Source organism: Cynocephalus volans, chromosome 17 (genome assembly GCF_027409185.1).
Source record: "Cynocephalus volans isolate mCynVol1 chromosome 17, mCynVol1.pri, whole genome shotgun sequence".
NCBI lineage: Eukaryota > Metazoa > Chordata > Mammalia > Dermoptera > Cynocephalidae > Cynocephalus > Cynocephalus volans.
The window spans coordinates 29886816-29958904 of NC_084476.1; positions in this window are offsets into that span (position 1 = coordinate 29886816).

The window sequence follows — 72089 nt, forward strand, 5'->3', positions numbered from 1 at the left end:
TGTCAGTCCTCTTAATTTTAATCATTCTGGGTAATGTGTAGTAATTTGCCATTCTTGTTTTACTTACATTCTTTGATGACTATTAATGTTTGGCATGTATTCACATGCTTAATGGAAATTTCTGTATCTTCTTTTGTGTCTGTTCAAATATTTTGTCCTTTTTTATTGGGTTATTTATCTTCCTATTATTGATTTGTAAGAACACTTTATATATTCTAGACACAAGTTCTTTGTCACATGTGTGTATTGTGAATGTGTTCACTGAACTATGGCTTGCCTTTTCAGTCTTTATGGTAACTTTCAAAGAACAAAACTTTTTCTATTTGTAATGTTTAATTCATCTTTTTTTTTTCTTTTATAGTTACTGTATTTTGTATCTTAAGAGATCTATGATCTACTTCAAGATCATAAAGAAATTTTTCCTGTGTTTTCTTCTGGAAACTATATAGTTTCCATTTTTCTAAACAGATTTTATATCCATTTTAAGTTAATTTACATATGATATACCATAAAGGTCAAGATTCATTTCCACCATATCACTATTCAATTGCTTCTACCTAGCTTGTTGAAAAGATTTTTTCCCCATTGAATTACCTTGTCATACATGTAGGTCTATTCTGGACAATTTGTTCTGTTCCACTGAACTACATGTCTCTTATTATGTTAATACCACACCATTTCAATTACTGTAGCTTTATGATATGTACTGAAATCACATAGTGTAAGTTCAACTTCTTTTTCTAAATTGCTTTGGCTATTCTGTTTTCTGCATTTCCATCTAAATTTTAGAATCATCTTGCTATTCTCTTTCCTTTAAAAGACTTAGTCATTCACAGTTTTTATTCTAATGTAATTAGTATGATTATAAACATCAGTGCATAAATCATTTTTTGTATTTGAAATTAGTTCTTTTAAATAAATTCCCAAAAGAAAAGTTACTGGGTGAACAGACATGAAAATTTTTCAAGTTCTTGATATGTATGAATAGCTGATTTTTCTTGAAGATGAATTACAAAAGCTTTTCTAGACATTCCACTTTTTTCTGTGCTGTAGCCAAGGTGAACACAGACATTATTATATGATCTTTAAGAAAGATATTGGAGGAAAGAAAAAAGTTTAATCCCTTTGTAAAAAGAAAAAAAAAGGAAACATACATTTTTCTCTGACCTTGCTATACAGTTGAATATAAGATCAAGCCAAATTCTTGAAGATCATACATTTATATATTAAAATAGATGGATTCATTTTAGTAAGTAACTCTTCTGGGCCTCGGTTTCCTTATCTACAAAATGATAAGAATCTGAGCTGTCAGTCTCTGAACCTCTCAGCCTCTCTTTATGCAGAGAAGCTCCCAATTGGTAGTTTTATATAATGTGGTTCTTTAACAGATTTGTTTTTTTAAAATATGCTTATAAAAAACAATTTTGAAAGCCACTGATTAGATGGATGCTAAATCTTTCATTGAAGTACTCCATTTGAAGCTACACCATCTTGTAGTGGTCTTGTCTACACGAGGATCCCTGGAGAAACTGGGATTCCATGTTGCCGACTACTCATGTGTCACAAAATGCCCTGTATACCTTCAGTTTACAGGACACAGCTGGTTCTGGGCTGATACCAGAAGAAACTGAAATCAGAATTCAGATGCAAATTCAGATTTCTGGGCACCTTGTACTATATGACATGTGCCCTGACTGCATTCTAACACACATTTTCTTATTGAATCCTCACAAGATATTCATGTTATTATCCCCATTTTGCAGACTAGGCAATTAGAGCTCAGCTTAGTAAGTGATGGAGCTGAGTCTTGAACACCAGTCCCCTGACTCTTCCTATCACCTCTCACCCTCACCCTTGGTTTCCTGGATTTGTGAGCAGAACATGGTCAGATCTGGGCACAAGACATGCATTGCTCAGTAGGTCAAGGAATAAGAACAGGTGATAAGCTCAGACATTCCAAACAAGACTGAAACCTGCTTTCATGTCTACTTCATCCCAAGAAAATCAAAATCAAAGCTGACCATTTAAAACATGACTCTGGTATTTATTAGTCTTGTTACCTTGGGACAATTCCTTAACTTCCTGAGACTCAGTTTCCTTGGACGTAAAGTGAGAGCTGTAAGCCTCATAGGGTTTCTGTGAGGAATAAATAAGATGATGAATATGAAAATGCCCAGCTCAAAGTCTACAGACAGAAAGTGCTCATACCCACAGTGCCAGACGGGCAGACACATCTTTAGCTACAGCAGTTCTGAATCGGGCCCTCAATAGAGAGAAGAGAAAAGAGTAAGACCCAGGGAAATGAGATTATCGTTTCCAGGCAACCATGGAAAAGGAATAATATAAGGGGCATTTTTTACAAGGGTGCTACATTGGCTAACTCACAGAAAGACTCCCCGTCAGGTTTTAAAAGTAGGATACAACCATCAATGTACATAAAGAGCCTTTTAATAGCTCACAATTCTTCAAAATTCTTCTCAACCATTCTCTCTCTCCTCTCTCTCTCTCTCTCTCTCTCTCTCTCTGTCTCTCTCTCTCTCCCCCCCCCTTTTTTTCCTCCCCCTCTCTCCTAATTCTCCAGGGAGGAAGACAGTAGAATTATTTTTATTCCATCTTTATAAATGATCAAACTGAGGTATTGAGGAAGCTGAAAAAATCATGTACAGTCATCTACTTCGGGCTCAAAGCCCCCCTGGGCTGTAATCTCTTTGAGGCCAGCATCTATACCTTATTCTTATATCCCGAAGAGTTCTTAAAAAATAACTGTTAAGTAAACTGCATTAGTTTAAGTATTGCTCAATAAGGAGGCTCAGCCATTTTGTTCTAAAACAGAATCACAGACTAAATTTCAAGGTCGCAGATGCTGTGGAAAGCTTCTTCAGTGTGTATGAATCTATTTAGGAATAACTTTTTAAAAATGTCTTGGTAGATTGTCATGTCCCACTGCTAATCCATTCTTTGTTTTCTTTGTAATTTTTGAATAATGCATACACTCTTTTTTTCAAGTAAGAAACAGCCCAGGGGGGAAAAAAATCTGATTAAAGATAAATTTTCATTTTGCAAAAGAATCTTGATGCTAGCTCATCCTCCTGATTGGCTTTAAGTTGCAAGTACTATTAATTGACCTTGAACATGACATGTTTTAAAAAGAGAATGGGTGAGATTTTACTGGGGGCATATTTATTGTAAGTTAAAATGCAACTTGCTGTCTCAGAATATTATCTCTGTCTGGTATTACCTCTGATTGAAGGCAGGAAGTGTTGTTTTGCCTATTAAAAATGTACTTCATTTGGACCCCAAATAAAAATATGTCAAATGCTAAGAGACCCATACTTGAACCTTGACTCCCTAGATTTACAATGTTCCATTATGAATACCACTAAAACTGTTCTGTGTCTCCAGATAGAATAACCACTTTTTTCTTTCTCCCAAGCTTGTAAAAATTAAGATAATGCTGCAAAATACTGACATTCATACAAGAAAGGGCTTACTAGGTAAAGGTTGAGACTCCTCTGAATCCTTAGTTCCACTGGTCATCACTGCTCAAGTCATAAAAATAGGACGGAGAAGACATGTTTTGCTTCTGACAATTTGAGGATTGGATTTTCCAACCACCTTTGAACCTTTTGATGTTCAAATTCCTCACCGGCAAGCATTCCAAAGCCTTGCAGGGCTCCTGAAATCTGAGAAGTCTTCTCACTCAGAGACATGCTGAGCCTTGAGCCGAGCTGAAAACTCACAGATGTGGCTGCAGCCTGGCTCCAAGAACTGGACGGTGAGAACCACAGTAAATTATTTAGAAGATGCTCCCTCTCTGCTCTGCCCACCTCAAGGCCTCCCTCTATTCAAGGCCCCATTCTTTTCTTTGGGGAGAGAGTTTGTCAACCAAGAAGTTTCTCTTACCTGTGACCCTTTCTGATGGTGGTTACATCTTCCCAGGCCCAGTGCCACCATGGAGGCGGCACAGAGAGCCTCTCTCTGACTGTCACTCACAGCTGCAGGAGAGTCCAGCCTGGACATAAATCTCCCACAGCTTGCTCATTCTTCTCCACAAGGCAGTGAGGAGAATAAGCCATGTAGTGCTATAAGGCTAGTTCGTTCAGTGAACCACAGAGAGAGAGAGATTACAAAGAGTCCATTTAAATACCTAAGACCCCTCAACTCCTTCCTCCTAAGTCATACACTTGCTCTTAAAATTTCAACGGATGTATCTACAAACGGTAACCTCAGGGAGATTGCTAGCAGAACCAAAAATATAATCTCAGGGGATGACCCAGGCAGCTTCCTGAAAATCAAGCTGCCTATGTATTTCGAAGAGGATGCCTCTCCACCATAATTGCCTGAGCTGCCAGTTGTTCTGTCTGATGGAAAGCAAGCCCTGGGACAAATGAAACTGAGAGATTAGCAGGACATTACTGGGGCACCGACAGGTGCAAAGAGACAAAAATTCATTTGCTAAGATGTTGAACTCCCGCTGCAGCCCCCAGGCAGGCAACAATTCTCTCTCCAAGAACCCGAAAGTATTTCTGGAGTGGGGGTCATTTTACACAAGCCAGAAGTCTTTGTTGGGCTTTTTGTGTCGTGCCCTGCATTCACTGTGCATTCCAGGAGTTAGCCTGTCTCTACGGCAACTGGTCACTAATCTGGCCTGCCGTTCTTTCTCTTTAATCAACAGTCTGGAAGCAAGGGTGTAAACTCTGTCCTCTCTGTGCCCATAGCCTGCCGGCTCCATCATACTGGAAACAACATCTGGTAGACACTATTATTCCATATCCTGTCCATGACACTTGACACCTGCCTTGTAAACTGGTTCCCTGGCTACCAGTTTCTTCATCTTCAATTCACGTTCTGCCCACCCTAGCATCAGACTGATCATTTCAAGCTCAGACTTAATAATGTTATTCTCCTCCTAAAAACACTTGGTGGCTCCCCATCAACTATTAGATGAATCACATTCTTTGTTAGGACCCAGAGAACGGCTGCTCTGTCATCCTGGGTCCTGGTGAGAAGAGGACATGTAGCCACAGACAACCCATGCTGGACATGTAAAGCCAGTGAGAAACAAACCTTTATTGTTGTAAAACACTGAGACAGGGTATCATTTGTGACATCAGCCAAACGTAGCCTAAGCTGTTAAACAGTAGGTTTCTCTGAAGTCAACTTGTTTGAGCCTTTTAAAATGACATTATAGGAACTATTAAGGACCAATGATGTTTTCAAGAAGAGATGTTTTAAAACAGTACATCTCTAAGTTTGAGCCTGTTTGGTGCCTCCATAGAGCTAGTAATTGAGAATGGAAATCTTACTCCTCCATCATGATTCAAAACACTTTGGTTTGAGAATTTCCCTATGTCTGAGAGAAAGAAATAATGGGAAAATCTGAGAAACAACCCCGATCCCAGTGTATGATGTGGTTTCTTGGACAAGGAAAGAGACCTACACTTTAAAGTTTCTGCTGTGCACCAAACACTACAGGAGCTTTATATTAGTAAAAGGGGTCTCAGCATGAGTCTAAATTGGGATTTAGACATGTCCTGGTATGTCTGACAACTATGGGGCAGGTCTGCCAGATGCCTTTTGGCACAAGGGCATGAGGAGTTTCCTGGGAGAGAATTCCAGGAAGAAGGAGCCAACCCAATGGAGGGCGCTATCAGCCTGAGATTGGTTTGCTGGCCACTGGATTTGTCTCCAAGCGTTGGCCCCAGGGGATTCATCATATCTGAGTCCTGTGAAATGAGCAGGGTAAAGGAAACACCTTATGAATTGCCTTCATACAGGTCAGTCCTGCAATGAGACCCCTGCCATGGAATGTGACACAAAGCAGGGAGAGGGACCTTCTCTGCTTTTCTTTAGAATGTTTCTAAGGCCCCAGGCACTATTCAGTTTCAAGATCTGTTTGCCTTTTGCTAGTGGCACCCAGAAAATGCCATGCCGGAGACAGAGCAGTGATAATGGTGCCAGGAGATGCCTCCGAAGATGGCCACAAACACTTTAAAAGTAGTTACCTAGAGATGAGGTCATGTGTACACAGAGGCCCAAAACTGTAGAACTACCATTACTATTGCTGATGTGACCTTATTAATATCCATCCAATCAATCAACCATTATTGTACCTAGTCTATGCAAAATACTCTGTTACATGCTGAGCAATATTTGGGAGCAATACTCCTTGATCTTAAGGGGCTAGTCCCTAGCCCACCACAGGCTGACAAGGCTGGAAGAAATTTCATGCACTCTTACATTATCTCATTTAATCATTACAGTAACTTCATGAGGAAGATTCTTAATTTCTTCATAAAAGAAGGAAAACTGAGACCCAGACAGGTTAAGTAACTCACCTAAGATAACACAGCTTAAATATGGTAGAGATAAGCAAGGTATGTCAGATAAGATAACCTGAGCAATTAATTATCAGTGCAAGGCAGCACTCCTGCTTATTACAAACAAAACAAAAAGACGAAGAAACAAACAAAAGCAACTCTGCAGATCTTTTTCTGTGCTTCCTTGGTGGGGCTGCCACCAGCCTTTATGGCTGGGGGAGCCGACAGCAGCTGTCAGAGGCTGCCCACCTTGTTTTGCCTCCAGCTTCTTCTCCAATAGCTTCTGAAATTTTTCCCCATGTGGACCCGAGCCTCAGGAGTAATCAAATAAGTAACTGATATTCAGAAAGTAGGTATAGGCTTAGCTGAAGTGTATTCTCTATGTTAATTAAGTGTTTTATGGAACCTCTGAGATCTCAGATGACACAGTAAATATTCCTTACTGAATCCACAGAATCTGTGAGTGGGTTCTGTATAATAAAGCAATTTCAATGTCCTGACAGATGGGCCATAGAAATTGGCTGTGTGGCTGTGATTCCAAAAGATTATATACAATGAAAAATCTGGACAATAAGTGCTTTCTCTGTTATCTATGTACTGGTTACTTTCTAGAAGGGAAGAACTCAACTGTTTTCAGTTTTCATTACAGGCAGAAGAGGGGCTCTGAGATGTTGGCAGTTCTTTTGTCCTGGCATTAAGTTAAAAAGAAAAAAAAAGAAAAAAAAATGTACCTTCCAGTTCTACTCCCTGGTTCTTGTATGAACTATTCAGCCCACTAAAAGCTATTTGTAAAGCATTTATCAAAAGGATAGGACTGATAAATTCCCCCTTCCCCTCTTGAGCTCAAAGCTCTTTGACACTAATTTCTCTGTAGAGACTGATCTGTGTCCTGTTGTACCTCCGGCTCTTTCCGAACAGGATTGCAAATTTGTGGAATGAGTTTATGTACATTAACCTCCAACATGTGCACATGTACATACACACACACACAATCAATAATAAATCCAGGAATTCTTCTATGTTTGTGGTATTAAACATGTTCTGCAGACAGATAAATATCCATTAAGCAAAATATTTTTAAAACAACTACATAGAGATCTGTTAAATTTGAACAGAAAATATTCTAGGCTTTTGATCTGTGAGTTTTGCCTACCATGGACAATGCTGTCAGAGAATAAAATTTTAAATTTTTCTTTTTGCTATCTTACCTTCATCAAGAGTCATCATCCTCTGCCTACATAGGCTGGTATAAGCTCAAGTGATGAAAGGAACCTTGTGCAGCCCCACAATTAGATAAAGGCAAAATTGCCTATGGAAATGACCAAACCCTTAATTAGCTAATTGCAGGTGCAATTGGCCACTTGCACCATCTGATGAAGGGCAAGTGGTTAATTGAGCCCACAAGTGACCTTCTCAATCAGAACTAACAAATGGCTCATCAGAAGAGTTCCCAGCCAAAATGTGTCTGCAAACAATAGCATGTGCGAAAAATGCACAAATCAGAGGCGGCAGGCAGGCTGCCATCTAAAAACGAAACCCACAAAACACGAGATAATTAGGAAGATAATCAAAATCAGGAAAATTCAATAATGAGCCATGATCATGGGGGAAGTGAGGGAGATGGGTGTTGCAGCAATTTGGGGAATCAAAGGCCATAGACGCTGGAAAGAGCATCTGCTTTGAGTCATTCTTATTCATTTTTATTTTAAACTTTCGGGGAAACTTGTCACTTTCTCCCATGGTAGGTTCTTGTTCATAGCGGATGTCCAAAGAGCTCAGCACAAAATCCTGCACAGGACAGGGGCTTGGGAAATGTAAATTAATGAATGAATGGATGATACCATATTCACATATGGAGGACTGAGAGCACAAATACAGCCTCTTCATTAAATTGATAGTACTGAAAATTTTCTGTTGGGTTTTGACAATACTAAATATTTTTGGTTTGATCGTATTGCTACCGTGAGCAATTTAGGAAATGGTCTCTAATTTGATGGTAGAAATGATGCCAGAGGAAAGATCTGGGGATCTCAGTAGTCGACCTCAACCCACCCCATCCACTTACCAGGTTCTTGACTCCACCACAGGAAAGAATTCAAGATCAGAGTCACTGTAGAAAGTGAACACAGGTTTAATATAATGAATAAAAGATAAAGATTCCACTGAGAGAGTGTGGCGTAGCTCCAGAGACCAAGCAGGGCCCACTCCAAGCTTAACACAAAAGCAAGAAATACACACTTAAAGTTCAGTACAGAGTACAGGCTGGCTCAAGAGATTGAGCAGCCAGATGCTGAAAATAAATTTGATACAAAGTAAAGCATACACACCTCAGCCAGCAAAGTGTGAGTTGGCCCTAGGAAAGTGAGCAACAACCCCACCTTCTGCTGGGATTCAGCTTTTATAGTTTTGCTATCTAATGAATATTCAGTTAAGGAGGTGGTTCCCTGTTATGTAGCACAGTCTTGCACATGCTCAGTTGGTCTCTTCTTGGAGCATGTTCATTGGTCAAATCCAATCACATGCACCAAACACTCAAGAATATTCTGTGCTCTTTAGCACCCCAAGTGGAAGGTCATTCAGCTACCAAGGTTATACAACCCTTCTCTATTGAGTATGCCCAGCCACTGGGTTTGCATAAGCCAGCCCCTTTTGGTCTTATTTTCCCAATGTTGGTGCTGAAAATAGGTCTAAGTAGCAACAGTGACTTTCCTATAGGGAAGGACCTAGAGGAGGAGCCTGAGACCTCAAGGTGTGGCTTGAAACCCAGAAGAGTGTCCTGAAATCTGAACCCATGGAAACTGAGCACCTCCTATCCCAGAAGGATATACCAATAATTATGAGGATGTTGATAGAAGTAATAATAATAGTCTGTGCTCGTCAGGATAGCTATGCCAAGTTGGAAAATCCAAAATCTCAGTGACTCAAAACAACAAAAGATTTTTTTCTTGCAAAATCCATTCTAGGTAGGCCTCTTTGGGTTATTTCTCTTTCTTACCAATAAAGATTCTTCTACTCTGTAACTCAACTATCTCGACAAAGGCCTTGGCCTTCCCCACTCAAGAGGGTGGGGAGACCAAAGACCTGTGCAATGAAATAGGGCTTTTCACTCTCTCAGCCTGGATGTGTCACATGGCATGTCTGCTCAAATTTCATTGGCCAGAATTAGCTGTGCAGTCTTGCCTAACTGCAAGGTATGGAGAGTACAGGTTTTCATCTGCTCAGAAAAGAGGAGATCTGAAAAAAGGTTGGGTGGATTTGTGCCATTTTCTCTGACGCTGACTCTAAAACAAAGAATAAAAAAAAATCCGTCCATTTTGCAATTTAAGAATATGCATTCATAGAATGCTAGATTAAAGAACTAATCATATATCTACAAATGATTCAGAAATGATAGAAAGGAGAGACTTTCATAATAAAGCCTGTAAACAGAGGACAAAGTTGTACCCAGAAGGAAACACAAAGCCATAAAGCTCTTTATGAAAGGAACTGTATCCTGAAAATAAATGAGCCAGACCTTCATTCAAAAATCTTAAAGGAGAAACAAAATAATTCAACAGAAATGTGATTTAGGAATTATTAAATGATGAAATAAAAGCCATTTCAAGAAGTAAATCATATTAATAAGAATTTTAAACGTGTTCTTTGTAAAGACTGATAAAGTAGACAGATTTTTGATAGGATCACAGGGAAAAAGGACAGATCCCTATGGACAGTCTTATGAATAGTACAGGGGACATAAAAATAGGCATTGAGGAGCTAGTAAATCTCCTAAGAGAGTACAGTCAACAATTTTAGTCAATAAATAGGAAAATCTAGAAACCTGATAAAAATTTTAGAAAACAGTAATTACTAAACTGAGGAAAATTGCTTTTCCTTACTTAAATTTTTTTCTTTTTCTTACTTTTCTTCCATAAAATTAATTACTTGCTCCAGAGTTTGGGCCATGCTCTGGAGTGTCAATACCAGGGTTCAAATTCTGACTCCACCACTACTAGCTGTGTCACATGGGGCAAGTTGTTTAACTGTTCTGTGACGGAGGTTCCTAATCTACAGCTACTCACAAGATTATTGTGAGAATCTGGCAACTCATTAATGGTCAATGAACATTGCTATTATTCTTTAAGTGGGACTTCAAGTACATTGTTTTTAAGAGACTTGGAAAAAGTGTCAAAAAGCGGATGATCTTTATTAACACCTGTTATTCCAAAGCATAGAATATATTCTGTAATGCCATAGTAACTTAAGAAATATGTCATGGGCACAGAAATAGACACAAAGATCAATGGATGACAAATTCAGATACTTAAAGATCCAACCAGGAATATAAATGAGAGAAGTAGGCTTGGTGTAAAAAAAACCAAAAATGCATTCTCTTTTTGGTTATCTTTGACATTTTCAGTTTTGATAAAGACATGGGACCAATAAGTAGCTCTTTCCTATAAGAAAAACAACTGGGCAATCAGGGTTAAATCATCAACATCACGCTGGAGATGATTGGGAGAAGAAGGGACCGTGACGACCAGAGGGCACAGGCCCAAATCAAATGGAGCATTTGGCCTCTGGGCTGCAGCTGAATGTCAACATCTCATTTTTCAACTTTTTGCCTAAATAACTTTTCTAAGCAAACCAGGCCAGAAAAAAAAAAAAAAGAAAGAAAGAAAAAGAAAATAAAAGATTAATATATTAGACTACATAAAATCAAAAATATTTGCATTACAAATGACACCAACATTCTTAAAAGGCAAACACAGTCTTAGAGAAATATATGTATGCTATAAACCCAAAGATTAATATTTAGAACAGTGCTGTCTAGTAGAACTTTCTGTGATGAGGGATAACAATTTGGTGTGTATACTTCTGGACATTTCTCTTTACATTTATGTACATATTCAGGTACATACAAAGATATAGTAATAATCATGTCAATAATAACAGTGCTTGCTATGTGTGCCATGCACTGTTCTAAAGGCTTTGTATATATTAACTTACTTAATCCTCATAACAACTCTGTACATTAGGCACTATTGTTATTTCCATTTTACAATTGAGGAGACTGATGCATAGATTGGCTTAGTAAATTTTCCGAGGAACATACGGCTAACAGGTATCAGAGATACAGTACAATCTCAGTCTGGTTCCAGAGCCCATATTCTTAAACTTTATGCTAAATTTCTTCACACATAAGTTTGGTTTGTTTTGTTGTTTTTAACGTTCTTGTTTTGTCAGATATAAGTGGGATTTTACTACATATATAGTTCTAAAAATGATAATTTTTGCTAACAGTCTAGCTTACATATGCCCACACCAGTAAATATGACTCTATTTCTTTATTTTTACTGGCTGCCTGATATTCCATAGTGAAGATAAGAGTTACCATAACTAATTTAACCACTTTGACATTGTTAAACATATCAGGGTTTCCAGAGTGTATCACCCAGAAGGCGCCATTCATGCAGACTACAAGGTGAATAGTACTGCCTGGAGTCATGCAATTCATTGCCCACATGGCCCCACATTTAAGTAGTTTCCACTTTTTCAATAATACAAATGGTGTTGCAGTAAACTTGCTTTTTTCCCCCTTTATTTACTTTTTTTTAAAAATTTTAACTTATGCATAATATTTGCACACACTTATGGGGTGCAATTTGATACTCTGATACATGTATAAGTTGTATAATAATCAGGTCAAGGTTGTTAATGTATCAATTACCTCATGCATTTATCATTTCTTTGTAGTGAAAACATTCAAAAGTCTCTCTGCTAGCTGTTATGTAATATACAAAACTTAACTGTTAACCATAGTCACTCTACTGTTAACCATAAGAACATCAGAGCTTATTCTTCCTATCTAGTTGTGCTTTTGTACCCGTTGGCCAGCCTTTCCCTGTTTTTCCTCCCTCGACTCTCCTCCCCCGTCTCTGTTGATGACTGATGGAGTTTGGATGTGTTTTCCCCTCCAAAACTCATGTGGAAATTTGATCCCCAATGTGGCAGTGTTGGAAACTGATTGAGTCCTGGGGACGGATCCCTCATGAATGGATTAATGAGTGAGTTCTCGCTGTATTAGTTCCCGCGAGAGCTCATTGCTTAAAAAGACCCTGGCACCTTCTCTCTCTCTCATGCTTCCTCTCGCCATGTGATCCCCTTGTACCCGCCGGCTGCCTGCTGCTTTCTGCGCTGAGTAGAAGCAGCCTGAGGCCCGTGCCGGATGCATCTGCCCCAGAATCGTAAGCCAAATAAACCTCTCTTCTTTATAAATTACCCAGTCTCAGGTAATTCTGTTATAGCAACACAAAACAGACTAAAACAATGACTGTTCTATTTTCTGCCTCTGTAATATCAACTTTTTTTTCCTTAGCCTCCACATATGAGTGAGGTCATGTGGTATTTGTCTTTCTGCGCCTGGCTTACTTCACCTAACATAATGTCCTACAAGTCTAACCATGTTGCTGCAAATGACAGGATTCCGTTCCTTTTTATGGCTGAATAGTATTCCATTGTGTGTGTGTGTGTGTGTGTGTGTGTGTGTGTGTGTGTGTGTGTGTGTATATACCACTTTTTAAAATCCATTCATCTGTTGTTGCACACAAGTTGATTCTGTATCTTGGCTTTCACAGTAAACTTTCTTGTCTATCTCTCTGTCAGTCATTTATAAGCTGGACACCCAGAATTGGAATTACAGAGAAAGAGATATGGATAGTTTAAATGGGGCTTGATACTGCCGGAGTGACTCCCAAAAGACACTACCAATACTGTCCCACAGAGAGTGGATGAGAGAACCTATTTTCTCCCACTCTCACTAAAATATATATTGCCAATCTTGTGTTTCTTGTCAATGTGAAAAGGGGACAATGACATCTGAGTTTTGGTTGCTAGTGAGCTTAAGGATCTTTCTAGACGTGTACGTGGCCCTTTGAATTTCATCTTCTATTGATTAATTTACATTATTAGTATATAAAAGCATATATATTCCATATCTGCACTAATATGGTAGACACTAGCCACACATGGCTATTTATTTTTAAATTAATTAAAATTAAAGTTAAATATTAACTTCTTCAGTCACACTTGCCACATCTCAAGTGTGTCTGTTCTCTGATAGAAAAGAGGCAGTGGAGAAGAGACTAAAGATAAAGGTAAGTAAAGACATAATTAGAAGTTAGAGATAAAAAGGAGAAAGTAGTATAATTACAGTAAAATAACCATAAACTCAGAAAGCTAGGACTGGAAGAAAAGTTGGAAATTATCTTATCCTATAGTTTTCAAATTCTATTTTGTGAAGTCCTGAAATTCTGTACAGATGCTCAAATCTATATCTTTTAAGGCATAATGAGTATATTGTAAAGGCATTTTAAGTGCTATACAGAAAAATAAACAGACCCAAATTTCAATGCAGTGTAGGTCATTGAAACTTTATTTTGTTTCACCATTTTAACAACTTTGGGAAAACCTTAAAAGAAAATTTTTCTGATATATGTATTTGAACTTATGGCAAATGTCACATTGGGTAGAAAGGTTATAGCTCTGCATTGAACTTTTCTAAAAATTCAAGATCAAATATGTCAATGCTCATAAATTTGAACAAGTGAGCATGCTACCTCAGCTCACATGCACAACATCCATGCAGGACTCTGTCACATCTGCTCAGTGCATGCTCTCATCCTCAACTAATAGTCAGCAGTGCAACAAGAAGTGATCGCACAATGTGTACAGTTACAATAACATCATGCTAAAGTTAGTGGCTAATTTTAATTCTTGGAGGCCGCCAGCTTGACTTTTTAGTCATAATTTATTAGTTGCTAATAAAACATTTTTGCAAATATTGAGTTATTTTTGTCTCATTTTTAAACTTATAAATGTTCTAATCTTTTAAGAAATATGAAAAATACCCTTAAAACTAGAAGGAGATTTCTGGTAAGAGGGAAAGAGAGAGAAGAAGGGAAGTAAATTTGACATAGCATATTAGCAGATGCATCAACTAATGTCAAACCACTGGGAATAAGGAGTGAATGCAATTGCTGACAACTCTTCCACAAACTCACTCAAAATCAAAAAGCTACAATGATGGATGGAAAAACTGGAGGAATCTATGTTTATGATCATAAAGTTATACAAGCCTGTGGTATGTTTTTTTGCAATGAACTATTTCAAAATAGCATTAAAATCCCTGATAGGTTAGTCATATCTAAATAGAAGATAGTAAGCCATAAAATAGTTTTCTGCTTGATTTTTAAAATATTAATTGAACAGTTTTAGTGTGATCAAACATAATGCAAACTGCATGTTAATGAGATTATGGACATACACTTCCTCCTATAACAGAGAATCAGATTCTATGGAGAGAGAGTTTTAAAACCTGGTACTTTTAAAAATCCAGCACAACTGTAAGAGGATGAAACTATATATATATCCATATATATATATATATCCATATATATAACTATATATATCCAGATATATGAAACTAAGTATAGTATATTTTATATGCAATATGTTTTGGTACTATTTTCTGATAATATATCCAGAGAAGAGTGAAAGTTTTAACATTTAAAATACAGGATGGATTACTATAAGCAGTCATTTTGTAAACTCTTTAATGAACTTTAATACTAATATTGTGGCTCTCAACATATTCTTATTTTTCTATGCTGAGTTCATGCATATGCAAACAAAGAATATAGCTTACCTTAAACGGTCCAAAGTGTATTAACATCTATACAGATGATGTGAAAGTAATATCTGGGAAAAACACAGAAGAAATGGCTTGCTTTAAAGCTATCACCACAATGTGCTCAGGTAGTCTAATGACTGTTTAATAGTATTGTATAGTCAAACATTAAGTGTTAACTCCTTACAAATGCAAATGTCTTTCTAAACAGTGTTGGATCAGGCAATATAAATAATCAACTGTATTAAGGTGCAGCCTTAAAACTGCAATTGTTCAGAGTTCATGGTAATTACATTGGTAGTATGTTCCAGAATAGACTTTTTTACAGAAAGGTTTTATGATGAACTGAAAGCAAAGTGCTAATACAAATATTTCAAAAATTTTTAGGGAGAAAAAAATTTGTGTGTGTCAGTGAAAGTCCTCCATTTATTAAGTGGCTAACAAAAATACAACAGCTTTTCAGAATTCTGTTATTTTCATGCCATAATAGCAAATAAGATGTCAGCAAGGAAACCAAAACTTGAAATTTCTACTGAGTGGAAAACAAAGTAGATTTTACAGCCTTGAAAAATGACGGACAGAAGTGCAATGGCATCTGTGATTTTTTTGTAATGAGATCACTGAGAAATCCTAAATTGTTATCAGATATGTTTTGAGAAGTATATCCTGTCGAAGACATTTAAACCAGCTATATAGGAGCCAGTTTATTAACTCCCCAAATGAAACACTTACCAAGTAACTAAAGTGAGCAGTTATTAGATGTTAGTGAGTCAATCTTGAAATAGAAATATCCTATTGTTTCTCTTTCAATCTTCTCTAATTGTTAATGGAAGAGTGAGATTAATCACTGAAAAACTTATCCTTTGTAAAAAAACTCTCTATGTGAATCAGGATTTTTGTACCATGAAACCAAAACAAATCAATGAAATAATTGGATTTGAATATCAATTGTCATCCATAACCTCTGATTTCAAAATTATGTTTATTGACACATAATTTTGAAATATTTTAATAGATGATAATAAATATACATTAAATAAATATATGTGTAAATATACATAAATACACATTTGGACACAAAAACTAAACACTTTTTCTTATGTGTTTGGGTTCCTCATATAATTTTGTTTGAAAACAAAGAAAAATTGTTAGAAATGAAACAAAGCTGATTGATTCAACTTCTTCATTTTACAAAAAAAGAATTTCAGGCATGGAGTCATTAAACACAACAGTTCAGAATATTCATTAGGTTCTGACAGATTTTCAGCTAAAACTTGACTTCACCAACTTATTTTCTATTTGTCACTGGCCAAATTTCTTAATCTTTCAAAGTTTTAGTTTCATCATTTATATGATGAAGATAATAATAGCACCTAACTCAAGTTGTTAGTATAATTAAATTAGATATAGTGAGTTCTCTCAAAAAAGAAAAAAAACAAAAATACAATGAAAAATGCCCTGCATTGGAAAGTGACCCAGTATCACTGAGAAACCAACAATAGTGCCTGGATGCCAAATTGCTGGTCCTGATTCTGGAATTCTTTGCATTATATTAGTCTGTCAAATCCCGTGGAAAAGATCACCTTGGGTGGAAGACACATGGCTCATTCTTCTGAAAGGAAGAGAAGGGAAGGAATCTAGAGAGGGCAAAAGAGGAGAAATTCTGTGATGGAATGAGGGCAATAGTCAGAAATCTTTTTTCTGTTGAATTTTTTTTTAAGTTTATCTTTTTAAAATTGGGGCTTTTGGAGTGGTATGGGAAAATGTGGACACAGACTTCATAGGCAGAGTCAAGTAAGTATAAGAATAATAAAATATATTGAGCTGAAATTACAGCTAAATTTAGAGATTTGGGAAAAATATAAAACTCTCAATTCCAGTAAAATTGTTACAAGTTTAAGCTTTCCTATGTAGTAACTGTTTCCTTTGGCAAATCTTTAATCTCTACATGCCCTTCTTAAGAGGTTACTGTTGGGATTATATTAGGTACATAAAATGAAGTTCCAGGCTGGTTGCTGAAGTCACCAGGCCAAAAGGCAGACATGTGGCCCAGATACTCCTAGATCATGGGTTCCTTGAGGCCAGAAACAGTGTCACACTCAGGTCTGTTTAGTGTTGAATGAACACTGAACTCTTGCTTCTAATACTCTTTGATCTGAATATTTGAACTTTTGTTCTGCAAGTGATGGCCTGATTAATTAAGACCTAATGCTTTGCCTCTCAGACTATGTTACTAGTTTGAGCCTTTGTTTCCTAGGAATAAAATGACAATAATGACTACTTTTTACAAGTATTACAGGGCTTAGAAGTAATGCATATAAATCTTTAGCATTGTCCCACCACATAGACAAGAATTCAAGTTTAGTCTATACTATTTTCTAAGTGTCTTCCCCTGTGAAATGGGATAACAGTGAAGTTTTTCTAAAGTCTGAACAGAATTTCTCAAATGTAAAAAGACTTTGAAAATTCTAAGGTGCTAAATAAGTGTTCATTAACACCATCAGTAGATAACAATTTATATATCTTTAATAAGAGACAAAACAGAAACATTAAGTACTAGAACTTGAAGCTTTCTCAGTAAGTTCTTAAACTGAAGAATATTCTCCCTGCTAATTTTTGGTTCAATAAGTTTCTTCCACCTGCACTCTGGAAATCATTCCCTCTACCTTTTCCAAGAAAGTTGTTCTATAAATCAACAAATTGTAAACTGTAAGATCAAGCTGCAGCTAGTAGCATGCACATTTAACAAATAAACACTCAAAAAAAAAAAATTGGCTAGAAGTCTCCATTTTCCAAGGAGGCTATGAAGAAAATTCCTTTGCTGGGTGGAAGGTAGGACTAAAGTGATAGGAATGTTGAATTGGAAAGGATTTATAGTCCAGCTCCTGACCACAGCAATCTACCCAAGTGAATATTTATCTACCTTCTGCTCAAGCACTTATAACAAGAGAAACACCACCACACCAGGCAGCTCATTTAATTTTCAAAGCACTTTCTATTTTAGAAGGATCTTCTTTATATTGAGCTAAAGCTACCTCTCCTTGGCCCACATTCTCTTCTCCGGAGCCATCAAAACCAGTCTCTGCCATCTTCAGTGTGAGGCTGTTAAATATTTAGAGGTAGATATCAAGTCTTTCATCTTTTAAGCATGTCATTTGCCATCACACAAGGCAGCTTGAGGGAAAGGTGGTCATCAGGTTTAAGAAGCATTTCAGGCAGGGTTTGGCACACCCTCTTACACAGCCCATCTCTAGATTGGCCACATAAAGTCCAAAGAAGACATAGGATGTCACCAAACCACTCAATTCTGTGACTTCCCTTGCAATTCTCTTGATCTTACTCATACTTGTGAATTTTTCTCACTTTCTGTGGAATATTAAGTAACACTTTAGTAAAAGGCTTGCATTTTGTGGGGAGAAGCTACATATTGAATAGCTGTAGGGATTGTAACTCCATGTTATTTTTTTCCTCCCGGGCTCAAGTGTTTTTTTGTCTACCTCTTGATATTCAATCTTTTCTCTTTTCTCATTTTCTCACTGTATAATTCTTCCTTCATTTCTAATAAGCCATTTGAGAGGTTTCTCCAAATCTTATTTTATCTTTGCCTCAAAGGGTAAAAAGTTGGCATGAAACACACACAGAGTCAGGATGGCCTCAGAAATCATAACAGGACAGTAGAACTCTCAACCTCTATGTCTGTTTATGACTGGAAGGCTGGTGTCATATTCTTCAGCAAACCACGATTCTGTTGTCTCTCCTCAGGGACTCCTAACTGCTACCAATGAGTGAACTGCGGTTTCTTGTTGCATTTAAGCCAGTTAATCTATTCTCTCATTTTGTCGTCACACTCTTAGTTGCCCAGGTATAAAATATCAGTCCTTTCCATAAGTCTCTGCAGACCTATCTCCAGATGCTCAGCAAGACACTTGTCCAGTCTCCAAGAATTCCTCATAGGTGTCTGCAAACTAGTAACAATCACACACTTCACGTTAAAGGAATTTTATTAAAAGTTTTTGTGGGGCCAAGCCCATGGCGCACTCAGGAGAGTGCGGCGCTGGGAGCGCGGCCACACTCCCACCGTGGGTTCGGATCCTATATGGGAATGGCCAGTGCACCCACTGGCTGAGTGCCGGTCAGGAAAAAGACAAAAAAAAAAAGTTTTTGTGTGCTTCATGGAGATCCTTATAAGACTTCCATGCTATATACAAAACAGGCATTATCAATAATTATCATTTTACAGATGAATGAGCCAAGGGTCTGAAATATTATGTTTTTCTTCACAGATTGTGAGTGGTAGGGTTAAAACTCTAACACAGGTCTTCAGAGCCAAAATCTCAGTTATTTGCCTCACACTGTATTACTTGTTCTACTCCTTCCTGAAAAGAAGCAGATAAAATAACCCACTGTGGAAATTATGACTCTAAGTACAAAGAGTTTTCTCCTAAATTTTTCATCTTCGGCTTTAAAAAGTAACATCATGCAGTATCCTTAGAGTACTTTAGTCCAAAGTTCTTTCTATTCTTCTAAATCCAAGTAAAATGTGTTGTAGACTTTCACTTTGACTCATATTCATTTTTTAAATTTTTTTTTTCTGTTTCTTCCTTGTACTGAAGTGCCAGGCACTGGAAATTCAAAGTTGAGTAACAAATGGTCTTTGCTTTTGAAGAATCCACCATGTAGTAAGGGAAACAGGCAAATAAATCTAGAATTTCAGCATGATTTTTTATAAAAATAATACTGTTTATCATAACAATGTCTAGTATTTATTCATCACTTACTACATGCCAGGCACATTCTAAGCACTTTACATGTATGGTAAAAGAATGCACAGAGTGTATGATTTCTATTCTCTTATGAATGCATGCTCCCTGCCCAACTGGCTTGCAAACTCTTTAAGAACAAGAGCCTTTCTCCTCAGTATTTTGCTTACTTGTGTATATGCTCAATTAAACCAAAATGTACCAGTGAAGCAATCTGGGAATTATTAATAAAGTAAACTGGGATACAATAAAAAAAAAATCTCTACCTGTTTTAATGACAACTGTTGCCAAGGGTCACTTTTATAATTAGAAACCATTTTGTCTAGGTTGAATGGGGATCATGAAAAGACAAGTTTTAATAACATTTGAACTGAATCATAGCTTTAAATACATAAAAATGGTCAAAAATTATTAGTATATAAAACAATGTTTCACAGATCAAAAGTGGCAAATGAACTTCACAAGAAAAGGAGTAAAAGATGAAAACAAGGGATTGGGGTATGCACCAGTCCTAGCTAGTTATGCTGCAGTAATGAACAAAATCTCAGTGGTTTAAAATAGTGGTTCTTAACCAGGGGCAATTTTCCCCATAGAGAACATTTGGCAATTTCTGAAGTCAGTTTTGTTTGTTGCAGCTGGGGAAGGGAGTGCTACTGGCAACAAGTGAGTTGATGCCAGGGTTACTGCTCAACACCATATGGTACACAGGAGGGCTCCCCCTAACCTTCAGGAAAGAATTATCCAGTCCCAGATGTAATCAGCTGGCTAGAGATTGAGAGACTGAATTAAAATAACAAAGGGTTAGTTCTCACTCATACAACTTGTCTGCTATGGATCAGCTTAGAGCTTTGCTCTAGTATTATCATCATCCTCAGGACTCAGGCTAACAAAAGTAACATGGCTGAGGAAAAAGAGAGCTTTGGTGTATCTCACAGTGGCAATTAAATGTTCCAGCTCTGAAATGACATGAATCACTTCCACTCAAACCCATTGTCTAGGACTAGTCACATCACCCCACCCAAGCAAAAAGGAGCTAGGGAGTACAATTCTACCATGTGCCCCAAACAAGGGAGAACTGGTGTGCACTGGATTGAATGCCGCCCCCCACCCAATCATTGGAGCTTAATTACCACTTTAACTGTTAAGAGGGTGGAAAATCCTATTAACTTGAAAAGTGGGGCTTGGAGAGGTGATTAGATCGTAAGAACCATGCCATAGTAAATGGATTAGTAATGGTGGTCATGGGTGTGGTTCTGAAGGCTTTACCAGGAGAGTGCATGAGGAACTATCTCTCTCTCTGCTTCTTCTGTATTCACCATGTGATACCCTGGTTGCTATAGTCACCACCAGGACAAGATCTTCACCAGATGTGTTCCCTGGACTTTGGACTTCCCAGTCTCCAAAGCTATATGCAATAAATTTCCTTTTCTGACGAATTACCTAATTCCAGGTATTGTGTTATAAGCAACAGAAATGGACTAATATAGAAATTTGGTACCAGAGAAGTGGGGTGTTGCTTATAACAAATACTTGAAAATGTGGGAGCAGCTTTGGAATAGGGTGTTGAGGAGAGACTGAAAGTATTTGGAGAAACTGGCTAGAAAAAGCCTAGCTGCTGGTGAGAGCTTAGAGACAAGAAGACCAGGGAAAGTTTGGAATGTTTTAGAGACTAGTTAAATGGTGGTGTGCAGAATGCTGATAGAAATATGGACTGTAAAGACCATTCTGAGGAGATCTCAGATATAAACAAGAAGAGACTTATTGCAAACTGAACAAAGATCACCCTTGCTATGAACTGGCAAGGAATTTGGCTGTATTCTGTTCATGCCCAAAAGTGTTACGGAATGTGGAACTTAAAGGTACTGAACCAGGGTACTTGGTGGAAGAAATTTCTAAGCAGTAAAGCATTCAGGAAGTTGCATGGCTACTTACAACAGCTTATGCTGAGTTATGGCAGAAAAGGCAAAACATAAAGCCAGAATTTATGATTTAAAAAAAAGCAGAGGGCAAAAAATTGGAAAACTTTCAGCCTGGCCATGTGGTAGAGAAGCAGAGAGCATTTTCAGGAGAAAAACTCAATGGTAGAGCCCACCAGCCATTTGCTAAAGAGATTAGTACAGAAGAAAGGGATTATCAAGAGAAGGGAAAAAAGACTTTGAAGGCATTTCAGTGATCTTCAAGATTGCATCTTCCATTACACGCCCAGAGACCTAGTGGACAGAACAGTCTCAGGGAACTGGCCTGAGGCTCCCTCCATGGGCTTGCCGCCCAGGGCCACCGAAGGAAGCTGTTTCCAGCACTAGCAACCCAGCTGCTTTCGCTGCTCCAGCTGTGTCTTAATTGGCCTCAGGTGTGGCTGGACCCACAGCTTTGGAAAATACAAGCCAGAAGCCTTGGCATCCATGTCGTGTTAGGTCTACAGGCTCACAGAATGCCAGAGCTGTGGAGGCTTTGGAGCCTCCACCCTGATTTCAAAGGATGTATGGAAAAGCCTGGGTGTCCAGGAAGAGATCTATCAGACACAGGTACAGATTCACCACACAGAGCTTTCACTAGAGCAATGCAGAGCAGAAATGTGGGGTCAGAGTTGCAGCAGAGAAACCCCATCAGAGCCATGCCTAGTGAAGCCATCAGAGGGGGACTGCTATACAGACCCGATTTATAGAGCTACCGGCATGCAATACTAGCCTAGAAGAGCTAAAGTAGGGCTGGAGACTAGGGAAACCACAGGAGCAGAGCTGCTGGAGGACTTAGGGAACCAACCTCTGCATCAGCATGCAAAGGACTTGGAACATGAATTCAAAGTAATGATTCACCAGCATTAAGAATTAATGCCTTCCCTGCACCATTGTATCTTGGAAGTCGATAACTTGTTTTGATTTCACAGATGGGACTTTAAACTTTGGACTTTTGAGTTGAAACAAGTTAAGACTTTGGGGTGAAATGAATGTATTTGCGTGTGCAAAGGACATGAATTTTGGGGGGGCCAAGGGCAGAATGCAGTGGATTGAATGGTCCCCCAAAGTCATTGGAGCTTAATCCCCACTGTAACTGTTAAGAGGGTGGGAAATCTTATTGCAGTAATTGAAAGGTGGGATCTTGAAGAAGTGATTAGATTGTTAGGACCATGCTATAGTGAATGGATTAATAATGATGGCCATGGGCGTGGTTCTGAGGGCTTTAAAAGGAGAGTGCAAGAGGAGCTATCTCTCCCTCTCTCTGCTTCTGCCATATTCACCATGTGATACCCTGAGTTGCTGTAGTCACCACTAGGACAAGTCCCTTACCAGGTGTGTTCCCTGGACTTTGGATTTCCCAGCCCCCAAAACAATAAGTAATAAATTTTGTTTTCTTATAAATTACCCAGTTCCAGGTATTGTGTTATAAGCAACAGAAATGGACTAATACACTGGTGTCTATGATGAGACCAGTGTCTTCACAAATGAAGAGTCTGAGGTGTGGAGGCAGGGAATAAGAATAATATTGGGCAGAATTATCGCTGCTCTAACGACATCTGAAAGTTCTGAGCTCAATGTAGTTTCCACTTTCAGAATATCTTCACACAGAAGGAAATATATTCACAAGTTTGGTTCAGGGATTTTTTTCAGCTGGAAATGGTTAGAAAGAATGCCTATCTCACAATGTTATTAATATGTTTGGCAGTGTTTAATTGACATAATATTAATATGATTGGCAGTGTTTAATTTCTAAGGAGTAGTCTTTAAATAATTGTCCCCTTCTTTTTTTTGCAGAGTAGATCTAAGACCAATACATAACTAAAGAATGAGCCTTAAAAAATGGGCTACTTCTTTTCCACTGTGTAAGAGAGGGAAACAGAAGTTTATATATTACATGTGATACCTGAGATCTTTGCTCTTTCTCGCCAGGATTACATCATTTACCTGATGGGTTCCATAACTCCGTTCTCCCTTCTCTCCTCTTCTTCCTTCAAACTAGAAGGAAGGGCTTTCAAAACTTCAACTTAGTCCACATTATTTCCTTAATCAAGACCTCTCAGTGGCTTTTCATGGCCCTCATTATAAAAGCCTAACTCCTCACCTTTATGATTTAGTTTCTGCTTACTTCTCTATCCTCATCTTTCTCCCCATGGTCCACCCACTTTCATTTTCTCAAACACAACGTAGATCTCCCATGCTTCATGCCTTACTGCAAGCTGACTTCCTACCCCCATTGGCCTGGAAAACCACGCTCTGCCCTTAAAAAGTGTTCAGCCATCACCCTTCTCAGGAGTACTTTCCCTGAGTCCTCTCCCCGCCATATTCACTTCTATGATAACATATTATGTTCTGCTACTTGACTGTCTGTTCACTTGACTGTCTTCTCCATTTCATGTAAACTGCTTCTACCAAAGGCCAAATTTCATGTGCATATCCACAGAGCCTAGCACAGGGCCTGACACAGAATGAGATCTCAGTAAATGTTTCCTAAATGAATCATTAAATTATAAATTTCATTTTGCTATGTCTTCATAATGATTCTTTTGATAACTGCATATTATTCAGTCAAGAGGATATCCAACTTTAAAAAAATTAAGATGAGTGCCATTTCCCTTTAACAAATTAGAAAAAAAAAAAGTGTTCATACAAAGAAGAAAATAAATACAGAGATGTTTTTCACAGCATTATATAAAAACAAAATTATTGCCTTCCTTTATCAGGACTTAGCTCTTAGAAAGGGACTGAACTGAAGTATGAATGACCCAATAAATCTAGATAAATAGGCATGAAAGTGTTTTCACTTTTTTTCCCTAAGAGTAGTTTCCAAATCTGTCACCACAAAATTCTTCTTTTATTATTATTTATCTTTGTATGGTCAGACCTTTACTTGAACCCAAATTTTGCTCCCATAGGTACCTCTGCAGACTCTTAAGCGAACTAGAGTATCCAAGCAGAGCAGCACTGGTTTCGTCCAAATATGTCATTTTACACAATCCTATAAGATGGGTTCTACTACAATCCCATCTCACAGACAATGAAATGGACTCATCAAAAAGCTAAATAAAACCAGCTAGTACATCAGATTTAAACCCAAGCAGTATGATTCAGAAACCACATTTACAATTCTTACACTGCAATATCTCCTATAACAAAACATGTATTTTAATAGCTTAAAAAGCCTTATCCCTGAAAGAATGGCTCTCACAAAATGGGTTTAAAGAGTAATTTAAAAGGTAGAACAGCATCAGTGGACATTTGTGCATGATTTCTTCACTTTCCATCTGAGCACTCATCTTTTTTGGAGAATTCTTCATCTTAAGAAATTTGGTGAGAGCAAAGATCATCTTTTACTATGGAGAAAATATTTTTTGTTTTTTTTCAGGGCAGAGAATGGAACAAGATTTACCCTGGAAAACTTTTCTGTATGATTTTCCAGGGATTTAAGTTTTCATATTTTTATATACAGAAAGAAAAATTCATAAGTCAACCTAGGTCATTCCTTTTACAACAATGACCCATATGCCATCCAAATCATAGATTATAAAATTAAAATGGGTGGTGTGTCAGAGATACTTGAAGAACTTTTTTTCAGTAGGAACTTCTGTGCTTCTTGTTGAAGTGAATCTACTCTAAGAACCTAGCCTTGCTCTGAGACAGATTCAGAAAGGTTCAGGAAAGCCTGTTATTTAAAGTTGATAATGGCTTCAATAAGGGGATAAGATAACTCTTCTGGACCACACTGTCTATCTTGGTCATATTGATTATATATAGTAACTACTTGATCCGGGGGGGAAAGGAAGTAAAAGAATAATAAAGATAATGTTAGCTATCATTGTTTCTGTGTCTTTTCCCTGTTATCAATTTGGGGGAAGGACACACTCTGTTTCTTGAATCAGTATCAAGGAAGACTAAGCATGGCACAGCTTCCTAGAGGGACCACTTGGCACAATGATCATTATTTTGGACAGTGTGTTTCATTTCAAATAACTATTAAAATAGGTATATTATAGGAGAGAATAAAAATCAGCATACATTTTTAAGTGTCATTTATTTATTTATTAAATATTTATTGAGCATTGTGCAAAGAGTTGGTGTTTCGATAATGGGCAGACATCAGAATGGCCCCTGATCTCAGAAAATTTAGAAGCTAGTGAGGGGGGCAGATGAATTAACTGCAAAAGCTGGGCTAAGTGCTCTGAAGGAAAGCACCAAAGCAATTAAAGAGCCTGTAACAAAGGCAAGTGAAGCTTGGCTGAGGTCTGAAGGATGGGAAAGAGCTAAATAGGTGAAACGCAGGAGAGCGGTGGTAGCAGGGATGCAGATGAAACAGCATGAGCCACGGCCCAAAGCAGGCAGGAATTAGGATACATTTGAGAACCAGAAAAGCCAGTGAAGCTGAAGTTCACAGAGTAAGGGCGAGGGTGTGGGACCAGGCTAGAGGGATTGCTGGGGCCAGACAGCACATGGTCTTATAAGCAGGATAAGCTTCACAGAAAACAGTAAAAGGAAGTACTGCCTTCAGGCTGCTTTTTATTAACTTTCTGGTCCTTCCAGAGAAACAGGCAACTTCTTCTCCGATATTGGGGGTATGTGGATAGAAAATGTGAAGCATTCATTTATTACATATTTTACAAGGTCAATTGTACTGTCCCCAATTTGCAGATGAGGAAACTGAGGCTCAGAGAGGTGAAATGAACAAGGTAGAAGAAGTTGCAATGAACAGAGCTGGATTTCGACCTTGGTCTATTGGACTGATCTCAGTAGGGAGACTTTAGAAGCCAACTTTGTCTTCTCCATGATTTTGCCTGTGACAAGTCAGGTCCATGTACACTGATTCTATTGGGCAATAGTTTCCATTTTTATTGCTTTTTGAAATAGACCTCAGCATATTTTCTGTTGGGCCCAGGCTTTTCGTGGATCCTCAAACAGGGCCAAAGCAAATTTGCATGGTTGCCTTAAAATGATCTTCTTTTTGTCACCCGCATTAGTCACAGGTACACTCAGCACTCAAATGCAGACAGCTTTCCTTTCACCCATCTGAGATGTGAATCACTGGTCTGCCACAGTCACATTTTGCACAGTAAGTTCGTTCTCTATCCTCAACAGGTTACTCTCATCGTACTTCACTTCTCTGTAATTTACAAGGAACTCAGAATTTATCAGAGTTGAAAATGACTCACTTCAAGTTCTCACTAAAAGAGATTTAGTTAAGGTAAATCCTTGACACATCGAAGGTCTTAGTGAATCAGCACATTCACAAATATCACTGGAATGTAATTTCTCCCAGAAAAAGAAATCATGAAAAACTGAAACATTTAAGTTACACGTTAGTACTTTACTTAATGAGTAGTATTTGCACATAGTAGAGAGTGCTGCCTGAAGTGGAATCGCCAATATCTTTTTCTTCATGCTGTGTCTGGTGGACTCATTTGTGTCATAGAACCACCATACTGAGAACTGTGACATTCCACTCCTTAATGAATCCAACGGCTCAGCTTCCTGGCGAGGGACTATTTCTCTTCAGCACCAGTTCTCACAGTTGAAGTGCTTCCCTTGGCTAGTTTTTTTGCTTGTTTGTTTTGTTTTATTTGTTTTAAACAAAGAACCACGATTTATTACACTATGAGAATTACTAAGTTCCCATCAAAACGTGCAGAACCACAAAATTTATTGGAACACAAAAGCTGGGTGGTTGGCTAGATTCACAGACGGAGTGGCTTGGTCAAAATGCAAGCCTTACAAACCCATGTGATTCAAAGTGCTATTGCAGCAAAATGATAAATCACCCCATATCCTGGCCTTGCAAGGTCCCTTGTGAATAGCTGAATCCATGGATACTAAATTCACAAATGCTAATGGTCTACTTTGTTCCTGTAAGTTTTCACCTAACCTGCATTTTGCTTTTTTATGTAACAATATCCACATCTCTCCATCCTTTGTGTATACTATGTTCTCAGCTCAGTCTGTCTTGGGCCTCTCTTTGAGCTTCTGCCTTTGACTGTAAACTTGCCACATAACTTTAATCAGTTTATCATTGACATTGACCTGAAATAGCACCCCCAAAGTCCCCATAGCCATTTTTATCATTCTGTTCATGTGTTTCTACCACACAAATTTTATCAACCAAGGATATAAACAAAACTTAGACTGCCTACAGATCTACTTTTCACGACTTTGAGTGGAATGAACGCCCACTAAAATATATACTTTTAATTCTTTTAAGTGACTAAGTCATAAATTTAAAAAGCTATTATGTTCGTGAATATTATGAATAAATACTGACATCGGGAAATGAATGTGATGTATTATTAAGTGACCAAACAAAATATAAAATTGCAAGTATAGCATGACTTCAATTGTATAAAAAAGCACATTAAAAATACTGAAATTCAATATATCAACAAATTAATAGTAGTCATCTTTGAGGATTATGAATAATTTTAATTTTCCTTTTATAGTATTCTGGATCTCTAATTTCTAAATTACCAATAGAAACAATTATTCAAAAAGTTAGTAGTACCTAGAAAGGACCTTAGTCTTAGCAATATTGTGGGCCAACTCCTTGAAACACTGCTCAAATTCCTCCACAGTTTCAAAGGCTGAAAATCAGGGCCAGCAAGTTGAGGAATTTAATAAAGAACAAGTTCAATTCCCAACTTCAATTCCTCTGCAAATATGACAGGATTTTTAAATTTGCTTGGAAAACTGCATCTGGGGTTTTGCCAATCCCATAACGTTTGGGACGATTGCTGAACCCAAAACACAGCCGGGCCCACCCATCCATAATTAAAGCCCTCCCCCCAAATGAATTCATTGCTTTGTGGCACCATCTGTCTCATTCCCTTATTTACATAATAGGGAACCCTGCTTCGACTGCAGCAAATGCAAAGCGACAAAAGGAAGGCAAGTGAAGATGAAATGCACACATGGATCCATCAGATTATGTAGACTATGGTCAAATCCCCCCAATTTAAAATTTTTTTTAAATCTCAAAACCAATCACAATTTCTACCTCAACCTCTTTCCAGCTCTCAGAATTTTCTTCCTCCTTCTGCTGCATCTGCAACTCTCACTAATGTGGTTTGTTTCACTCAAAGAGTTCATTTGTCACATTTTATTTTATTAAATATTTTATTTTCCTCTTGTGGACCCATTAGAATGCCAGTTAGAGAAAGTGACATAAATCAGTTGCCTTTGGTATTCACTAAGGATGCAGAGGAAATAAGCAGGCTCATATTAACCTGAAATTTAAAAAGAAAAAAAAAATTGTCCCCAATATAGAACTTCCTTGAATCCTTTTCATTTTCCTTCTGACTCTCTCCTGGGAAGTTTCTGTCCTAATAATGGGAGCACGAGCAATGGATCTGTTCAAAGACAGACAAAGGGCTGATTTTTAATATGCAGCAGTCACTCTAATCCCATGTTTTGTGTCCCTTCCTAGAGAAGCTGGAGCAGGGACAACTTTTCCGATCCCCCCAGCAGCTGCAGGCAGTAGAGAAGTGAGCACTGGTCTAAGTGTCAAGTGGCTTGAACTCATATTCGGGCTATGCTGTAACTTTCCATGACCTTGGGCAAGTTTGTTTCCCTGTAATTCAGTTTCCCTATCAGTGCTCTGCTGACCCATAAATGCCTGAGGTGATGATCTTCCCTGTGGATCTGGGGTCCCCAATTACATGCCCACAGATACGGATGCAAGCAGCCTGACCACACACACTGAGGGCGGAGAGTTGTAGGGGCCTGAGCTCCTTCAGCTCCAGAGCTCACTTTCACCTGGACTCGGTGCTCTCAGGCGTGGGGGAAAGATGCCAAGGTACAGAGGCATACATGGTCTTCTGCACCACGCCAAACTCACTTACAACCAAAGATCAGGAGGGAGCCTCCTCGGCCCAGCACTGACAGCCGTGGGAGCAGCCACACGGCAGGTTAAAATTGTTAGAGGCTAATGGTGAGAACAGCAGCTTAATCAGTGCACTGTGGAGAGCCCGGATATCAAGCTGGTCTACAACGAACAGATTCCTTATCCCCTCCCACATCTCTCAATCAGAATTTTGGCGGATGGTTTCCAGGAATAAGTATTTTTGTTAAGTTCCTAGGTAATTCGGATTCATAGCCCCCATTTGGGAACTTCTGGTTTTCATTACTCTTACTGTAATAAAAGGTTAGAATATCTTTAGGACAAAACAATTCCTTAGTTTCAAACTCCAGAGGAATTTGTCACAAATACACCTTTATTCAGGGGTCACTGAATAGCAGATTGACAGAGCCAGAAGTAATTTTATTCTTTAGGTGCAGAAATGTTTGTGTGGACACATCTTATACCCATCTGCAATCAACCTGGGACTAGAACCCTAAGAATTTACCTGATGAAAGCATTTCTGCTGGGGCTAAACGTATGAGGTTCAGGCTGACCTTCTACTCTATGCCTGGTGATGCACTAGGCCCATAGCAGCCCACCAAAGGGAAGCTAAAGCCCCTCCCCACAATCTCTGAACAATCATCAAAACTCTCTTCCAATAAATAAATGAGTATAAAGATGATGTACTTAATTCAGATTTTCCCATTCTCATATGATGTATGAATAAAAAAATCTTCAGAAAATATGACAATTTTTAATGATGAATAACACAATCCAGATATAACCTCTATTCTTGCCTTGAAAATGTGGCTTGAAGATAAATCCTCTAGACTTCCCTTCCGACCAGGTACCTTCTGCTAAGCCACTCTTATCTTCATGGCATAAGTGGCTGTTGCAAACAGTAAAGAAATGTACTAAGGAGTAGTGTGTGACAGTGGGGACATGTGGCTCGAGCTTCTGGTTTTTTCACTTACTAACTGCACAGTCTTGAAACATTAGGTAAACCTGATCATTATAAAATGGGGTAATAAGGGCCTGTCTGACAGGGTTGGAGGATCAATGAGACAGGACACAAAAGGTCTAAGGAAACAGTATAAACAAGGTGTATATTATAAGACCCAGTGCTGTGCTCTGCTGAAGTGGCATTTTAGTAGAGGAAACAAAAAATAGGAAATCAAGTGAAGTTCAAGTCCCTATGGAAGCCAAAAGGTAGAAGGGCTTAGTCTGGCCTCAAGAGATCTCAAGACACTTTAATTAGGAAAGGAGATTTGAATTGAATCTTTAGGATTAGGTAGAAATTTTCCAGGACAAGGGAAGAAAAAGAAAAGATGTTGATTTTAGGGAATAAGCATGTCAGTGGACATGATTGATTGGTAAAGTGCATTTTGAGGAATAGGATATATAATTATAGAAATAGGGGATGGGAATGAAACATTCATTAGCATGAAAAATCTTTTGTTATTCTGTGCTGAAAGGGAAGTCCTTTCCACGGAACATACTGAAGGAGCAGTGGACGCCTTTAAAAGGAGAGTGACGTGCTCAGATCTGGATGGAGCAAGGTCACTCAGGAGACACTGATTAAGATGGACTGGAGCAGGGTGAGACTGGAGACAGGAAGACCACAGCTGGAGGAGGTGTTGTAGGGATTTTGGTAAGGAACGGCTGAGGCAGTGGGGTTAGGATAGATGCTACTTATTTGAAATACACTAAGAGGCAAAAAAGGTAGGACTTAGTGACTGCCTGGATAGGGCAGGTAAAGGAGAATGAAGAGTCATGAATGTCTCCTGGTTACAGATGCTGGCAAATGGGTAAATGATTTGCACGTAGACAAGAGGAAAAGAGAAGATGATGCGCAAGTTTAAGAGTAAGCAGATGTGGGATACAGTGAATGTGGTTTAAGACATGTTAAATTTATTTTTTTTGTGTGGTTTTTTTTTTTTTTTTTTGTGACCGGCACTCAGCCAGTGAGTGCACCGGTCATTCCTATATAGGATCCGAACCCGCGGCGGGAGCGTTGCCGCGCTCCCAGCACAGCACTCTACCGAGTGCGCCACGGGCTCGGCCCAAGACACGTTAAATTTAAAAGTATCTGTGAAAGTTCAGATGGAAAAGTCTAGTAACTATGCATATGTATGCCTCTATTATAGGGTAAAAACTCAGGGAGAAAGAATGTCATTATGTGGAAGGTAAGAGTAGTTACTTGACATCAGGATGTTCTTAGAAGTTTGTTAATAGCAAATATAGTAGTTATTTTCAGAAATTGAACTGCTTTGAGGACCATGTTTCTTTCCTCATTAATCAAGCTCTGGGTGTGAATCCATACACCCAATTGTGCTCAACAATATTCTTGAGGTTGCAAATGAAACATCTCAACAATGGCATGTCCAAGTGAGATGATTCTACACAATGGTGAAAGATACATAGTCCAATAAGGCTTTGTACATGAAATGGCTTTAAAGTCACTTGAGAACCAGCGGTTTCTTCTGTTTCCTTCTCTCCTTATAGAAGAGCAGACCACAGTGATGGGATTATAAAAGTTAAGGAGCCTATAGTCATGCCTAGCACATTGATATATAGTAGTTACTTAATTAATATTTGGTGAACAAATTGCTGAATGAAGACACATAAATTAAACAGAATAATCATTCCAATAGAGCTGTAGGAGATAGCAAGGATTTTTTTTTTTTCTTAGGTAGAAGTGATTCCCAAAGGTGGAACATTCAGATTTTTGTCTGCGGTGCCATTTCCACCTGGCCACGTCCCATGGTAACCACTAGGGAGGTTGAAAGTGGGAACTTAAAATTTCCTTCTTTTCAAGAAAGAAACTAAATGTTCCAAGAAAGAGTGAGTGAGTGAGGCTTCTTTTAAACCAGTGAAATGCTACATCAGGTTATAAACTCGTGGTATAGTTTAGTGACTGTGTTTAAATGGATGCTTCCCATTGCCTTATGAGATCCGGAAAAGCCATAAAAATTCATGGCCTACTTGTGGCTGAGCTCTAATAAAGGAATAATCGGTGCTTTAAGTATGGGGTAATGGGAGGTACAGTGGGAGATTTACTGGAGCAATAAGGGCTGCAGAAAGAGAGTAGGTTTTTCATGCCAATTACACTGACAGATTATAGAGCAAGACTTTACGGACACACACTTAAAATACTGTTCTGTTAAGTGACAAGGTGGGGTCCTTAGTTCTTCCTTCTCCTGCACATCCAGGAATCAAAGTCTTGGAGTTTTACTCAGGGCTCCTGTTACCAAAGTTAATAAAGCTCCAGTGAGGTTCCCATAGTAGATGACCTGGAATTTGGGTTAGAAAAAATCTTCAGTTTTAATCTCAGCTCTGCCACTTACTAGGTATAAGTCATGCTCCTAATAATTCCTTGCCAATTTTTCATTTTTGTTCATCACCATGAGAATTGAGGTGCCTCAGTATGGGAGAAGCACACTCTCCTACCCCCTTGACTTCAAGCTTGGCCATGTGGCTTCCTTTGGCCAGTGGAATGCAAATTGAAGTAATGTGTGCCAACACCTAGAAGAGCTTTAAGAGCCTTTGGGAGGTTGGCCATTGCTCTTTTCTCCCTGTTGTGAGAATGATATACACCAAATCAGAATTGCTTTTTGCCTGGGTCCTGAAATGAAGAAGACACATGGACCAGAGCCACAGCTGACCTCAGACACTGTAGTAGGCTTATAATATGAGCAAGAATTAAAGTTGTGTTGTCCCAAGACACTGAGACTTGAAGTTGTTTGTTACCTCAGTATTATACAATGATAGCTGACTGATAAACTGAGTGATCTTGGAAAAATCACTTTGACTAAGCCTTCTGTTCCCCATACTGGTGGTGGTGCACCTGCTTGTATGATTTTGTAGAGATTAAATGAGATTTTAGCACTATGTGTGACACAGAGAAGTTGTTCAATTGATGGTGGCTTAATTATTATTACTAATTTGTTACTAAATCAGAGTGATGAAAGAGGTTAAGTTACTCTCTCAACAAGAGTACTTCTGGCTAGCTATGTTTCAATGACTTGCTGTGGAGTCCCTGGGCCAATGTGGCAATCAGTGGTAAATTGGACATTTATGACACTCTCTTCCAGGACCAGGGAGAAAAAGTCTCTCAGATCTTTTCATTACAGCCTTCACAAGCTGTGAAAGAAATAGCAGCAGGCTTACTTTCACCTCATTACATGTCCAGTCAATGGAACGCTGCCTTTTCCTTACCTGGGGTGACAGTTGGGCAGCTGGAAGCTGGCTTCTATGGCCTTTTGCACATGTCCACACTACAATGGGAGCCAGGGGACTGTGCTCTCTACAAGCACAGTAAGGCTACCTCACCCAGGCCCTGCCATTCACAGCTCACAAAACCTTCACAGTTTTCATTTTGATTTTCACAATAGCTCAGTGAGGCTTTCATTCATTCACTCATTTATTCAACCAACAGGGTGCCAGTTTCATGGTCTCAAACGTCATGGAGGTAGGTATTATTGTATGATTGCCAATTTATTAACTAGTCCTTACATTTACTCAACAAACATTATTTTGCAGCCACTTTGTTCTGGGCATCGTACCAGTTGATGGAGATACCAAAATGAACAAAACATGGTCCTGGCCCACAAGAAACAACTCACAGTTGAAAAGAGAATACTAACATATAAACACCAGGTCTGAAAGGTCATAGCAGAAGTGCCACCATAGAGGTATGAACCAAGCGTGTGGAGGTGCAAAGGAGAGACACAAAGCCTGTGTGGATAATCAAGGAACCCTGCCCACAAGAAGGGGCATGTGGGCTGTGTTCTAAGACAACAACTGGGATTTGTCAGATGTAAGAAAGTGGGGCAGAGGGAACAGTGGTGGAAACAGTGTAGAGGCTGGGAAGAATATTTGTGTAGAGCTAGAGCTTAGGGTCGGTTGGGGCAATAGGGAGAGATTGAATTCAATAGGTAAGAGGAAAGTGGGTTATAAAGAACCTTGCGGTGCAAAGGACTTTGTCTATTCTGTAGGTAACAGTGAGGCTTCACACATGAAGTTTTATAAGCAGAAGATTCTCAGAGTCACATTTTTTTAAGAAATCACTCTTCCTATAGAGATTCTATAGGAGGTAAGACAGACTAGAGTAAAGGAAACCAATTAAGAGGTAAATTCCAAAGTCTAGAGTTCTGAAGTAATGTGAGCTCACTCCAAAATCACGTTTGCACCATTACTGCTGAGGATTTGCATTCACAGGATACCATTCCTATGTCATATTATCTCCTATGTCATATATCCCTTCCTTTGAGAAAAACAAACACTTAACAAATAATCCATCCATTTAGTTCATTGTATTCTTTTATTAGAAGGACAATCATTTCCCAGATTTTTCATATACTCCTATTGGATGGTAATCCCAAGGTCATGGCCAAGGCTAGGTTATCCATGACAGACTAGCATGTTGTCTGAAAACCAGAAAAGCGATTTTAAAAGAAAAAAAGGATGTGTAGTCATATTTTTACATTATCATGGAAAAATCAGAACTCTGCTGGACTTAGATCCATTTCTTTTATAATGTACTTTTGTTTTTAATTGTATATAATTTAGGAGACAGTGATGGGGTTGGGAAACTGTAATCTTTTTAGCACTTGTTTTCTTTTTTTTTAATGGTTATGAATATTCATGAGATACAAAGCTGATTTTCACCCCTCGTGCCCAAGATGTGAAGGCCAGATCTATACTGGCAGCATGCATATTACCACAAATTGCATTTGTACCCTGTGTCCCCCACCTAATTATCCCCAACCTTCCTCCCCTTCCTCCTGCCCCCCTCAACTCTGCTTTGTATCCCAAGATATGTTCTCTCCCTCTGCAAGTCCAACACACTACTGTGGACTTTATTTCTTTCCTTCTTTCTCTCTTAGCTCCCACTTATGAGTGAGTACATGTGGTATTCAACCCTCTGTGCTTTGCTTATTTCACTCACCATAAGTTTCTCCAGGCAACGGACTATAAATTAATACAACCGCTATGAAAAACAGTATGGAGGTTTCTCAAACAACTACAGATAGATCTTCCATACAATACAGCAATCCCACTTCTGGGTATATACCCAGAGGAATGGAAATCATCATGTCAAAGGGATACCTGCACTCCCATGTTCATCACAGCTCTGATTACAATAGCCAACACATGGAACCAACCTAAATGTCCATTGATGGATGACTGGAGAAGGAAACTCTGATATATATAAACCTTGGAATACAACTTTTTTTTTCTTTCCCATTTAAAGTTTGTAAATGGGATTTTTTATTTTATTTTATTTTATTTTGTCGATATACAATGTGGTTGATTATTGTGGCCCATAACCAAAACCTCCCTCCCTCCTCCCTCTCCCCCCTCCCACCCAACAATGTCCTGTCTGTATACTTGTCTCGTCAACTTCAAGGAATAGTAATTGTTATGTCATCTTCTCCCCCCCGGTTTTTTTTTTTTTTTGTGTGTGTGTGTGTGTGTGTGTGTGTGTGTGTGTGTGTGTGTGTGTGTGTGTGAATTTATTTATTTATTTTTATCTCCCACCTATAAGTGAGAACATGTGGTATTTCTCTTTCTGTTCCTGACTTGTTTCACTTAATATAATTCTCTCAAGGTCCATCTATGTTGTTGCAAGTGGCAGTATTTCATTCTCTTTTATAGCTGAGTAGTATTCCATTATGTAGATATACCACATTTTCTGTATCCACTCATCCAATGATGGACATTTGGGCTGGTTCCAACTCTTGGCTATTGTAAAGAGTGCTGCGATGAACATTGGGGAACAGGTATACCTTCGACTTGATGATTTCCATTCCTTTGGGTATATTCCCAGCAGTGGGATAGCTGGGTCATATGGTAGATCTATCTGCAATTGTTTGAGGAAACTCTGCCATAAAAAAAAATACTTAAGTTTTTTAAAGTCTTGATCTGGCCCTGACCATGCCCTCTTTACTCTGACTGCACTGATGATCACCAAAGCTATTTTCTTCCTTGGATCCCCTGTTTGGAGTATCTAGATACTATCAAGCGGAAGATGATCAATGAGTCAAATTTATCATTCACAGCAGTGCTGAGAGTATCACCTTTGCCCTTAGGAAGACTGCAACAAAGAAATATGATTAGCAACTCTTACAGATGAATTCAGGATTGAACCAAGTATAAATTAATTTGGGCAACAGGATTGGAACCATAGTATATCAGACCCTGGTTACTCAATAGCAGTATTAAATTCTTTATATCAGATCCTCTATGTTTTCAGCACTTGAAGGTCTTAATGATTAATGTAGGGGAGGCTCCTTAACCTATAGGCAAACTATCCCATACTAGAGCAATCCCAACATCTTCCAAGGGGTCATAATTGGAGGTCCATCTATTCTCAGCTCCATAGAGAAGAGTTTGGAGGTGTGCACAATTCTGATAACAAGACAAGTTGTTGCTGTTCCCAAAATGGTTCACAAACACTTGGACAACCCACTAGTCTACACCTCAGTATAGAACAGAAATCTGAAAAGTCTATTCAGGGTTAGAGTAGTTCAAAATCACAGTTCCGGACTTCTCTGCTAATTTATTTTTCATTTTCTTGTCATAAGTTGTGAGTTTTCCATCGGAGTTTTGTGAGATGATAAGGATATGTATTGAGCACTATGTGCCAAGCACATGAATTCTCTCATTACTCTTTATAAGGCATAAACTATTATTATTATTATTATTTAGCAAATGAGGAAACAGGGATACAATGAACTCTCGTAGCTAGGCCAAATTCACATAGCAAGTAGGCTTTGGAGTCTGTGTTGGAACTTAGAAAGTCAAACCCTCTTGACTGTTCTGCTAATCTTGCTTCTTCCTGCCTAGGAGTTAAACTTTCCCTTTTATTCCAATTTACAAGTATTGGTAAGCTTCAATCTCACCCTCAATTGTAGGTGAGAAAACAGGGGTGAGGGAAGCTGTGACTTGCCTCTGGACACATAGCAAGTGGTGGCAGAGCTAGAAATGGCATACAAATCATTACTTCCTGGATTTCTTAACTTGAAATCTTCACATTAACCTAAACTAGACCTGAGCTTATTTTATCGCCTCAAAGGGAAGGGATAGGAGATGGCAAGGAAGGGATTCACTGAGCTCTTTTTAAGCATCAGATAATCTGCTAGACACTTTATATTCAACATTCATTTATTCAAGCAGCAACCTGGTGAGGTCGGTGTTGTCACTTCTGTTTTCCAAATGGGAAAACAGAGGCTCAAAGAGGTTAGGTAAATCTGCCTGGGATTACCCAGCTCGTAGGTGATGAAGGTGGGATTTTAGATTAGGTCTCTGGAAATGTAACTCCCATGCTTCTCTGCCAAGAATCTAATAGAGCACTCGCCCCTTCAAGGTGTGAATTTCACCCTGTACCCTCATTTCCCAGGTCTGCAATAGGATTAAGGAGTGTGTGGGCCTTGACTCAACACAGACACTCTTCCATCATCCCCTCACAAGATCCAGGCCACTGTGACTCAAATTGAATTTTTAAGCAGTTTTCACTACATCCCTGGGTCAGATGGCTCTTCGTGTTCTGGGAAGATTTCTCCCCCTGCTTCTATAACCAGACTCTTCTCACCTGCACACAGCAGTGAGAAACCTCACAATTTACCTGAAGGTCACTCACCAGAGAAAACATCTTCTAGACCTTGGTTTGGAGTTGCTGGGTGAGCCAGGTCATATTTTAGGTACAGCGAATGTGTTAAATTACTTCCCAGGTATTTATGGTTTAATATAGCACCAGAAGTCTCTCACCAGAAACCTTCTCCTGTAACTTTGAAATGTGTGTGTACTACAGAGACGATTTTTCTGGTTTTGATGCTCTCACACAAATTGTCAACATACTCTATCTTTTTTTACAGCTCTTTGATGTATTGGAAGGGATTTTCTTCCTTGAACAAGAAGCCACAACTTCAAATGTGTTAAAAACAGAAGCCCCTAAATATCTGAAGTTCGGTTTGGAATTCCTAAGCAGAAACTTGGCAAGAAGTCTTAACTTTAAGAAAAACAAACAAACAAACAAACAAACAAACAAAGACAAAAAAAAAAACTTCTCCCATCCTTAAGTATCAAATGTATATTTCCGAATAGAAAACAGACTTCATATCCATGTTATGCTGGTTTACCATTATTATTCACAGCTTTTTCCCCACAAAATAGCTTTTTCAATTCATTCAAAAGTGCAGGAAGACCATTTAGATGTATTGCTCTCATCTCTAATTCAACAAGACCAAGTCTTAACCCCTATTGTTTTTCTCCACCCAATGCCCTTGGATTTCTTTCTTTTTCTTTTTTTTTTTTTTCTGCCAACAGCACCAGTCACTTAGGCTCAAAACCTAGACATTGACTCCCTCAAGGGCAGGAAGCATGCCTTAATCATCTTTATTTTCTTAGTGCCTAGGGCAGTGCTGTATATTGAAGATTCCCAGTAAGTATTTGTTCAATGAATAGAATTAAAAGTCATCTTCTCCTCTTCCTTTTTCTTCACCTGTGTGTCAAATCTCTTCAAAGCCTTGTCCATTTGTATTTTACGAGATGACTACCCAAGGACTGAAAATGATCTATTTGATCAGGGGTAAAAGCTGTTTAAGATTTTTATCAGAAAACAAAACAAACAAATAAAAAGGCCCACATATAATCAGCCAGAAGAGAAGCATGGAGGCTAGTGGTTCCAAATCATTATGTGTCTGAGTGCAGATAAAGGTCATTCTAACAGAAGTGGACCAGGCAGAAATGTCATTAGCTCTAAGTAAAATTTTAATCCACACATACTAAATTCCTCTCCAAAATCAAGATAAAATGTGATGAGCCATTGCAAAAGCTTTCCTACCAAAGTATAAATATGGACCATATCATTAAGATATAAAACTCCTTTTATGTTCTTAACATGCTTTGTACACAGAAGCTACTGATGAAATCTTTCATATATACTTGTGGCCAAGCCAAAAGCAAGCCACTAGCCCTCTTTTAAACCAAAAATTAAACAAATTAATGGGCTTCATTCAACTCTATTTCCGAGATGAGGTCCTCTGTAAAAAACACGTACTTGTATTTCTTTCGGTTATTTATCTCTCCCTTTTCTTTTAATATATATCATTAATTCTCTGGCAACCACTCTAGTTCAGGCCTTCCACTCCCACTAAATCAGAGGTTCTTAATCTGAAGTCTACAGTTTATAGGAGAGATCATGAACTTTCCAAAAGTAGAGAGACCTGAAGCATGACAGCACCATTGATTTCAAGCTGACATGAGTCTGGAAAAGCCTCAGACACGCTGATGAGAATAAGCAGATACTGAAGAAAGACATGCAAAGTTTACTATCTACCAGGCATAGTTCTAGGCACTAAGAATTAAACAGTGAACAAAGACCCTACCCTCCTGTGGCTCCCATTCTGGTGGAAGCAGCAAATGGCTAGAAAACAAATAAACACATAATATGTCAGATGGTCATGAGTGCTATGGAGAAAAGTGAAAGAGGTAAGGGATAGGGGGTTCTATAAAATTGTCATTTTAATAGGGTAGGCTGGAAAGGCTTTGTTCAGAAGAGATCTGATAGAAGAGAGAGAATGGGACAAGCCATTGTCTGGGTAAGAGCACTGGAGGCAGAGGAAACAACTGGTACAAATGTCCTAAGGCAGGAAGAGGCTTGGAACAGTTCCAGCAGCAGAAAGCAGCAGTGAGATTGGAGCAGAGGGTGGGGAAGGTCATGCACAGTCTTGTACTGATGAACAGGCTTAGACTTTCACTCTGAATGAGTATCCATTTAAGAATATTAGTTTTTCCCTCTATTCCATCAACATAAACTTGATTCCCCACCATGTTCCAAGAACTCTGATAAGCTCTGGGAACACAGACATTAATAAAATCCAGACCGTCTTCAATAAGGGAATAGATATTTAAACAAACAAATATAGCACATCATAGAAAGTAAGCAAGTATTACAACAGAGGGGTAGACTTCTGGGGAGCCAAGATCCTATTCAGCTACCAAAAGGAGGCAATCAGGTATGGCTCATGGAGACAGTTCCTTTGCAATGGGCTTTGAAGGATAAGCTGAATTTGAATACAGAGATCTCTGAGCTATAGAACTCTCTAAGAGCACAAGTTAAGGCATGGGGGCTTCACATTTTTTAGAGAACTCTGAGAAATGACTGAGTTGGGAAATGCTTGAAATGAAATTGAGGATAGGTTTAGACAATGAGCTTGAAATGAGCTTTTTGAGGTCCACGAATGCAAGACTGAGAATTAGTGAATCTTTATTAGCTGATGTATATTATGTTGTCTACATCATTTCTAGATATGTATGTTTATATCTATCCACATGAAAGATTTTGTAGGAGAAAAGTGTACAATTGGGTATGCAGGAGCTAAATTGAACTGTCTTTTGGCTATTCAGATAAAAATTTTAAATTGGCCAGACTCTTAGAGATAACCTGTTACAAACCTGTTCCCTCCCCCAGCAACATTGCACTGATGAAGACAGTGAGTCCTAGAGGTTTAATAGACAATGAAAGTTCATGCTATTAATAAGTGATGAAACAGACTGACATCCCATTATTTTTCTACCACATCTCTCTACCTACTTCAGCCCGGTCTTTCCAATACTCTACCAAAGTAAGACGGGGGTAACCCAAAATTAGTGCTTCAAATTCAGATCTTTGGCTATCTTTATTTAGCCAAAGATCTGAATATTTTTCTCTATATTTTTCTTTTCTCTATATTTTTATTACAGATAATATTAATTATTCATTTGATAGCCTCCCCCCACTAACTTGGAATGCAGTCTATCTTCCCAAAATTTTTCTTATACTCTGAAGGGTACTTAGCTGCATTGCTATGGGCAAGGTCTTCCAAATACCTGAAATTATGTCATCCTCCATCCTACTTGCCTCTCTGCAGGACAAAAAAAAATGTAGTTTCCTCTACCAAGAGACATTTACCCTCACCACACCATTAGAAAGCTGTTTTCCCTTCATTTATTTGATCAATGGTTCATATGAGAAGATCCTTTCTTTTCCTTTTCTAATAATTGATCTTAGCAACAAGCTCAACTCACTTCTGGATTTTGCAAATTCATTTCTAATGAAAGCAAAGTTCACAGAGAACAAGAGAGAATGATCCAACTTTGCCACAAAAGTTTTAGCTTTTTGCCTCTATGCTTTAAAGAAAGACTAGAAAGTTTAGAAAAATCCTTCTATAGCTTGACATTTCATTTGAATTCTGAAACTAACTAGCTTCAAGACTTAAACTAGCTGTTGCATCTTTCAGGCAGTCTTCTGTGACCACACCCACCTCCTCCAAGTCAGTGTCTCCTTGAGATTTCATACATACCTTTAAGATAGCTCTGACCATACTATGTTCTGATAATTGCTTTATGTATCCTTTTTCACCAGATTCTCAAAATCCATCACAGAAGGAAGGAAGGAAGGAAGGAAGGAAGGAAGGAAGGAAGGAAGGAAGGAAGGAAGGAAGGAAGGAAGGAAGGAAGGAAGGAAGGAAGGAAGGAAGGAAGGAAATGTCTGATGCACATGTTTTCCAAACGAACTCAAGACACATGGTCTTGTAAACAATTTCTTTGCTACTAATTGGTTAAGAGTAATCTGCAGAGAAATTGCTTGAGTGCCAATACTAGGATTCCATGTACACTGCTGGTTTACAAGAACACCAGAAAATAATGTTCTACATTGAGACTGAAAATCTAAGATGTTCATTTATTATAGCACACATTACATCTCAAACCTGTACAGATGAAAATAAACATTCCATAGCTATTATAAGAGCTTACACAAGATCTTCTTGGTTTATATACATTTGTGTTCTGCACATTTGAAATATCACATAACTTTATTTAGAACTTTTAGTTAAACAATTCAATAATGTAGTATAATGTGAATGACAATGTTCCATGGTCCTGCAATCTGATCACTTCTTCAAGGCTCCACCTTTTAATTACCATAATTGGATTTCCCACCCTCTTAACAGTCACAATGGGGGCCAACAGTCACAATTCAAGCTTCATTGAGTTTGGGGGGGAATATAATTCAATCCACTACCCTGGTCATGTCAAGTGATGTCTGCACATCTGAGTCTTTGATCTCCAACACATAGGACATTGGAATCATATTTATACATTTGAGGAACATTAATCGGTGACAAGCTTCACTTTGGCCAAATGCCTTTAAGGATTCTTGTCATAAAAAAATTAACTAAAATTGTTATAAAATTAATTAACTTAGGACATTAATTCTCACTGGTGTTTTATTAGAACACTGAAAGCTTTCTACAAATGGGGGTACAAGGAAGGAATGTCCAAGGGCAGAAGTGCCTGTGGTGAAGGCAGCAGGGGTTACACAGGAAGCAACAAAATCTAAATGACTCAGTAACTCTATCCATGAATATTTTTTGAGCACCAATTATCTGCTGAAACATGTGGGTATATAAAATCGTATGGTAAGGTGTGAGTTATTTTACAGTAATTTAAAAGAAGTTATGGGAGATCCAAATTGGCTAACCACATCTTTGAAGAGATTGACTTGGACTGAACAACATCTTCTAGGAAACTTTCAGGTGGGGACAGAACAATCAGGAACTTTTCACACTGACTGGATTTACCCAGATCTTCTGTCTCTTACACATACAAAGTTTTAAGTTGCACATGAAGGCATAATTACATTCAAAAATTGGACTTCCCACTATCGAGGTTAAATTTCATTCTTCTAGCTTGTTGAGCTTTTTTGACACCTAAGTTTTTTGTTGTTGTTGTAGTTTATTAGGCAATTGAAGAACCCTGGTTCTCTTTTTTTTATTGTGGTGAAATATACATAACATTAAATATATCATTTTAATCATTTTTAAGTGTACAGTTCAGTGGCATTAAGTACATTTACATTTTTGTACAACCATCATCATCATCATCTCCAGAACTTTTATATTTTCTCAAACTGAAATTCTATACCCACTGAACACTAATCCCTATTCCTTCCTGCTCTTGGCCCCTGGCAACCATCTCTTTTTCTCTCTCTCTTTTTAAATACTTTATTTTTTTAGAGCAGTTTTAGGGTCACAGCAAGATTAGGAGGAAGGTACAGAGATATCCTGTGCACCTCCTGTCCCCACACATGCATGGTTTCCCTCGTTATCACTATACTCACTGGAGGGGTACATTTCTTCCCATGATGAACCTACACTGACACATCATTATCGCCCAAAGTCCATAGTTTACACTTGAGTTCACTCTTGGTGTTGTACATATTCTTTCTTCCGTTTTTGTGTCATCTGTACCTTTAACAATAAGTCTTGGTAAAAGTGTTGGCCTGAGTAGGACCAAGGCCCTGAAGGTTCACCACGTCTCCAGGAATCTCCCCACGGAGAGTCATTGCAACACTCTTTGGGGACTAACTAATGAAATGAAGGTGATATGTCATAATTTGCTTCTTAGGGATGATTCTCTAAGTCACAGGGATCACCATATCTTTTTTAATTGCTCAAAAAAAATTTATACTGATCTATTTAAAAATAAGAAGCATCTTCCAATCCTCTAAAGCTTCTGGAAATCAAGCTATTGGCTCATTACCTAGAACCTCTTTGTTCTCCATATTTCTAAAACATAGCAGGCCTGACAGTCCATCTGAGCAAAGAGCTCCCTCTCCTTTACAGAAAGATAATACCCCTTGGGAATCACTACCTTGATTGGGCTTCCATATACTCCCGTTAATGTTAGTTCCTCTCTTTCCTGCCTCTTTTTGTACTTATCTAGGGAGAAGCTGAGCAAGGCATTTTATAATTTATTCAGTTGACAATTGACACTTTGCACCTTAAAAAAACAAACAAAAGAATAAATGATACCAAATGTGATGTAAGGTGCTTCAACTGATCGAGACTGGAGGAACTTATATGAGTGAGGAGATGAAAAGGGAACATATTTTCATAGAGTACTTTCATTTGCAGGAAATCCCCTCGACAGCTAGGGGACCTGTCAACATAGCAAGAAGGGTGGAGGCTGTTCCTGTCAAGATGATCTGAGGGGTAACAGCGAGCAATTATGTAGCCAAAGCAGTGTGAGAAGACCATCTTCCACGCCACTGCCACCTCAGAAGGGTCTGCCCTGTTCTTCTGTCAGTACAGCAGAGGCTCTGTCTGTGACAGCCAGACGCCTGGCGGTAAGTCAATACATTCCCCTTGAGACAAGGAACATTCCACAGGTCAGACTTGCTAAGCAAGTACACTACAAACAGCGCTGAGTGCATACAAATGCTGTAGTAAATTAAGATAATGATATTGGTTGTTTCTTGTAGATAAAACATAAATCTGTAATAGAAGCATCTAGGAGATTCTAGCACCCAGTGTATCAACATCAGAAAGAGCAGTTATGATTGTTGTCGAGGAGGGAAAATAAAGTCCAGGACCTGACTAACATTTAGAGATATAAAGCTTTCATATCCTTCAGTCTTCTTTCCTTTGTGATTTCCACAGGATTTTCATTTCCAGAGATATTATACTACTTGCTTTCAAAGGAATTCAATATTTTCATTCAGAAAAGTAATTTCACAGGAAAGTAACACAGAGTGATGTCCTGGGTATTCATTTTCAGAGCCAATCTTACAAAGTCAATTTGTGCTGCAAGGAGCTGGGGGGACATGAAAAGGTGCAGGTCCTGCGTATTTGGGTTTCTTCCTTCCCATTCCCCCATGCAGGATGCCTTGGACATGCCATAAGCATTTGAAAAGAACTGTCTGGCATTAAAAACAAAACATTCTGCCGACACCCTTAATAACATCACCCAGTGTAACCCAAAGACACAGATCCTGAGCCCAAGACTAGATTATGGCTTCATCCCTTCTACCCTGTAGTAAAAGTCCTATCACCATAACCATCGCAAGCATTCTGTTTATTTTCTCCACGTCATTTGAGAAATTAGAGCAGAAAGGAGCCAGTCTAAGGTGACAGATGAAGAGATGAGTTACTTGCTTGGGTACTTCTGTGCAGATAAAAAGCTAATCCTGATAAAACCAAGGCTGAAATCCTTCCAACCCACATAAAGTCAAGGTCACAGAACATGAGCCAATCAAGGTGGAAGCTGACCGATTTTCTGAAGTGAATCCGAGACCCCGACAGAGGGACAGAGGTAGACAGAGGAAGGATGCGAGGATTGAGACTGGGGAAATCAGGAGAAGAGCACCCAGACAGAGTTGCACAGATGGACTGACAGAGTAAAGGAGAGACAGAGATGGAGGGAAAAAAAAGACCAGCTCCTTTTTCTATTTCTATTCCTTGACAAATTTCAGGATCAAAGGGAATAAAAAAGAAAAATCCTTAAGGTTTTCATCAGGCATTCGGGGCGACTGAAGAACAGGGTCCAGCTGCCAATGGGTGTTTTTCCTCAGGTTTTCAAGTCAGCCACATGCCCTAACCTTGAGGACAACATTGTTTATTCCTGGTGGAAAGATAAGCCCGCCAGAGCCGGCCCACCCCCCATCGAAGCAGAGTGGGCATTGCCGGTGAACAAAGAGAGAGCGCTGTACAGCAACACACATTTGGTTTTGATTAGAGGATATTCAGGGACGGGGCAAGTTCTATTAAAATAAGCACAAAACCATTTTAAAGGGCTTTTTCTTTTCTTTCTCTTTCCCCCCTCGGTTTATATTGTTAATCTTTCTTTCTGGACGGCTCCTCACAAACCCCTTTTGTTTTCTTGTGTGATTCTACGTGCCAGGACTCTAAGAAGGGAGGACGAGGTCCTGTTCTGGCATGCTTTCAAGTCTCTTCCATAGGAGATGAAGGCTTGTTGCTGTGCCTTCAAGGGTATAAATTTAGAGGCCGCCAAACCGTCCGGAGGTAATTCAAATGCTGGTAAACGTTGGAATCCACCCTGGCCCCCTGCTCATGTGAATACCCTGGCACTTACCCCACTCAGAGGAAACAAAACCAATTTGGGAAAGCGAAGAGAGAATAAACATGCAATTAAAATGGCCATTTCTCCTGGTTTCTTCCTTTAGTTCTTTTTTTAACACTGCATCCCATTCTATAATCTGATGATGAAACGGGCCTGGTTAATTATAACAACATACAAAAGATCGCTGTCTTTTCTCCACGGTGACTATGCTAGCTTTGAATTTTTTTTTTTTTTTTTTTTTTTTTAGTGGGAGGGTGCAAGAAATGGGGAGAGAGGTGGATAAACTTCAAGTAAAACCGTCATTTTGGAAGAGCCGCTATTTTTATATTGTTTGCAAACCCTTCGCCAGAGTGAACATTATAGAAATGGCACTTTCCTTTCAATTTATCTATCTTCCCCCTTTATACATAGATAGACAAATAAAAATGAATCTTTCCAGAGGCAGCATGCATGCCACTCCTATATAGTCTTCAGATGGCTTATTTTTATTCCGCTTAAAGCATAACCTATCATTTTTATTCAAGATTCCATCCAGCCTCTCTCTCTCTCTCCAAGCAAGTCTTCAAGAAGCCCTGCTGCCCTGCTTTGTTCCAGAGACTCTGCTAAAGGCCAAAAGATGGAGATAGCACACCCATCTGGTTTCTTTTTACATCCTAAGAGAAGGGGTTGAGAGAGCCCCCTCCAGTGGAAGGAAGAAGGTGATTGGGAGTAAGTATTGCCAGTCTTCTCTTTGTTTGTGATTAGCTTCTTGTGCTCATGTCAGGAAGTCTCTTAATATCCATGGGGAAATAGTACCGCAAAATGAAGTTCACCCAGCAGACAGGAGAATGGTCGTCAGTGCTTTGAAATCCTGGCACTGAAGGATTCAATTTCGGTGTCAAATATATATATATATATATATATGCATCTCACTTCTCCCTTCCTCCTTTTTTCTTTTCCTCTTTCCCCCTGTACTTAATTCTAAACAGTGTGTGGATTTTATATGCATCAACCTTAAAGCATCTGCTAGAAAATAACAGCCAACCTGTATATGAAACAGGAATAGATTCCATGTCAGAGTAAAATTAAGACCTTGACGCCTCACGGTTTCCATAATCTCGTCATCATGTTTGGTGAATAAATACCACAGGAATACCAAACAGCAATTGAGAAAAAAATGAATATTGAAATCTATAAAATGGCCAGTGCCCAAAATAGTAATATTCACAGAGAAGTGTTTTGACATCTGAGATAACCTCCATTTTCTTTAGAGCTGAGCATGCTTGATTGGGTAGGACTGATTTGAACAAACACATTATTACAATGAATTTCAAACTGCTCTTTTTTTTACCCCTTCAATTTTTACAATTACCCATCACTCCAATTTCAGAATAAGAAGGGGCTTAAAGCGCAGAATTTGAAGTTAGTTGATTTAGAGCTGGAATCCTTGTTTTGTCACTCTTTAAATGTGTAGCTTTGGGAATCTGAATTAGTCTTTCTGAGCTTCGATTGGCAACTATAAAGTGGGGAAACCAACAGACCCTTTCTTACATAGTAGTGGTAAAGGTTAAATAATAATATATATTATAGATGACTTGTAATGATAATTATTATAGCTAACATTTATTGCATACTTAAAATGTATCAGTCACGATTTTAATAGTTTTGTACATATTAGCTTATTAACAGAGAGATAGGGCTATTGGGAAGATGAGTTAATTTATATAAACAAAGTAATACATTCATGCCTAGCACATGTTCAGTGCGTTACAAATGGTAATTATAATGATAATAATGTAATCCTTCCAACCACCTTCTAAAAATGGAATTGTTACACAGATTTCATTTTTATACAGATAAGAAAACTGAGGCATAGAGATGTTAAGTAACTTATCCAATATTACAGATTTAGGAAGTAGAGGAACCAAGATTTAAACAGATAGTCTCACCCCAAAACCTATAATTTTAGCCATTGTACTATGTGTACAACCTCTTTAAGCTCTTTATAAAGTATAAAGCATGACATACATTAATATATTGTGTATATAGATGTGTGTCTATATGCAAACACACACACTTGATTTCCCATATTAAAAAACAAAATATTGTCATTAAGTTTCCACCACCCACTCCCACAAGTAAGGAATGAACATTACAACTAGGGACTGGCCTGATTTATATTCTGAAATCATCATATTCTCATCTCGGTACCCTTCCTGCCCATATTTTCCTTTCTAGCTGTTGCGGGTTGTTCAGCTGGGCTTTGTGTAAGTTACAAAGCAGCAACAATCACATGAGGGAGTCCAGGAGCATGTTAACCACAAAAAAACAGTTGTCATAAACACTGTGCATCTTAATGCAGTGCTTCAGTCTTTACGTAAGATTAATTAAAGAGCAGATGTTCTGTCACACCCTGCGTTAGGTATGGTTATCTCTGAGATTCCAGCTCCTCCATTTGCTGGGTTTTAATTTGCATCATTATGCATTTTGAGCCTGGGGCGTGAGTAGTCAAGTGGTAAACATTAGCTATACTGCACTGTATTTCCAAATGCACCTTCACTATTAGGATGACTAATAGAATTCAATTCTATTTTCAGCCAAATCCTCTCAATTTTCATTTGCTTTTGACACGTTACATGGCAAGAGGAGAGAGCAGGAGAGAATGAGGAGAAAAAGGCGGCTACAGCACTGTTTGTGCACAGGCCTCACGTCAGCGAGAGCGCCCCCTTCTGTTGGGTTTTGACCATGCACCAATATTGCCTTTTGCCCATAGCTGTGACAATCCTAAAAATTTCCCCTTCCATCCTCATGTTAGAGGTTGACACTCTAAATAGCACAAGAGGTTTCTGCTTTTGTCGTTAAGAATTGGAGGCACCAAATTATATTCTGATTTTCTAAATGCAACTACTGAAAATTGATGTCAGAAAACTTTTCAGGCTGTGATCAAAGTCTGATATGAATTAATTTGTCAGTATAACAGCCTCACTTGCCAGGCGTTTCAGGCTAGGACTTGGGAAAGGCAGCGGATATCTGGGTTGACAATTTCATTTAAAGGACAGAAAGCTTTCTGCTTTCTTTTCATTGGTATCCTGGTTTAATGAACACACAAACAGACCATCGCCATATGCTCCAAATACCAGCTTGCTGTTCTTCAAGAAGCAGCTTGGGAAAATGCCAAGGCAAGAAGCTTGGAAGAAACTTGAAAAGGCTTCAAGACATATCTTTGTAGGCTGGGGTAGCAAATGCACCAGTGATTAATTACACTGGGGTTGGACGTGAATAGGAATGTCAATAAGGTGTTTGTAGCACGGCAATACTGGGCGTGTTGTCTGATAATAGAATCCTTCCTGTTTTCACTTCCCAAATTTCCTTTCTGTTGGTAACACATTCACATTCAGCTCAGAGATATAAGATGGCAGTGTCATGCTGTTTCTCATTATAGAATCATCAGATCAGGTGTCACCACAACCAAGGAGGAGGTATCCCTAGGAAATGGGATCTCTAGAATTTGTGCCAGAGAATTCTTGTCTGGAGAGAAATCCATAATGGTCTCTTCCTGCAGAAATCATTCACAACCTATCCCACCGATACTCAAAAACAGTAAGGGGGCAGCTTTACTCGGTTGGCAATACCACTTGTAGAATCTCCCCTACATGACTTTGAAAAATTATTTTTCTCCTTCAGAATCCATGGTTAGAGTTTGCTGAGGTGTTCAGAGTAAGAAAAGTCATCTTCTTTCTCTTTCTCTCTCAGAAGGCGAAGGACAGTAGGAGAGGAACAAGTATAAAAGAGCTTTTATTGAGAGCAGAAAGTTTAATTGGGCCTAATAGTAGTGAAGAACTCCACTTGATGTGGAATTTCAAGTATCAGAATCCAGAAAAACTCATTTAAAAATGAAGATTTCAGCTCAAACCACAGGGCTTGTGTAACTTACTTCCAAATTCAACTTTCACTTTTCTTCCATCCTATGTTCCCTGATCTATGTTCCCTCATGTGCGTGTTGAATGGCTTTCTGTCACCTGTAAGACATACTCTAGAATCGTTCACCTTACATACATGGCCCTTCATAACCTGCCTTGGCTGACAGTTCCAGTCTCAGCTCCTGCCCTCCCAGCCACACACCCTATACTCTTTCTTATCTCACTACATGCAGAAGGCTGAACGTGCTGGTGCCTTTAACCTTTAGGCTTTTGCACATTTGTTCCCTCTACCTGAAATTCCTTGCTCCACATTCTTTCTAGATAAATTCTGGCTACATCTTTTACTTCTTTCATTGTCCCAAATTTCTCACCAACACTTCTATATCTCCTCTTGAATGTCCCTCCAAAACCTCAAACCAAAAATATTAAAAATTTAATTCATCTTCCCTTACAAACATCCTCCATTTTGTAATCCCCAATGCCTCTTAATGGCACCTGCAGGCCATAAGTCCACTAGCATCCAAAATATTGATTTATATTTGACTATTCCTCCCCTTCTAACTCCCTGATAGCCAGCCATTGGGTAATTCCTAATGAGTCAACTTCCAGAACCACATGTTCAAAATCTTTATACCCTACTTAAATTTTTTCCCAGGTGTTCCTTCTCTATTGTCACATCTCTGCTTCAGAAATGTTTTGTTTCACATGGTCTGTTGCCACAATCACCTGATTGCTCTCCTTTCTTTTCAAATTTTCTCTTTTTTCTATCCCTTTTACCATGAGCCAGAGCATTAATTTGTGATGCTTGACGTATTCATCCATTCAGTCTTTCATTTGATATGTTTGAGCACATGTGCCAGGTACCAGGAAGCACACCTCTTAAGAATAGAACTCCCACATCCATTTAAAGGGTTAATTGGTGATTTAAACTTAGTCTCTTTTAAATAAATGAGTATTAAGCAAATTACTGAAAGAATACATAAATGAATAGGGCTTACAGTTTAATTGGAGAGAAGAGATATAGAATCATCAGAAGCTAAATAATAATAAAATGCTTCTATAAAATACTTCGAGACAATCTGTAATTGATAGCCAGGAAAAAGGTATTAATTAGCATTCTGGACTAATGTAATCAGAGAAGTCCTCAGAAAACGTAAGGGGGAAAAAACAGAACTAAGATTTGCTGAGCAAATATTATATACCAAGCCCTATGCTAGTAGAATAACATACATTCTTTTGGTTAATCATAACAACAACCCTATAAGTAAGCCCATTTTATAGACGTATCAACAGAGACTCACAGAGGTTAAATAACTACTGCCCAAGCCTATTCAGGTAGAAAGGATTAGAACTGAGGTTTGAAACAAGGAGCATGTAGTTCCATTGCCTACATTCTTCCCCTGGGCCAACCTGCAAAGAAAAGTTGGGCATAAAAACATTTCAAAGGGAAACTAGTTAGGCCTTGCTTATTAGTTTGAAATGGTGGATCTCAGTAAAGAATGGGTCAAAATCTACCCTCAAATTTTGAATCAGAATGTCTGAGAGGAATATAAAAAGAGTGATTGTAACATCATTTTGTACCCCATAAGTATACTGGTTTACAACTGTAATTTCTCAATTTACAATTTAAAAATAAAAATTTTATAACAAAGATCAGAGAAGAAATAAATAAAATAGAGATTCGAAAATGGTACAAAAGATGAATGAAACTAAAAGTTGGTTTTTTGAAAAGATAAACAAAATTGGCAAGTCTTAGCTAGACTAAGAAAAAAAGAGAGGTGACAAATAAAATCAGAAATGAAAGAGAAGACATTACAACTGATAACACAGAAATACAAAGGATCATAAGAGGCTACTATGAACAATTACATGGATTACCTAGAAAAAATTAATAATTTTTTTTGGAACATATAGTCTAACAAGACTGAATCATGAAGAAATCAGAAATCTGAATAGACCAATAATGAGCAAGGAGATTGAATCAGTAATTAAAAGTCTCCCATTAAGGAAAAGCGCAGGACCAGATGGCTTCATGGCTGAACTCTACCAAACATTTAAAGAAGAAATAATATCAATTATTCTCAAATTCTTTCAAAAAATTGAAGAGGAAGGAATACTTCCAAACTCATTTTATGAAGCCATCATTACCCTGATACCAAAGCCAGACAAAGACTCTATACGAAATGATTAATTGATTAACATAGATGCAAAAATCCTCAACAAAATACTAGCAAATTGTATTCAACAGTAGATTAAAAGGATCACTCACCATGATCAAGTGGGATTTATCCCTGGGATACAAGTATTGTTCAGCACACTCAAATCAATAAATGTGATTCACCATATTAATAGAATAAAGGACAAAACCATATGATCATCTCAATTAATGCAGAAAGAGCATTAAGACAAATTCAACATTCTTTTACGATAAAAATTCTCAGCAAATTAGGTATAGAAAGAATGTTCCTCAGCACTATAAAGGCTACATATGACAAGCCCATAACTAACATTATACTCAATGGTAAAAAGTTGAAGGCTCTTCCTGTAAGATCAGGAACAAGACAAGTCTGCTCATTCTCATCACTTGTGTTCAATATAGTCCTCACCAGAGCAATTAGGCAAGAAAAATAAATCAAAGGCATCCAAATAGAAAAGGAAGAAGTGAAATTGTTTTTGTTTGCTGATGGCATGATTTTATATATAGAAAACCCTAAAGACTCCACCAAAACACTGTTAGAACTGATAAAAACTCACTAAAATTGCAGGATTAAAAAAGAAGAAAGAAATGCAAAAGGTGTGTCACTTTTATTCAGAAATCAGTTTATTTGTGGACATACTAAGTTCATTTCATCAGAAAATTTTGACTCTGAGTTTTTCCTACTTGGTTAAGGGCTTTATGGATTCTACAGTGCCAGTAGGATATCAGATAAAAGCAACTCTAAAAACACGAATAATTACCCTCAGAACCATGAACTTACTTTCTGAAATGTTTTGATATGCCTGCTTAGACAGAGGTCTGATGTGATCAGTTTGGATGGTAAGAACAGATTTGAGGAAGTTAAAGTGGTACAATAAGAACACTTGGAGATGGGCAGAGTTTTCCAACCAGTGTCCAAACTCTGTCTCAGATAACTTGAGGCAGCTCATCTAGACTCTGCTCACCACTTGCAATGATAAGAACCTTATTTCATTGTTAGGATGATCTAATATTGAAAAAATTGACTTTTTTTTTTTGGAATCAAAATTCACCTTCTTATTACATTTATTTACTAGTCCTATATCTGCTAATCTTCCATAACATGAGAGCCCTTCCTGTATTTCACAACAGCATTTGTATCTCCCCTCAGTCTTTTCTTTTCCATGCTAAAAGGATGGGATGCATTTCAAAGGGAGAGAGAACGATCTTTAATCCACACAATAAATCTATTGTACATGTTTATCTGACCAGTTATCTTCACTTTGCAAATGAGGATATTGAATATTAATTAGGGTCAGCAATATTCCCAAGCTCACAAAGCTCACAGAGGAGCAAGAATTTAAACACAAACTTGCGTTATACTCAAACCCCCATTCTTTCTTTTACAAATTGCTATCTTTAACTTTCCCATTAGATATTTACTTACAGATAATCTATTTCCCCCTTTAAATTTTTAAGTGACTTAAAGAACACGTATGTAAGTTTGAACAGTCAAAATATACTCATATATAACAGGATAACAAAAACAGCATAGGAGATAATTATACCTGACACCAATGGTAAGAAAAGTATTTAAGCATCACATTTAGCTTTGAGCTTCCTGGCATTCAAGGTAAAAAGAGAATAAAAGCTATAATTTCATGATTCTCACTTTAGAATGGAAGGAAGTTAACCAGTTCATGAGAAGAGAGAAGCACTTTAACCTAAAAAAAAAAAAAAAAGATTCTAGAAAACATTTATCACATAGCTATAAGAAGAATTCATCACCTAGACGTTGATTAAAATCAGATGATGCTTTCAAAGTAGCTTAACAGGAGATGAAGCAAAAGTCTTCACACCAGTATTTTTTGTAGAGATTCTTTATTAAAAAACAGGGAAAATCCTAAAATGTTAATCAGTGGAGACAATTTTAAAACGAGCAAAGCCAACGTAATCCACAAGTATTGCATATACTTTTTCTTGGGCAGTAAAAAAAAAAATGAGAAATGAGCTCCTGTTACTTATCTAGACTGACTTTGAAACTTTGAGAGGTTAGCCTTGCTCTGGCCAAGGAATGCATAAGAAAAAATGTCCTCACATACATGTTGCAATACTCTCATTTTCTGCTGAGTTCTATGTTTCCATTACCTGGCCTTTAATTTCAGATATCAAAATGATTACCTTTAGCTCCTTCCTCTTATCATGTTTTCCAAATTCTCAATTTCAACTCTTGGCACTGCATTTCTAAGAATGGGTCTGCCCCCAAAAGACCCTTCCACTTGACAAGACCTAGGATCTTCCTTCTTCAATTTCTGCTCTAGCCAAGGGCACAGACAACCCTGTAGGCACATGGACAGCAGATCCTTTAGAGGCTTTCTCAAAAAGCAGTCAACTCAACTGTGCTCTGGGAGAGAACTACAGCAATCAATTCCAGACTGAGATTTCTGGCAGCACCAAGGGTGCAGCTATTCTGTGTGGTTGAATGAAGAAAATTCCATTGGCTTTTGATATGAGACATTTAGTGGAACAACTGGCATTCTGTAGGGTAATTGTGGAATCTGACTTATACTTTCCCAGAAGACAGAGTGAGGTAGGCTGTGAAAGTGCTTACTGACACAGTCAAAATTTTCTCAGAAAGATTTAGATCTGCTTAAGAGCTCAGATAAGTCTGGTTGACTTCAGAACACGGGAGAGATTTTCCCCTTAGTGGCCTCTGGCTTTTTTAAAATTTTATTCTAGTTGACAAACTTTATCAAAATTCTAAACAAAATTAGAAATTTAACTATAGTCCATCATCCATCCATCCACATCAAAATGACTTTCTTTTTCCATGTTCTGTTTCAGCCTTTGCCTATGTGCATATATAAATCTTAAATTATAATTATTGCATAGGCATACTTTTATATTCTGTTTTTCTCCACTCATCTTTATAAACACTTTTTCTACTACATGGTTACTACATGGTTTTCGTAATTATTATTTTTGATGGAGCTACACTTCCATCAAGCAACTGAATTATAATTTAATTAATCATCTCACTACATAGACATTAAAATTGTTTCAGTTATCTGGGTTATTTCTACATGACATGTTCAAAGAAGTCAAATTTCTTGAACCAAACTATATAAATATTCTTGTCAAACTGATTCTTTCCAATGACAGTTTCCATTTACCAACACTTCGGATTTGTATTTTTCCACATATTAATGTAAAATGTATAGAATAGTACATGTGCATGTATTTAGTGAAATAGCCTTGAAATGTATAACAATTGTCATAATTATAGGTGTAACAGATAGTGATGTTGCCAGTCAAATAGTCCGTTCCCTTCCTCCTTAGTGATTGAGCCCAGATATTGTTCTAGTTTTCATCCTTCCTCCATGTGACTCAGAAATAAATACTGATTAGTCAAGGCCAATTCTGAAAATCCCATTTTCTTGCCAGTGAGACTCAAGAAGAGGTCACCCCAGATCTTCTAGTAAGGGTTTCTTTGCTCCTAAAAAATGACATGAAACGACTGAACATAACTCTATATCAAACTCACATCATAATCACAATCATCATGTCATGTAACTTTTTAATATACTTCTCTGACTATACAAGGGGTCTTCAAAAAGCTTATGGAAAGATTCATATTACCACTTAATTCTATTCTTCCATGAACTTTCTGAAGTAGTCTTGTATATCCTTAGTGGTATATATTCTGTATTAGTCCGTTTCTGTTGCTTATAATGGAAATACCTGGAATTGGGTAATTTGTAAAGAAAGTGAAATTTATTACCTACAGTTTCAGAGGCTGGGAAGTCCAAAGTCCAGGAGCACGTCTGGTGAGGGTGTTGGGGGGTGGTGACAGCAACATAGGGTGTCACATGGTAGATGGCTGAGCAGAGAGAGAGCTTCTCATGCACTCTCCTTTTGAAGCTATTAGACTATAATAAGCTATAAGCTATAGCTTCACCATCTCTTACTTGTACAACTGCAGTAAGCTCCTTACTGTCCTCCAAATGTTCAATTTTTGGCCACCTACATTCTCTATATATACCACAGCCTGAGTGGTCTTTCTCTGCCATGAGACGATCCACTCATTTCACTGCTATGGTTAATTCCCCTCAGGATTTACCATTGAATTTGAACTTAATACAATAGTCAATAGGCCCTACAAAATCTCTCCCCTGCCTTCCTCTCCAACTTCATCTGGAACCTCTCTTCCCCATGCTCACTAGACACCAGCACACGTACCTTCTTCCTGTTCCTCAAACACAGCAGGCCTTGGCACTTGGTCTTCTGTATGCCTGAAATACCCTGACCCCAGACATTTGTACTACTGGATCCTTTAGGGCATTCAAGTCTTAGCTCAAGCATCTCCTCAGAGGCCATCCTCTGATCACCCAACCCACCCAATACAAAGTACCCACAATCACTCAGAATTGCCTTCGTAAGGGCAGATAATATTTCAGATGATCTTGTTCATTCCTTTACTTAGTTGTTTTTTGTCTTCCCTTTCTTTCCTTTCAATTAGAATGTAAATTACATGAGAGCTGGAATGTATGTCGTATTTATCACTTTATCTCTGGCACATAGTAAGGTGTTCAATAAATATGTGTTAAATGAATGAATAAATAAAATATTCAGTTGCTCTTAACAGCTACACTTTGCATCTCTCCATAAAATAATATTTATCTACCTTATTGATCTAGGTTGTGTTGGGGTGAAGAAAGCTGTTACCCCAAAGTATGGTGCTTTGACATGCTGAAATAAAGCAGCAGCCTCAAGTTCTCTCTGGCCTTCCCCCCACTTCCTGTCTCTCAATCTTCTGTCACTCTACAAATCACAGGATGAAGCTGGTCCCCTTATCTAAAGTCCAGACTCACCAAAGAAGATGACAGTTACCTCTGCCTGGTCCTTTCCCTGAGTTTCCATTAACTTAACTCACATCACAGGAAGGAAGACTGGAGTGTGTCAACACACCTGGGCAAACTTTTCTCACAGATCATTGTCTTTTATTTCTGTCCCATTCAATATTTTGAAGAAAATCATTTACTAGTCATTGTCTGCTCTGTAGACCAAACAGACTTTGTCCCAGGCTATTGTATGTTCTCCAGCCCATTGAGTCCCCCTAAAAATTATTTACTCCTATGCCCTTCATCTTCCCCTTCCCTATGAAGAGGGGTGTACAAACATCTGTACCCCATCAGTAAATGGAGAAATTACTCTATGGTGATTCCCATGTGCATTTCCCCTCCCAGTACACTAAAATAATAAAATTTGTTATGCCTTTTTCCATATTAATCTCCATTGATTACTAGATTTTTTTCAGAGACCCTTTAGGTGGTTAAAGGGGAATTTTTCCCTTGGCCTCTAAAGTTACTTTTCCTTGAATGCATGTACATACTCTAGTTTCTCAAAGTCCCTCTTGGAATGTGGCAGTCAGAGTTAGGAAAGGTCACAGCAACTCATGCCAATAGAGAATTCAGATAATAGTTGGGATTGATATTGGGATATCTATGCTAGTAACTCTCTCATACTGCTGAATTCTATTGTTTCTAGTCAACAAACATACTAAATCTATTTTACATGAGCTTATACCAGGGCAAATCCACTCATCCTATTTTTATGAAATTTACTTGAAGCTAAAATCTGGAGCTTACTTATGGTTGCTAATTTTTTTGTTGGATTGCCAGCCAATATTCCTGTCTGCTGAGCCATTTAAACTAAGTCTTATAGCTATGGGCTTAGAATTCCTCCCAGAACTTTATAATATGCAGTTTTATGGACATACATACTTTGTTTTTATCCACATCACTGATGAAAATGCTGAAAAGACAGGAACAAAGTCAAAAATTTGTTTCATTCTTCTAGAGATCTAATATCAAGGGATTAATCAATGAGTTATCAATCTTCGGTTAAATAGACTTACAGATCTACCTAATGTCCATTGTATATCTTATCCATTTAATACTTGGTCATGTGCTTTGCTGAAACTGAGAAATGCTGAAATGAAATTGAGAAATTCAAGCATTTATTTAACTTCACCTAGGCCTAGTCCTATATTCTAAGTCCCCACTGTCCTACACTAGTGGGTATAGCATAGTAACATAAACAGAATATCATAGTGCAGCTTGATCATTTCCATAGTAGAGATAAGTATGAGGTTCTTTATAAACACAAAAGAGGAGTATCTAATCTATATTAGGCAATTCAAGGAGGACTTCTTAAGTAGAGTAATGAATGATAAAAAGATTCAGCCAAGTTGAAAAGCAAAGGTAGAACACTCCAGGAGGGGAAAATTTTATTTTTAAAGATTCCTTAAAATAAAAACATAAGAAAGCTTAACACCTTTGGGAAACCATAATATATCAGCATGGCCAGGGCCGAGGCACATGGGAGGAGGTGGTTCCATATGCTGCCAGAGATCGTACCTTGAAGCCATAGCATTGGGTTTCCTTCCGTAGATGATGAAATGCCATTCAAGTGTTTCATTGCAGGGAGGGGAATGACATGAACAGATTTACATTTTAGAAAGCTTATTCTTGTTATGGGACAGAAAATACTTAAAAGGCAGAAAGAGAAGACTAAAAATAAGAAAGAGAGCTGCTTTGGCTATCCCTATAATAAATGAGAAGGCCCGAATCAAGCCAATGCACAGGGATGAAGAGGCAAAAAATAAAGTGGGATATACTAAAGAGGTAGTAGGACATGCAATTCTTAATAGAAGACATTAAAAAATAATTGAGAGAAAGAGAGGAATTATGGATAACTATAAGGTTTAGGTATAGGTGGCAAGGTGTATGGTGCTAATATAACCCTAAGAAGGAAAGGGAAAAAAGACCAGCATGATTTGTAAGTTCCTTTGTCAAACCACATGAAGATGCCCAAGAGATTTCAATATTTCCTTCTATAGTTTGAGAGCTGCTTTCTCAGACGGAGGTGAGCTCTGGGTTTCATAAACATACAAATGGAGGCTGTGGCTATGACAATGGATGAAATTATGGGCATTTAAAGCTGTGTCTCAAACTTTAAGGTACAAAAGAATTACCTAAGGAGTACATTAAAACTGGAGATTTCCAGGCCCCACTTCCTGAGATGCAGATTCTAAAGATGTGGAATGGGCCAGGAGTTTGCATTTTAGCTAAGACTCCAGATGATTCTGATATCCTCTGCTTTCAGAGCACACTTTAAAAAATACTGGTTCAAAAGAAAATGAGGAAGAGGAGGTCAGTAAAGAAACAAATAAATTGAGAAGCAGCAGTTAAAGAGGTAGGAGAAAAACTGCAATCGTGGAAATTGTCCAGGAATCAAGGGAAAACTCAACTTGCAGTGAGAAAGTGCTTAAGAGTGTTCCATGCTACAGAGAGATCAAGTAGTAGAAGTCTCAAAAAGATCCACGATCCTAAGAGCACTGTCCTAATCTTGTTTAACTTGGCTTGGCTTGTTCTTAGCAAACCTATATCACCTTTTCTGAACACCATATTCTATTCTGGCATTATTAACCCTAAGCTTAATAATCTGCTTTATGTTTTGCTGATGAATAATAGCAGATTTACATTTCTCTCACTTCTAGAATCTACCCCATTCTTTCTCTACAAAAAAAAAAAAGCAAAACACTAATAATTTGTCTTAATCTACTGATATGTCTAAAAATCTCCCTTAGAGATCACCAATACTAATTTGGTAATCATTTATGGCCTTAGAATCTAGGATAGAATTCAAATTTCTAAGCAATAATTAAAAGACCTTGGGTATATTTAGACCAGTCAATTGGGAACTCAGAGGAGACATAGTAATCATCTTCAATCATGGCCAGAATGACTGTCATGTGGAAGACTACATTTGTACATGTGGCAGCAAGAAGAAGAGTTAGGAGCAATGGAGAGGAAGTCCTCAAGGAGGTACTCTGTCCAGTTTTCAGTTCACCTTCCAATGCATCTCCATCTTCACCCATCCTTACCTCTAGATCTAAGGAAGATTTTTCCTTCTCCTTCCTAAGGCATTTAGACAGAATAGATTTTTATTATTATTATTCCATTCTTTCTTGCTTCCACAGTGAGTGCCTTTCACCCATTAATGCTCCTTCCATATTCCCTCAGTATGGAAGCATACTCAAGTATCTTAGGTCCTCAAATTCTCTCACCTACCCAGCTCATGATCTACTTTCTCCATCCCCTCACAAAAAAATTGGTCATCCTGCCAACTGAAAACTCCATTTTGCCCTCACCAATTTACTGAAATTGCTCTTCCCCGGATCACCAACATCCTCATAACTGCTATATTCGGAAAAAAAAAAAATGCTCATTTAATGTCTTAAAGATTTGTAGACTTCTCCATGTCATTTGGATTATTTGATCACCTTTCTCTTCCTTTGTACATGTCAGTGCTTACAGATCCAGGATATCTATGTTTTCCTGGTGAGATGGCCTTTATCATTAAAGCTACACTTCATTTATATACGTTTTTTCTTGCTTTTCTAATAGCTTTTGCTTTATGATGTGTCAATTTAATTACACACATAGGGGTTCATAATAACTGAATTATTATTGCAGATTGTACAATTCATCAAGAAAATGTATGTTTGTTTTCCTACTTAATGTTAAATAGTAGTAATATGGTGTCCTCACTTAGTTTTGTTACCACTTGTATTTTATGTCTTTCTCCATAATCATCAAGTTGTGCTTTTTTGTAACTTGTAGACACATGTTTGGATTTCAGAAACTCTTGTTAAAAAATAATTTAAGTCGGGGCTGTCCGGTTAGAGTGCAGCCTTGTCACACCAAGGTCAAAGGTTTGGTTCCTCTTACTGGCCAGCTGCCCAAAGGGAAAAAAAAAATTAAGTTTAACTCATGTACTCATACCTGTGTTATCATAAGTAGATATGTTTAGTGTTGATTTTGTAATATTGTTATTATTATTAGCTTTCTGTGCTTCCTGCCATTTTTCCATTATATCAGTCAGTATAGGTTAAGTTATGCTACAGTAATAAGTAAGTAATTATGCAAAGTCCCCTCAGGGAGCAGGCCTTCTTCAGGGTGGTTGTGTGCTGGCTTAGCATTCCAAGATGCTTCCGTCTTATTGTACCTCTATACTAATAAAGGTTTCATAGCTGTCAAGATAGGCAAAAGAGAGCAGAAGAGAAGAGGACTGAAAACCAAATGCTTCTACCACAAAGTTTCTCTCACATTTCTTGGCCAAAGCAATTAACATTAGCACAAATAACTTCCAGAACAAATTTCTTCTGCACCAAGAAGTAGAGGGAAATCCAACAAAGAGAAGTTATCTCTCCCGCAATTTCTTTTCCATATAGTTTGTATTTTCTTTTCTTTCTTACCCTATTATTTGGAAGATGAACATCCAATTTTAAGTTATACCAGTTCCTACCTTTAAGTTTCATAAAAATGTTTTACTATTATTGCTCTAATTTTTAGCATTGAGAATAAAATACACAACAAACACACATAAAAGACATATGTACTCTGCATGTAACAAGGAAATCAGCATGATATGACGTCCTTCTACTTGTCAAAATCTATGTTTTGGTAGGATATAGAATTTTTGCCATACTCTACTATCATTATATATTTTTGTTCTGTGTATTTGCCTTTTCAAGAATTATTAAAGATATTTACATTAGAGTTTTTCTTTTCCCTTTATTTCTAGTTGTGATTTAGACAAAATTTTATGTTTAAATTATTGCAATTTAAGTGACCAGTCCATTCATTCTATGACTTCTCTTTTAATAAGGTCTTTACTTTGATTTATCTCAGAGATATCTGGAATATATTTCCTTGCAATTTTTCAAAAGAAAACTAAATAAGAAAATGATTATCTGTGTTCTTGCCTGTGTGATAACATCCTATAGCTTTCATGCAAGTGTGATAACTTGTCTCAGCCACACTTTTCTTTCATAATTATATTGATGTTGCTCTGTTGTAATAAAACATAAAGTCTTGAGACAGCCTGGTACTTCTTTTATTTTGGGTAATCTTGTATTTCGCATAAATATTTGTGGCATTTTTTCCTTACATGAAATTTAAAAACATTACAAGAATGTGTCCACATATTAGTTCCTTTTCATTAGCTGCCTGATAACCATTAATTTATTTTTTTCTGAGGCAGCCATCAACAAACCCCTTCCATAAAAAGCCAGAAAGCAAATATTTTAGGCCTTCAGGGTCATACAATCTGTCACAACTATTCAACTCTCCCATTCTGGAGCCCTTTTTCACGCCACCACTATCTTCTGGCTGGGATCCATAGAGGAATGAACAAACTGGGATATGGCAGTGAGATTTGGGGAGGAAGTATTTGTTGTTTCAACCACCAATAACGCTAAAATCTAGGAGCTGCTAGCTAAGCAGCAACTGAAGTCACTGAATAAGGGAAAGGCATCCGAATATGTTTGAAGAATCATAGGACTGCAACAAGCTTCACAGAGTATTCAGAAAACCATGAATTTGATGATAGAAAGCAGTGAATAAGACAAATTCACAATCAAGAGGTCCTTGAGGGACATCTGGGTCAAGGGCGTTTAGATGAGGCTGACTTTTATTCCATGCCCCATGGGGAGCTCTACCCATGTTTGGATATTTAGGGATGAAACTGGTATGACTGGTGTCCATCAATGGTTCCAGCTCATATACTTCAGTGACCCTCCATACTTATAAGGTAAAGTTCAAGTGACTCAGCATGGAATCGGGCCCTAACCAATCTGATCCCAACTACCTTTTTTATTACCCAATGCCTGCCTTTCCCTTTTTTCCATGCACTCCATACATAGTCCATTAAATATTCTATCATTTTCTTAATGTATCATACTCTTTCACAATTCCATATCTTTTTTTTTCTTAAAATGTTCTTTGTTCTATATCTTTGTATCTATGTGGAAAAATAACTCTATTTTTCAACATTCAAGTTTAATGTTCCCTTGTATGAGGGTACTTTGAAAAGTTCATAGAAAAATAGAATTAAAAATTAGTATGAATCTTTCCATGAATATTTTGAAGTGTCCTGGGGTATGAAACTCTTCCCCAGTAAACTCAATTGTGTAAAAAACAAAATCCACTCTCAGTATTACCCTGTAATTCCAACATCCTACTTTCATCTGAATCCACTCATTTATGACAATATTTCTAACAAATGGTTTGTTCCTAAACTTTTCTAGTATTTCCACAAAGCCAATTTACTTTAGTATTGGATAATTAATCACCTAAATATACAGAGAGCATATGCCTAAATAACACAGAAGTATTATTTACAACAGCGAAAGAAAAATTCCAGCAACCTGATTAAAGGAACCATAGAGAGTGTTTAAATGAACTATGGTAAATTTGCTACATAGGTTATTATAAAATCACTGAGCAAGGTGATTTTTGGCACATACAAAAATTTTAAAGTATTGAAACTTCAAAAATTATTTTTTCTGACTGATGAATTATGGTTGAAATTTTTCTCAATTTTTTGTATATTTGAAATAGCCTATAGCAATATATTTTTATAATAGAACCAAGTATTTTAATTGCCTAGCAAAATAGGGATTATTATATGCAATATATAATCTTGTATCATGGCAATTATCCACTGACCTGCTAGAAATACTTGATTTACCTATAAGGGGTCTATCATTTGTGTTTATGTGAACACACCCAATGACTTACGTGTTAACTCTGTTGCTCACATCTCAGGGGGGTAGCCCTGGGTTAATGAGGTCATTACCCTTGACTCATGACTCTATGACTTGAGCAAGCAAAGGGAGGAGGAAGTTATCTTGGTTTTAGATGTTCCCATTGCCTGTGGTTTTTGAGGCCTGTCTGACTCATGGTTTTTTGTTAAGGTAACCTCAATCTTACTCAGCAGTGGCCTCCATCTGCCCTTAGCAACCTGTCTGGAGATGCAGTGGGCAAATGTACAATATTGAACATCTCTTATGCAGCACTTCAGATTCTTGCAATTGCTTTATCAACAAGTTTCTATGAAGGCTTCAACCAGCTTACTCCAGGTAGTACCTGACAGAGTCTTATTCCTCTCACTTCCTGCCTGCATTCTCCTATACAGTGTTCTGGGGCTCATGGGAACCCACGTGGTAATAATGCATATACAAACCAGAAGTGGGGGAGAATTAACACCTCTTTGAGCAATCCTCAACCAATGGGAATGGGAATGATGGATAAATGCTCCTCCCTTTTTTCGCCTGAGTAGATGGTTCTCCAATGGACTTAATAAGGCTTCTCAGAAAGATCTGCAGTATCAAGCAGTCAATTATAATGGTGGCAAAGTCAATAACATATTCTACTGTGGGATTTCCCTTCTTTGATGTTTCACACTCTTTGTTTTTTACTACTGCTCTCTGTGATCACATTCACCTAAGATTTTCAGAGATGATCCCAATTTCAGAGTTTATAAAAACATTTTTTCTTGGGACCAATACAAATATTTTAACCTTACACTGAAAAGCCATTCAGTCACACAAAATTGAGAGTCAAGAAAGCTGAGTGTTAGTCCAGATTTGGCCACCAACAAGTTTTGTAGATTTAGGCAACTCTCTTCACCTCTTTTGGCCTCTGTCTTCCTATCTATAAAAGTGGGGAAGAATGTCTGTACCAGAGGATAGCTGAAGACCCTTCCCAAAAGACAGACCTAAAACTCAAAGGAAGATTTTTCTTTGTGTTCAGCTTCCAAAAATAGAGATTAAATAATTATATTAATACATATGTAACCCATATTGTCTTCTATTTATAGGAGGTAAAATTAAAGCTAATAATTATTATTTTTAACAAGGACTTTCAAAGCATAAAATTTTGACCTACAGCTCCACCTTTTGCTAATCATTAAAATTTAGGCAAGTTACTTAAATCTGTTTCAGTTTCTTTATCTATAAAACTGGTATAACTTTCTAGAAGAAATTTTGTAGGATAAGCAATAATGTATGTAAAACACATACTAGAGCGTTGGTATAAAGTGTACACTACAAAATAGTTGCAATTCTAATTATCGTTTATTTTTTATTTGGAACAATCTGCTTAACGTGTCTGTCACTGCACTGAAATCAGCAGGATTAGTTTGTATACTCATTTTTCTATTCTATTTAATGCAAAATTTGCTAGATTATATATACACTATGAAATGGTAGTATAAATAACACATGGCTCTTTGTCTAAAAATGTAGCATGATCCCACTGTAAAAATGATCACTTACAGGGATATACTGAGTATTACCAAAATAATACAACACATACAGTGAATAATGGGAGAGGCAAAAATAAGCATAGCAGCAGTGTGATCCATGTAAGAAGGAAACAACAAAGGGAACCCTACCATTACCAAGACACTCTGCCCAGAGGTAATTTATAAACTGTGGTAGAGGCATGGGGTCCTGACAACCTTGTTAAATTGAGGAGTCAGAAATCAAGATTCAGGAAGAGAAAGGCAACTATTCTTTCAGGCAGAGTTTCACCAAGAAGGAGTATATTCAGAGCAATAATTCCATAATTCTTCATAGGGACCCCCTTGAGTTTTTAGATTAATATTTATCTGTGCATGTGTAAGATGAAACCCCACAAGACCAGAAAAAAAATGACTTCTGAGGAAAGAACAATTACTGGGAAGTTGTAATACAAACAATTCCTTGAATTCACACAGGGAAATGAATTAAGTTCTCTCCAGTCAGAGCGGAAAGACTTCATGGAATACACAGGGCATTCAGTAGAGACACCAGAAGGGTCACACATTAAAAATGGAGCTAAATGAGCACTAGAATAAAGGCTACCTGCTCTAAACATACACTACAAGAGCTTAAGAACAATCTTCAAGTTGTAAGAGGATCTGATTAGTTTTGTAAACAGTATTGGAATGCTTATGAGAACCTGAGATTCACCACATTTACTGTTATGATTTATTAAATTTACAAGTAATTAAAAAGAAAAAAAAGAACAATCTTCAAGAGAATCAAACTAATCTGTTAGGTACTTAGCTGCTTATCAAAAAATGACAACATTCCCTAAAGGAAGAAACAAAAGGCAGCACACAACAATGTAAAACGCACAATATCTAGTATCGAATCAAAAACGACAAGGCATATGAAGAAGCATAAAAACACAACACAAAACCAGGAAAATTTATGAATGAGATAACTGAATTTATAGATAAGGGTATTTGACTAGATAGTATAAATATGCTACATGAGTTCAATGTAGAGATAAATGTAAAATAAGAAGGAAAGAAATATATTATTTTAAAGAAAATTTAAAGAAATAAAAAATACAATAATTGCGATAAAAATTTTACTGGTTATTGCTTAATGGGCACATGGTCTCAGTTTGGGATGATGAAAAAGATATGGAGGTAGAGAGTGGTGATGGCCAAAAGCAAAGGATGGGGGGAAAGCACCTCCAGAACGATGGGGTATAAACCTCTGAAAATCCACTCATACATAAAAGCAACTAAAACACTGGCCAAAAAAAAAAAAAAATTAAATCCACTTTTATAGAACTGTGAATATTAACCAAAGGCTTATAACAATCTGAGGAGCATTTATTCAAGAAAAATAACTGAATTTCTGTAAGAATATCAAGGATTGTGATGTTGTTACATGCCCTATTCCCATTGCCCTTTCCACAGCTCCATGGTAGGCTTGAAAAACAATGGCATCACGATCATAGCAGCTATAAAAAGCAGGCGGCTAGAAGCCTCTAAAAGAGGCAGAAAAGTTTTTTTTTTTTTTTTTTCATTTGTTGAATGTTTGGTACAATTCATTTTTTTATTTTTTATTTTTTATTTTTTATTTATTTTTTAAATTTTTTTTTTAATTTTTTTTTTTTAAGTTTTATTTTGTCGATATACATTGTGGCTGATTAGAGGCAGAAAAGCTTTTGAGCAACCCCAAGAGCCCCATCCCCAGAACATTGTCACTATTTGACCTACCCAACAGCTCTCTGGAAAAGCTCCATTCTCAGGCTTGCCTTTATACAACCTGACTCACACACCCTTCTGCATGATCAGTGCTATGCTCAGGGAATTTGTTAAAAATAACCAGTGACAATTGCTTAACATCACAGCTACCGGAGGAAGTAATACCATCTGCAGCTAACCAAAAACCTCACAAGGAAACACTGGAAATGAGATGTCCAAGAAGGGCTTTTAAATGATCAGATATATTCCCGAGAACCTAAAAGGCAATGCACATGCTCCAGAAAGACCTGAGAAGACCGAACACCATAAACTCTCACCTCTAACTGACCTTGAGGCTCTGCCCAAGCAGGAAGTGCAGACTAAAGCAAAGTTGTGAAATACCTGCTGGAGCATTGAAAACATCCCCAGGAGACACAAAAGGCTCCCAGAAAAGGCTGAGAGACTATTGGTTCAAGATATTTAAGGAACCTTTGTCTAATCATTGGCTGATCACAAAGTTAATGAAGTTGACAATTCAGTCGGCTTCACACAAAGTACACAGGCTTTAAAGAATTAGCCCAGAAAGACACTAAACAAACAAGCAGCATGAACAACAATACAACAATAAGAACAACAAATAATAATAAACACCAGGGAGGACAGGAGTCATCTTCTTTTATTGTTTGGTCAGTTTAACTAAAAATTTATTAATTGTGGTGATTTTTTTCAAAGATCCAGATTTAGTGCCATGACTTTTTCTCAATTATTTTTTTCTGTTTTTTAATCCATTTATTTCTGTTTTTGTCTTAATTATTACCTTCTTGGGTTTAATTTGTTTGTCTTTTTCAAGTTTCTTAAGGTGAAAGTTTAGATCATTTGTTTGAGACCTTTCCTTAATCAGTAATGAGAGGACATTCTCTCTTTTTCAGAGATATCCCTAGAATCTAAACATCCCAAGATTTCAACATAAATGAAATGGTTAAACCCCTTCCCCAATGTTCATCGCAGCACTATTTACAATAGCCAAGAGTTGGAACCAGCCCAAATGTCCATCATCAGATGAGTGGATACAGAAAATGTGGTACATCTACAAAATGGAATACTACTCAGCTATAAAAACGAATGAAATACTGCCATTTGCAACAACATGGATGGACCTTGAGAGAATTATATTAAGTGAAACAAGTCAGGCACAGAAAGAGAAATACCACATGTTCTCACTTATTGGTGGGAGCTAAAAATTAATATATAAATTCACACACACACACACACACACACACACACACAACCGGGGGGGGGGGGAAGAAGATATAACAACCACAATTACTTGAAGTTGATATGACAAGCAAACAGAAAGGACATTGTTGGGGGGGAAGGGGGGAGGGAGAAGGGAGGGAGGTTTTGGTGATGGGGAGCAATAATCAGCCACAATGTATATCGACAAAATAAAATTTAAAAAAATAATAAAATAAAAATAAAAAATAAAATTAAAAAAAAATAAAAAAATAAAAACCCTTGAAAGACAAAAATTACCAAAAACTGAGTAAAGAAGAATTATGTTATCTGAATATCCTTACATGCATATAAAAAATTAAGTTTTTAATTTAAGACCTTCTCAAAAATAAAGATTCAGGTCCAGATAGCTTTGCTTATGAATTTTACAAAACATGGTTTAATTGGAGAAGGTGATATTCCCAACTCATTTAGGTACCCAGAATTAACTTGGTACCAAAACCAGATAGTGCTATTACAAGAAAAGAAAACTACAAACCAATATCCCTCATGAGAATGACTGCAAAAATCTTTTTTAAAATAACAAATAAAACCCAGAAATACATAAAAAGATAATACATCATTACCAAGTGGGTTTCTTTCAAGAATGCAAGATTGGTTTAATTTGAAAATCAAACAATGTAATGTATCATATTTATACAATAATAACCAATAAAGAGTAAAGCCATATGGTTATCTTTGTACAAAAAGTATCTGACAAAATTTAAAACCCATTCATGGTAAAAATTCTCAGAAAACTATCCTTAAACATAAACCATCTCAATGTGAAAAAGGACCCTGATGAAAAACTCAGAACAAAGATTATGTTTAATGGTGAAATATTTGATCAGAAACAAAGCAAAGATGTCTACTCTCACTTCTATTCAACACTGTACTGGAAGTTCTAGTCAATTCAAATAGACGAGAGATAAATAAAAGACATGCAGACTTAAAAGAAAGATATAAAACTGTTTTTATCTGCAAGTGATAAAACATAGAAAATCCTAAACAATTTCGAAAATCGCTAGTCTAATGAATGAGTTTAATAAGGTTGCAGAATGCACAGGCAACATATAAAAATCTATTATATTTCTGTATGGGAAATTCAAATTTATGTCATTTACACTAGCATCCAAAAACATGACATTCTTAAGAATAAATTTAACAAAACACCTAAATCTGTACTAGTGCTAGACCTGTAACCTAAAACTAAAAGATATTACTGAGAGAAATTGGGAAGATCTACATGAAAGAAAATATATATCATGTTTTGAATTGAGCACTGAATATTGTTAGGATGGCAATTCTCCCAAGATTGACCTGTAGAGTTAGTAGAATCTAAATCAAGATTCCAGATGACGTGTTTATAAAAATTGACAAGTGGATTCTAAAATTAACATGAAAAGTAAAAGGACCTAAAATACCACCACCAATTTTGAAAAGAAAAAAAGCATTAGAAGAACTATATGCTACTTGATTTCAAACCCTAGCATAAAGTTAAGAGAGAGCATGGTATTAACATAGAGTTACACATATAGAATAGGTGAACCAAATACAGAATCCAATAGAGTCACATTCTTATGAACAATTGGTTTCAACAAAGGTGCCAATATAATTAATAAAGAAAAGATAGTCTTTTTAATAAATAGTACTAGAACAAGTGGATATCCATACAGAAAAAAAAATCAACTTTTACTGTTCATCACACATAAAAATTAACTTGAAAGTATCATAAACCTAAAGGTTAAAGGCAAAACTATAGGATTTCTAGAAGAAAACATAAGAGGCCTTGAAGATGTTAGGGTGGGCAAGGATTTCCTAAATACATAAAAGGCTGGAACCATAAAAGAAAAATTGATAAACTTCATCAAAATTAAAACTTCTGTCCTTCAGAAATCATTGTTAAAATGTAAAAGTGACTCAAAGATTAGAAAAAAATTCACAATATGTATATCTTCTAAAGGCTTTTTATCAAGAATATATTAAAAATCCAATGAAAAATGGACAAAATGATAAAACACACACTTCTGAGAAGCACATAAATGAATGGCCAATAAAGCATATAAAACATAATTATAAGCCATCGGAGAGATGCAAATTAAAACCACAAACTACTACTATGTACTCACCAAATGGCTTAAAATTGAAAAGACTGAAAATTCTGAGTGTTGTCAAGGATGTGGAATAACTGAAACTCCCATATATTGCTGATGTGAATGTAAAATGTCAAATGGCACAACCATTTTATAAAATGGCTTGGCAGTTTCTGATAATGTTAAATATGCACTTGTTATATGACGTAGCAATCCCATTCCTAGGTTTTTAGTCTAGAAAATAAAAGGATTTGTCCATGCAAAGACTTGTATGTGAATGTGCACAGTGGCTTTACTTATATTAGCCCAAAACTAGAAACAATTCAAATGTCTGTCAAGAGTGAATAGATAAACATGTTTTGGCATGTTCATATAATGGGATACTACTCAGAAAGAAAAAGAAAGAAATTTTGAAACACAAAGAACATGGGTAAATTTTAAAAATAGTATGCTGCGTGGGCAAGATGGACAAAAAAGGGTATGTACTCTATAATTCAACTCATATAAAATTAGAAAATAGGCAAAAAATCTATAGTTACAGTAATGGTTGCCTATGACTGGTGTGGAGTGAGGGAGATTGACTGTCAAGCTACACAAGGAAACTTTTTGAAGTGATAAAAATACTCTGTACCTTGAGATTTGTGGTTGGATTATGGGTTTAAAAATTTATCAAAACTAGAAAGAAAATACCACAACAACACGTTGGACTTTCAGAAGGAAAGAACAAACCAAAGGATACTAGAAATGGGGAGGAAGGAGGAAAGGGGTTTCAGAGTGATGGGTCGGGCAAAGGGCATAAAAAATATCACAATTTGTAAAACTGAATATGCTGACAATAAATTAAAATTTAAAATAAATTTTTTAAAAAGAATCTATGAAAACTCATAACTATACCCGAAAATGGGTGCATTTTAATGAAAATAATTATACTTTGAGTTGATTTTAAAAAGTAAAAATAACAGATAACCCATCTAAATAAATGAAGTACCCCATATTATAAAGGTGGTCCCATGAGATTATAATGGAACTAAAAACTTACTGTCACCTAGTAATGACATAACTGCTTTAAAGTCACAGTGCAAAACATTACCATTTTGGTTGTTGTTGATTAATTTTAATTTATTTTTTTCTTTGTACAGGTTTATGGAGTACAGTTTGTTGTTTAAATACATGCATATATTGCATAATGATCTAATCACAATAGTTAGCCTATCACCTAAAAGTTTATCATTTCTGGATATTAATCCTTTGTCAGATGTATATTTTGCAAATATTTTCTCCCACTCTGTTGGTTGTCTTCTCA